The sequence below is a fragment of the Bufo gargarizans genome, chromosome 7 (genome assembly GCF_014858855.1).
Source record: "Bufo gargarizans isolate SCDJY-AF-19 chromosome 7, ASM1485885v1, whole genome shotgun sequence".
Classification (NCBI taxonomy): Eukaryota; Metazoa; Chordata; class Amphibia; order Anura; family Bufonidae; genus Bufo; species Bufo gargarizans.
The window spans coordinates 4366982-4439070 of NC_058086.1; the positions used below are offsets into that span (position 1 = coordinate 4366982).

Sequence of the window (72089 nt, forward strand, 5' to 3'; positions counted from 1 at the left end):
TAATTATACAATAAATGAATCAGAAAATTTAATGGCAGAGAAATACTGGCCTTTGTTTTTCTAATTTGACCCACATCTTTATAAAGGAACTTTCTACCTAGAATAAAACTTACATTTACTGTGCACAATGAGCCGCAGACTTTTTTCTTGTTCCTCCAAATTGCTATACAGATTCTCAGTTTCAAAGAAAAATACTCGAACAACTGGTCTTAAAAGGCGTTACCCCAAGATAAGTATCTGGTGGGCATCGGACCTCTGGACACTCATTGATCCTTAGGTTGGGGTCCCCAAGTCGCCCAAATAAATGGAGTGGTGGGCAAGCATTGTACTTAGCTATCTCCGGCACTGCCATAGAGAAAGAATAGAGCGACAGCAGAGAAAGTATTAATATGTGAAAACTACTGTGCATTGTAAATGTAAGAATACCATTAGATTGGAAATGATTCAACTGGAAATACAGTACAGTCAATACAAATGATGCTAATAGATACACAGACCCACGCAAGTCATATCCCATTGTACTGGTTATAAAGGGAGTATTACCAATATGAAAATTGGGCGTGGGTCACTAGGATCTATACAGAGATCATAAAACTTTGTGTTTTAGATCATCGATTATTTACAGCTGTCTACGTTATATACAGTGTAAATAACCATGTATATACCGTGTGAATAACATCCGATTGAACACATCTATGTTCATAAGGATGCATGGATATATTACATAACACATACATATCCGCAATGCATAGCTGTAGACCCTTTATCTCTAGTCAACTATACATAATATAAAAGAGAGTACTTAGTAACTATTCTAGTTTCTCACCATTATTTACGCTAATTTTGTTTGCTGCGCCAAGTAATTTAATGTAGCCTATTTCATTTGTGTCTTTTTAGGACTGCCCTGTGGCAATATTTTTCTTTGACATTAAGTGAAGCATGTCACACATAGAAATAAGAGAGTTGCCACTGCAGAAATTAAATAAGCATAGACATATGAAAAAGTATACCAAATATTTAACTGCCCATTTTTTTTTTTTTTTTTACAAAATATTCTACTATATAGATAGGTTTTCCTCATAATGAATCCACATCCAGAGACTCATGCTGTAAATATGTATACCTCCTGAAACTTTTACTTACAAGTTCTAAGAATATAGTTTAAAAGCCACAAAAAATGTGCAATTCACATTTGTCGCTTTTTGCTCCACTACATATAAAATGACACACATACTTATTTCATAAAGACTAGTAAGTGCCATCACATTCTAAGTTTAAATTGTACCATCATAAGCAAGGACATAAGATGAGCCATTTTTATAGACGTCTATTAACCTAGATCGAGGTCAATTCAAGTCAATGTGATGCACACCATCTTACAGAACAGCACCACATATGAATCATGACCTTAAAGTACATACTAAATGGGTGGTGTAGCAATAGCTTAAGAGTGAATTAACCTTTAAATAGTTGAACTGCCTTTACGGTTACAGTTCCTTCTCCCTACTATTTGCCAGCAGCCGCCACTTTCTCGAAGTCTTGTGCATTGCAGAACTCCTTTATGGTGACTGTTAAAAGGTTGCTTGTAACATCCGTCACTACCACATTGGAACAAGGGGACATGTCTGGGCGCCAGTCTCCAGCCTCTTCAGGGTCAGATTCATCAGGCTCTCCTTGGCCACGCTTGCTTGCGGAAGATTCTGGTGGAATGGAGAGATCCAGTGCTTCAGATTCCCGCCAGTCAGGAACAGCTGGACTTAGGGTCTCGGGGAGTAATTTAGGAGGTCTATCATCAGATGGAGCTGGTGAAGGACACCCAGATGTACTAGAGCTCTCATCACCAAGACCTTGGTTAGCGCTTTCATCTTCTGCTTTTTCTCCTTCTGGATCTTCAACATTTGGCTTGTTATACAGGGAGAATGCTCCATACTTCAAATGGCGAATTTGATTACGAAGCATACTCTCGCTGTACTTCTTGCTTTTCCCAATAACTCGGTTTCGGGATGGAATTTTAGGGCGTGCTAGAGGTGCTTTTGCTCCCTTGTCAATTACCTTCAGATTAAGAATGATTCTGCTCCGTTTTGGCTCTCGAGGTTTGGTCTTGCGGTTGATGATCCGTACAGTCTCTGAAAAAGGAGACACAGGAGCACGAAGCCCAGAAGTAGTTCCCGAGGGTAATGAGGGATCTGGACGGGGAAGAGGGCGTCGAGACATACTATGACAGCGTCGTATATCTTTCTTCAAACGATGTACGGCAGCGCTGGAGTGCAATTTAGGGGAAGCACTTGAGCCGGGTTTAACTCCAAAGTGGACATCATTTATACGAAGAGCTTCAGCCTGTGCTCTTGCCTATAAATACATAATATAAGTACATAATATATTGTGTAAATAGTTGCACAGCCTGTAGAAATATTACATTCCTCAATCTGGAAGCATTTAAAGCGTACCTAAACTTTAAACATACTTTGCATTAAATCAATACTACAGTGTGTGTACATGAAGAATAATTCAATTTCGGGCCACTATACTGTATGAATTGTATCTGGCATTTTAGCAGTTTCCTCCTGTGCATGCTGAATGTCTAGTTTGCAGTTCTCCCAGAGCTGGTGGGTGGAGAATAGCTGCCATCCACTAACACAGAAAATGGAGGAGAATCTGCCTTCTATCCTTCTCTTACTCACTCAGAAACACACCCTGGATCATGGAGGACTTTATATAGAATGTATGACTGTGAATAAAGAACCTGTGTTTATTAAGCTAAATCAGTCTCTCTGCGCTTTCTTGGAGTCCTGTCTAACGCTGCTCCTTCTCCCTCCTTCGATCTACATAGACTTGTATTGACAATTGCAACCTGATACTTCAGTGAGCTGCTTCTGTCTCTGATGGATTCATAGCATAAAAAAGAAAAGAAAAAGAAAAATGCATTTGGGTCAGAGAGGGGAGAAGCTAAACAGTTGATAACATGTCTCTCTAATAAGGGAGATACTGAAAGGATGAAGAAAAAGAATTAAAGGGAGTCTGTCACCTCCATATGGCCATATACAGCGCTTACATGGCTCTGTAGCACACCTATACAGAATTGTAACAGTACCTTTGTTCTTTTCTTTAGACTTGCACCAGCAGGAAAAACGAAGTTTAATTCATATGCAAAAGAGCACTTGCAAGTGCCCAGGGGCAGGGCCGATTCTGGGTGAAATGGGGCCCTGGGGCGAAAAACAATAAGGGCCCCCCACCCCCAAATGCACATTTCTCCAGTCCAACTGACTCCAAACAGAACCAGGGCGGGCTAGTACACTAGCACGGGTGAGATGGTGCCTGGGATGGATCTGATCCAGTTTAATCAACCAACCTACCAGACTGGGATGGATCCCGATCCAGTTTAATCAACCAAGCTACCAGACTGGGATGGATCCCGATCCAGTTTAATCAACCAACCAGTTACTGGTAGGTTGGTTGATTAAACTGGATCGGATCCATCCCAGGCACCATCTCACCCATCCCAGTGCCAGTATACTAGCTCGCCCTGGTTCTGTTTGGACAGTTGGACTGGAGAAATGTGCATTTGGGGTGTGTGAGGGGGCCAGTTACTGGTAGGTTGGTTGATTAAACTGGGTCGGATCCATCCCAGTATACTAGCCCGCCCTGGTTCTGTTTGGACAGTTGGACTGGAGAAATGTGCATCTGGGGGGGGGGGCAGTTAGTTACTGGTAGTACGGCCACCGGCTCCACTTGACTCCAGACTCCAGCACAGTTAGTTTTAATTACATTACTGCGGTGCGGCCCGTCTCTCCACACATAGGCACACAATAGAATTATGCAATTATAGATAATATAGTATATGCGGCTGGGCCCGCGCTGGGGGCCCCAAAGGAGTTGGGGGCCCGGGGGCAATTGCCCCCCTTGCCTCTATGGTAGCGCCGGCCCTGCCCAGGGGAGGAGTTCAGTGTGTAAGTGCCCAGGCTGCTCTGCCTTCTTTTCACTTTACTCCTCCGCAGTCTCTTGCCTCATTGATAGGTCCGGACTTGGAGGGCGGGCAAAGGAAGAGGCTAGGGAGGCACTTGCGAGAGGTCATTTGCATATGAATTCAACTTCGTTTTTCCTGCTGGTGCAAGTCTAAAGAAAAGAACAAAGGTACCATTACAATCCTGTATAGGTGTGCTACAGAGCCATGTAAGCGCTGTATATGGCCATATGGAGGTGACAGACTCCCTTTAATATTATCAATTTGTAAAACTAAATAGAGGTACATTTAGTTTCCTGTATTTGTTAGAGATGGAATAAACATGCATTTCACATATACAAGTGCATACTAAATTTCCTGTGCTTCCAAGACCGGGAATGAACAGGTTATATGCACAGTTTATAGTGGAATGAACACTTATAGTGAACACATAACATACAGGTATATACATACAGAATTAACATACAAGCTTATCACACTGCTTTAGTTTAACAATGTTCAGGTTATTAAGGCTGTACTACACAGGCTGATTCTGCAGGCGATTGTCGGGAAGGAAACGTTCCTTCCTGGCACTCGCGTGCTTGCTAGCCGATGAGAACGCTGCTATTACATGCAGCATTCTCCTCCACCACATGGGGAGGAGTGATCGTTATGGATTGCTCGTCCCTATGCTGTCTAGTTATTTGGCCACATCAGATCGTGATTGGACAGCTCAATCTGCCATCAGCAAATCGTGATTTTTCATCAGATCAGTAGCAATATTAGACTGCCAGATGATCGCTAACAAGTGTTACTAGCAATGCTCGATAGCTGTCATCTGGCTAAAAAACTGCAGTGTAATACAGGCTTTACACTGTCAGCTTAACAGTCAAGTTAATGTTTGCTAAATCTGTAATTGCCTGTGCTTTTTAGGCATTGAATGAACAGGATATGTGTAGTTTATAGTGAAATGAACACATATTCCATAGAAATAGCGTTCATTTTGTATTCCCTGTGCTTCTAATACAAGGATGAACAGAGTATCAATAGAGTATATAGTGACTTGCTTGTTTGATATAGAATAAACAGTATATATACACTCACCGAAAGAATTATTAGGAAAACCTGTTCTATTTCTCATTAATGCGATTATCTAGTCAACCAATCACATGGCAGTTGCTTCAATGCATGTAGGGTTGTTGTCCTGGTCAAGACAATCTCCTGAACTCCAAACTGAATGTCAGAATGGGAAAGAAAGGTGGGCTACAACAGCAGAAGACCCCACCGGGTACCACTCATCTCCACTACAAATAGGAAAAAGAGGCTACAATTTGCACAAGCTCACCAAAATTGGACTGTTGAAGACTGGAAAAACGTTGCCTGGTCTGATGAGTCTCGATTTCTGTTGAGACATTCAAATGGTAGAGTCCGAATTTGGCGTAAACAGAATGAGAACATGTATCCATCATGCCTTGTTACCACTGTGCAGGCTGGTGGTGTAATGGTGTGGGGTAAGTTTTCTGGGCACACTTTAGGCTCCTTAGTGCCAATTGGCCATCGTTTAAATGGCACGGGCTACCTGAGCATTGTTTCTGACCATATCCATCCCTTCATGACCACCATGTACCCATCCTCTGATGGCTACTTCTAGCAGGATAATGCACCATGTCACAAAGCTCAAATCATTTCAAATTAGTTTCTTGAACATGACAATGAGTTCACTGTACTAAAATGGCCCCCACAGTCACCAGATCTCAACCCAATAGAGCATCTTTGGGATGTGGTGGAACGGGAGCTTCGTGCCCTGGATGTGCATCCCTCAAATCTCCATCAACTGCAAGATGCTATCCTATCAATATGGGCCAACATTTCTAAAGAATGCTATCAGCACCTTGTTGAATCAATGCCAAATAGAATTAAGGCAGTTCTCAAGGCAAAAGGGGGTCCAACACCGTATTAGTATGGTGTTCCTAATAATTCTTTAGGTGAGTGTAGTTTATGAAGACTAAAGAGAAATTACTGTAAGATTTCTCTAGCTTACACAGGTTGGTGGTAATAGTCCTTGACTTGCGTTAAAGGCGTTTTCCCATCTCAACAGTTGATACATATCGTTAGGATATGTCACAAATGTCAGATAGTTACAGGTCTCACCTCTGAGAAACGCTCCTAAGCTCGAGAATGGGACCCAGAAGTGCTCCCCATTCAACGCAATGAGACTTCTGAAAATAGGGAAACGAGTGTGCACGCCTATTTTTGGAGGTGCCATAATTGTGAATGGACAGCAAGGTGCCCAAGCATGACCACTTTCCTTTTACTGACATGGGACTTCTGGAAACAGCTGAGCCAGCGCTGAGCTATTTTAAGTAAATGAAGGGTTGCTGCATTGGCAACTACTCTCCCTTTACTTTGGAGGCCTCGTTCTCAAGATAGTATGTGTGTCCCAGAGGTCTAGCACCTATCTGGGATTTGTGGCATATCCTAATGATATGCCACAAATGTTACGATAGGAATACCCCTTTAACCGAACACACAACATTTTTAAATAATGCTGTCAGCAGGATTACATATCTTGGTGCACAATTAAAACACAAAACCTCTTAATAAGCATGCTGAAAATGTTTAATTTATTTAATATACACCATGAGTAAATTTAAGCTTTTCCCTTTAGAAATCAACACAAACTTTTATTGAAAGAGTTTTCTGGACGTTTTCGCCAATATGTGGCTGGTAATATCCTGTGGACCAAAGATCTTTTACATAGTACTTGCCCGTCCCACTGCCCCATCTCCGCTACCCTCGTATGGGGGCTGCAGGCTCTTCTGCTCAGGTCCCGACCAGACATGACCGCTTCTTTTCCTGTTCAGCTTTATTTAATACTATGTAGCTGAACAGGAAAAGAAGCAGCCCACATCCAGTTGGGTCTAGTATATGTAGATCAAGTGATCTTTCCGCTATAAACTACACATATATCCTTTTCCCTGTATAGGAAGCAAAGGGAATTTAGTATACACCTGTATATGTGGAATTTGTGTTCATTCCATCTGTAACAAATACAGGAAAATTATATCTCTCTCTAGTTTTACAAATTGATAATATTGTTCATTCTTTTTCATCATTTTTCTTAATTCTTTTTAGTATGTCCCTCTAATAAGCCATATTACAAAGTTTCTTATGGTTGCTTGTACTAAGTTGTGTGAAAAGTCAGAGCCCATTTAAAGTGTTTACTACACGTGACTAACAGTGACCACTGTTCTGGCTTAATCTAACATCTCAATGTGAACAAAACATTGTTTAAAAAAAATAAAAAAATAAAATAAAAAAGGTTTAGGTGCATTACAAGCCCCAAAAGCTATGGACACCTCTGACATTAAAAAAATATTTTGAAATGTCAGTTATCTTGAACAAAAAAAAGCAGCATGAAATTTCACTCTGCAATCTTCATTCCTTTACAGACCCCCTTCATTAACAATATGCAGCCTGGTTCTAGTTTTATCAAGATGTGTTTCTACAAGGAATACCTGCTGTATCTGTGTAGGATGCATTGCTACATATCTCAGCTAAGTACTTACTTTCCTTCTGAAACAGGACAATCCCTTTAATTTTCAATGGTATATTGCCAAAATGAAAAACAAAAACAGCAAAAAAAAGAAATTTCCAAACAGAAGTGTCCTTTCAAACAAATCTGAAGTTAAAGGGGTTTTATGGTAAAAAATAAAATATTTTAGCAAGTTCTGGAAGCATGACCCCTGAAACAGAAGAGTCATACTTACCTGCTCCACGCTGCTACAGTCCTCTGTGCTGCCTTCACTCTCTCCTTCTTCCATACCCAGCATGGGTCACATTTGGCTGGCTATGGGCATGGTCACATGCACAGCTTCAGCCAATGACTGGTGTAAGACAGTGACAGATCTTACACAGGTTAGAGGCAAGGAAGGGGTGGAGAGTGCAACGCACTCCCCTATTTCACCACAGGTGAGACAAGCTGCATAAAGCACCTCCCAGGGTGTCAGTAAGGCCTCTTTCACACAGGCGTTCCGGATTTGCTCCGGATGCGTAGCGTGTGCATTGCAGGAAAACCGCGCGAGTAGGAATGCAGTTTTGACTGCGATTGCGTTCCGATGTTCAGTTTTTATCGCGCAGGTACAATGCAATCGCGGAGGTACAATAAGAGAAAGTAAAAGCATTCTTAAAATAGAATGCTTACTAAAAATGTGGCTTGAGGGGTTAAAAAAAATAATAACTCACCGGATGCTCTTGTTCGCGCAGCCGGCAATACTTTCTTCTTTCAAGACCTGCAAAAGGACCTTTGATAAATGTAATCTTCTATCTTCATTCAGCAGAACCTGCGCTGACGTCACCGCGCTCACGATTACATCATCAAATGTCCTTTTGCAGGTCCTGAAAGAAGAAGAAAGAAGACTATGCCGACTGAGCGAACAAGTGGATGAGGCGAGTTAATATTTAATTTTTAACCCCTCAAGCCACATTTCAGTAAGCATTCTGTATTAAGAATGCTATTATTTTCCTTTATAACCATGTTATAAGGGAAAATAATACAGTAAATTGACTTATCAATTTACTATCATCTCCTAGCAACCATGCGTGAAAAATTGCATTGCATCAGCATTTTCTATGGGGCCTGCGTTGCGTGAAAAACGCAGAATATAGAATATTTTCATGCAACGCACAAGTGATGCGTGAAAATCACCGCTCATCTGAACAGCTCCATTGAAGTGAATGGGTCCGGATTCAGTGCGGGTGCAATGCGTTCGCTTCACGCATTGCACCCGTGTGGAATTCTCGCCCGTGTGAAAGGGGCCTAAGGGGAAAGTGTGCAAACAGAGGCCTGGTGAGGCTCTGCAAGTGTGGTCTCAGCTGGGCAAGGCTGAGAGACCACGAAGCTGGGAGATATTCTGACTGTGCTGCAGCCTGAGGATTGGTGGACTATTGGGCTGAGAAAGCCGCACCTGAACTGTCATGTATACTGTAGGTGAGTCAGAGAGACACGTCTTATGTTTTAGTTAGTGCCCGGGTAGATGGGTAGGATTTTATTTTGCACTGTTTATGTTTGTGCTTTTGCCACAATAAAGCACTGTTTGAACATGAAAGTCTGTTGTCTGTAAAGATATCTGCGAGCATGGCCCCAGTGAAAGAGAGCTACCCCTCACAATTGGTAGAGGATGCGGGCAACGTCCATGCTGAAAGGACAACACAGAAAGTAAAAGGCAAAGTGGTTGCTAGGGGCAACAACATCGCAGCAAAGGGCAGCGTCCGTACTGTTCTGGACATTTTATTTTTTGCTGGGTTGCAAAGGAAATTGCTGTGTGGAGCTTAAAGGGCCAGAAGCCCAGTATGAGACTGACCGGTGGAAATGACTGCAAAATGGTACAGCCCGTGAGAGAAATCCTGCGAGTTAGTGATCGGGGGAATCCCGCTGGGTGTCATTCTAGACTCCCGCCAGCAAGTGTCTCGGGTCCCGCCTGAAATTCTGGACTTTGTAACGAGGGGGCCAGAGACAAAACTACAGTGTCACTGATCTTTGTGACGGACTATGGCTCCGTACAGTGGGAGCTCTTGATATGTGAGACCCTGAGGGTAGAGTTCATACTGGGCAAGAACTTTCTGTTCTTTTGGCAGATATTGAGCGGCAAGAGTGCGTCAAGTTCTGCGGTTGGAGTTCCGGAGACAGATATGTGCCGTTGACAAGGGCAACCAACGGGAAGAAAAAGAGGTGGAGAGAGTGTTGGCTCTCAGGAGTTCCTATATTTCCTGCAAATGTGCACAGAGTCCTAAAGGGTGCAGCTGGAGTTCACTGTCCGGAAAAAGTCTGGACTCAAGGCCAGGGTGTTTCCAGTAGCAACGGTTGCATCACGGAGTCTGCAGGTGATCGGAAGAAGGATGATGATCTCAGTAGAGATGTCCCTGTAATGTCCTTGTCTCCCAAACCAGTGACATCAGGGGGTAAGAATGTTCCTGTTGATTGTGTGGCAGACCCCGTGACAGTGAGCCGGCGACAGTTGCTACCTTGCTGGGCTGGTATGGTGTAAGACACCCAGTCGAGAAACTGCTACAAAAATATGTGACAATGTGAAAAAAGCAGTGTCTGAACAGGCGGGTAAGCCTGTTGTGGTTGCTCCCTCACAGGAATCTGCAGGGGAGAAGGTTACTATGTTGCCTAAATTGCTTGTGACCAAAGCTAGTTTTGGGATGGCAAAACTCCGAGATCCTATGCTAGCCTGGGTAAGAGGTAGCACGAGGGTGAAACCTGGAAGTAATAAAATGCTAAGTGTACGGGACAGGCATGCGGTTAATAAGAACTATCCAATGGTTCTCACTGAGCGTGAGACTGCGGTGAGAACTGGGACTTGCTGGTAGAAATACGCTCATACATGAGGGAATGTTGGGCTGTGATTTCCCGTTGTTCCATGACTTGTGCGGAAGTGGAAACACTTCTGCAGTCGGTGACGAAACTCTTGCAGAACTGGTACCTAATACTTTAAGTGAAGTGATGATTAAAAACAATGGTGCGGATAAGGTGCAAAATGAGTGTGCCAAGTTGGCGGAAATGCATAATGAAAGTGGGATGTCATCTGAAATATCTGATACTGATAACATGCCTTTTCCGTTGCAGGTTGTAATCAGGGGAGAAGCGCCCCCTGGTGGTAAAAATGTAAATGATGATGAAGCTTTATTTTCTTCATCTGCTATTTTTTATGAAGAACTATATGACCTTTTGAAAAATTGCATATAAGTAGTGTGGAGCGAAGCACAGCTCCAACTCAGTGTTTGAATGTGCAGGAAAATATGGTAGGGTATAGTTGTTAGCGCACTACTGGTGAGTAGGGGGTTCCAGTGCTATCCGCACTGCCCACTACTCCTATCTCTGTAACCTAGCACATACAAGGGGACAATAGCACAGACGTACCCTTGGATTTGTGCACCACAGTCACCTCATGCACACTGAGATCTTGACCAATCAGTGTGCATGAGGTGATTGTGGTGCACAAATCCAAGGGTACGTCTGTGCTATTGTCCCCTTGGAAGTGATAGGTTACAGAGATAGGAGTAGTGGGCAGTGCGGACAGCACTGGAACCCCCTATTCACCACTAGTGCGCTAACAACAACGAGAGTGGCAGGAGCAGCAGCTCCATCAAATAGCACACATAGTGAAGAGAAATATATCTCGGCTCGATATGCCGAAGAACGTGACCGAGCGGAGACTGATGCTCGGAAGAAAGAGACCAAGGCCCTCTCCTTGGCTAGAGCCCCTGAAGAAGCTAGGTGAATTTGAGAGGCTGAACAAGCAACTCAGAGCAGACATAGAGGATCTTGTGAGCTCAAAGGATGAGGTCGGGAAGAACGTCTATGAGTTGGAGAAGTCTAAGCCAGAGCCTATTAAGAGGGTCTAGAGATGGTGGCACTGCAGTGCTGGCAGAGGCAGAGAAGATGGAAGATGCTTCTGCTGAAACAGTTGATGGGCTGATGTGGATGCCGAAGGCCAAAGAACCGTGGTAGAGTGTATCCTGGGCCTGGAAGACATCCCCTCCACCTACAAGGCCTTCCAAATAGCCAGCAGCCCGCTGGGGAAGAAGTACGAGGAGGTGAACAATCAGTTTTCGGATCCTAGCTATTACGATGGGCTGGCTCTCCTGACTCCTCCCCAAAAGGAGAACAGTGTCCTGAGTGAGCCTCAGGAGAAAATGCCAGAAGATGAGGAGTCTGCTGAAGACCCTGGTGCCTCTTGCATCGTTGAGCAAGAGGGGGAGGAGTTAAGAGGGCAAGTATATGAAGCCATGTCTGAGCAGGATGAGAAGGCTGTCAAAGAGACTGGAGACTCCAAGAAAACAAAGGTTGAAGAAGTTAAGGTCGATATGTTGGTGGACGTGAAGTCCCCAGGTGCTGCAGAGACCAAAGTTAAGACAAAGGGAGCGGCAGCCGAAGTGGAAAAAGCAAAGAAGCAGAGGTCTCTGAAACTACCACCAAAGCTGGGGAAAATCACTGCTGGAAAGAAGGAAGTGAGCCAGATGCACGTAAAAGAAGCGAGCAGGGGCAAGCTTGCTCTGCTGAAGTAGCCCCGCAAAGCAAAAGAGAAAGTGTCTGATCACGACCATGACTGGGAACAACTGTGAGAACAGTTCAGTCAAGAGCTGCAGCAGTCCAAGAAAGGACATGAAGAGCATTTGTGGGAGCCAGAGAATCTAAAAAGAGAGCGAGATCACAGAGTACGAGAGCACATCAACATCACCAGGGAAAGAGTAGAAAACAGTATCTGGCCAGGAGATATTCTGACCGTGCTGCAGCCTGGGGATTGGTGGACTATTGGGCTGAGAAAGTCGCACCTGAAACAGTGTGTGAACTGTGATGTATACTGAAGGTGAGTCAGAGAAACACGTCTTATGTTTTAGTTAGTGCCCAGATAGGCAGGCTTTTATTTTCTACTGTTTACGCTTGTGCTTTTACATATAAAATTTTACACAATAAAGCACAGTTTGAACATGAAATTCCGTTGTCTGTGAAGATATCTGTGAGGGTGACCCCAGTGATGGGTCTGAAAGATGGAGAGAGTGATGGCACCACAGAGGACTTGAGCAGGTAAGTATGAATCTTTTGTTTCAGGGGTAATGCTGCAGGAACTGGAAAACCACTTTAAGGGAGATCAACTGACTGTACGTAACGAAAACCATGATGAAGACAAAATTTTATACCTACCTTTAAAAGGAATGTTTTTGGCTTTGGTCCTCTCTTCTTAGGGCCATATATTTCCTGCTCTCTCTCTCTGCGAATATACAAAACAAAGGAACATAATAGATGCCATTTGGATATATTGCTCTAAATGAAAAGTACAAGGAAGATATTACTGCATTTCTAGCTAACAAATATCTTTCTATGATACAACCAGAAAAGGAGAAAGATTACACATACAAACGTTTTTAAGGGTTAATTCTCCAAACACTCATTATAATGCAAATCCTGCCACTGCCTTACAGGTACTAATTAGGGGAAATTTTAGATAAATAATCCCTCAGTTAAAAGTGAACTCTCCTTTTAAACAAATGGTAAAGCAGCCAAAGGTGATAACAATATTTGGAACTTACTTTTGCTCAAATGCAACAATAAGTCTAGAGTCCAATATGTTTTCCTCTGGTTCCCATGTGCTGTACCTGTAATAAAAAAAATAATATAATAATAAATAATAATGATAACAATAATAAAATCAACCAATAATTTCCTCGGTCCATTACTAAGTAAAAAAAAAAAATGAAACAAATACTTCAATCAAAATGCGGTTTATCTAAACCCTTAAAGGGACACTGACAGGGCCAATAAGCATATTGAGGTATATATGGCAGTACAGGTCTTATAATGGGTATTACAATCATATAAGTATCCCCCCTGTCCACATTATACATACAGTAAACTTTAAGTTTTATAACCTGCTCCAACGGTCTTCAATCTGCCCAAGGGGCGGCGTTTCACCTCTCTTGCGCCCAGCCAGCCTCCCCCAACTGCCGCTTTGAAGCGCCGCCCAGCTCATAAATATTCAGTTTGCTGGGCGACTTCTGCGGTCCCCGCTCTGAAGCACTGCGCTGAACAGTGCCCTGCGCATGCGCCGGATCTTGTGAAGTCGGGGACAGTAAGCGCCGCCCAGCGAAGTGAATATTGATGAGCTGGGCGGCGCTTACTGTACCGGACTTCACAAGATCCGGCGCATGCGCCGGGCACTGTTAAGCACAGCGCTTCAGAGCGGGGACCGCAGAAGCCGCCCAGCAAACTGAATATTCATGAGCTGGGCGGCGCTTCAAAGCGGCAGTTGGGGGAGGCTGGCTGGGCGCAAGAGAGGTGAAACGCCGCCCCTTGGGCAGATTGAAGACCGTTGGAGCAGGTTATAAAACTTAAAGTTTACTGTATGTATAATGTGGACAGGGGGGATACTTATATGATTGTAATACCCATTATAAGACCTGTACTGCCATATATATACCTCAATATGCTTATTGGCCCTGTCAGTGTCCCTTTAATGACTAGGCATGAAAAGGACCTAATGACCAGAAACTCTCTCACAGTCCTAACTTTAAATTTGTGGGACTGTCAGAATAATGTTTGCAAGTCTTTTTTACGTAACACCTGGGACATTTTTCTTTTTTTTTTTTTAGAGAATTGTTTTTCTAGTTTAGCTTTATTTTGAGAATGTTTTTAACCCCATAAGGACCAGTATCGTACATGTACGGCGAGCTGATTGGGCGGGTGCAGGAGCTGCGCCCGCCCAATCAGCGGCAGGGGTCCGGCAGTCACTGATAGCGTCGGCATCGGTAAAAACACAGATGTCGGCGCATTAACCCTCGCACTGCCGCTGTACGTGCGGGGTGGTCATCCAGACCCCGTGCTGCTGTGATGCTGCAGTATCGTGGCTGCCTTCCGTGACAGCCTGTGAGATCCAGCCCCCTGGATCTCACAGGCAAGCAGGCTGAAGATTATTACACTTACAGACAATGCATCACAATACAGAAGTATTGTGATGCATTGTAAAAGGGGATCAGACCCCCAAAAGTTGAGGTCCCAAAGTAAGAGAAAAAACAAAGTGAAAAAAAAAATGAAAAAAATAAAATAAAAAAAGTTTTACAAAAAAGTTAAGTTTCAATAAAAAAATAAAAAAAGCCTCCCTTTTCCAAAATAAAGTAAAGTAACCAAATTTTTTGTAAAAAAATTGAAAAAAAATAAGTAGACATATTAGGTATCGCCACATCTCTATCGACCAGCTCTATTAAAATATGACATGACCTAACCCCTGAGGTGAACACCATAAAAAAAAAAAAACTTTTTTTACAGCACTAAAAGTGTAACACCAAGTGATCAAGAAGGCATATGCCCCCCAAAATAGTACCAATCTAACAGTCACCTCATCCTGTTAAAAAATTTGCCCCTACCCAAGACGATGCGCGCCCCCCCCCCCCCCAAAAAATAAAAATAAATAAATAAAAAATATGGCTCTCAGACTATGGAGACACTAAAACATGATTTCTTTTATTTCAAAAATGCTGGTATTGTGTAAAACTTTTAAAAAGTATACATATCGGGTATCGCCGCGTCCGTAAGAACCTGCTGTATAAAAATATCACATGATCTAACCCCTCAGGTTAACACCGTCAAAAAGAAAATATACATATATTTTTTTTACACACTTTTTGTTACCTTACATCACAAAAAGTGTAATACCAAGTGATAAAAAAGTCATATCACCCTAAAACAGTACAATCATCTCATACCCCAAAAAAATGAGCCCCTACAAAAGATAGTCGCCCAAAAAAAAATTTTTTTCAAAAATGTAACTGAAACAAAACAACCAAAAAAGTAGTTATATTTGGTATTGTTGCATCCATAACAACCTGCTATATTAAAAAAACACATAATCTAACCTGTCAGATGTACACTGTAAATAGCAAAAATAGCAACCAAAAATCATATGTACTCTCAAATAGTACCAACAAAACTACCACCTTATCCCGTAGTTTCCAAAATGGGGTCTTTTGTTAACCCTTGCTTTGTAAGCGGAAAAAAATGGATTAAAATGGAAAATCTGCCAAAAAGTGAAATTCTCAAATTCAGTCTACATTTTCCTTTAATTCTTGTGGAACACCTAAAGGGTTAACAAAGTTTGTAAAATCAGTTTTGAATACCTTGAGGGGTGTATATTCCAAAATGGGGTTACTTTTTTGGAGTTTCTACTCTAGGGGTACATCAGGGGGTCTTCAAATGTGACATGTCAACTTAAAATGATACCAGAGAAATCTGCCTTCCAAAAACATATGGCGGCGTTCCTTCCCTTCTGTGCCGTGCCGTGTGCCCGTACAGGAGTCTAAGACTACATATGGGGTGTTTCTGTAAACTACAAAATCAGGGCAATAAATATTGAGTTCAGTTTGGCTGTTAATCCTGGCTTTGTTAGCGGATTTTTTTTTATTAAAATGGAAAATCTGCCAAAAAAGTGAAACTCTGAAATTTCATCTACCGTATTTTCAGGCGTATAAGACAGCACCCAACTTTTCCATTTAAAATATAGGGTTTGGGCTATACTTGCCGTATAAGACTACCCCTGCCTGCCCAGCCCTCCATGTCTCCAAGACGTTCTCCAGTCCAGGGAACCGACCATGGCAGCCAGGACTTCAGTAGCATCCTGGCTGCCCTGGTAACCTATCTTTTTCTTTTCACATTCCCAGTTTCCCCACATAGGAAACTACTAGGGGCTGGGAAAAGATGGTGGGTCCATTGCCATGGGGGATCTGTGGATGGCACTGTTATGGGGAGGGGGATCTGCGAATTACACTATATAGCATCTTATGCTATACGTGTCATCCACAGATCCACCCCATGACAGTGTCATCCACAGACCCCCCTCCCCGCCGCTCACAGAAGTATACATTTTAAAAATCTAATCTGTAACTTTAAAATCAGCACTCATCTCTTTACTACCTTACTCTCAGCTCCGGTAACAGGCAGTGCGGGCGGCACTCACTCACTGACGTCACGTGCCTGCATTGCCTAGTGGGAGGAGCAGGCACGTGACGTCAATGAGTGAGCGCCGCCCGTACTGCCTGTTACCGGAGCTGAGAGTAAGGTAGTAAAGAGATGAGCGCTGACTTAAAGTTAAATTTACAGATTACAGATAAATGTAGACTCCTGTGAGCAGAGGGGCCCTGTATATTCTAACCCCCCAGGCAAGCGTCTCCGTCACCATGGGAACACCTGGGGGTTAGAATATACCATCGGATCTGAGTATACCTGACGTACAAGACGACCCCCGACTTTTGAAAATAATTTCTAGTGTTAGAAAGTCTTATATGCCGGAAAATATGTTACATTTTCCTTTAATTCTTGTGGAATACCTAAAAGGGTTAAAATTAGTAAAATTAGTTTCAAATACCTTGAGGGGGTGTAGTTTCTAAAATGGGGCCATTTATGGGTGGTTTCTATTATATAATCCTCACAAAGTGACTTCAGACCTGAACTGGTCCTTAAAAAGTGGGTTTTGGAAATTTTCTGTCAAATTTGCTTCTAAACTTCTAAGCCTTCTAACATCCCAAAAAAAGAAAATGTCATTTACAAAATGATCCAAACATGAAGTAGACGTATGGGAAATGTAAAGTAATAACTAGTCTAGGAGGTATCACTATCTGTTTTAAAAGCAGAGAAAAAGTGAAATATTTTGACTCAAATTTACCAGTGTCATGAAGTACAATATGTGATGAGAAAACAATCTCAGAATGGCCTGGATAAGTAAAAGCGTTTTAAAGTTATCACCTCAAGTGACATGTCAGATTTGCAAAAAATGGCCTGGTCCTAAAAGTGAAAATTGGCAGGGTCATTAAGGGGTTAAAAAAGTTATTTTGTTTTCAAACTATAGCTTTTTTATTTTAAACATTTTGCAAACTAACACAAAAATTATTAAAATGGGCTCCCTAATTTGTGTTGGCCCTTTTGATATATAACATGTATAGTTTCACATGAACGCGGCAACTACGGCAACAGTTTTGGTTGGAGTGGGGTTATTTTTAATTAATTCTTTTATTTGCAGTTTACTGTCATTTTTTTAATATAATTTTGGAACATAATATGTCCCGTCCCCCCCCCCCCAACAGGTCACTAAAAGATATTGCCATTTTTATTTTTGTATTTGCACTTTTCCACTGTAACTGGGGCATCCAAATGAGCCCCAGTTACAGGGGGAAAACAGCCAGGGTCTGGCAGAGCTGATCAGGGTCTGTTAGTTTTGCTATGCTCAAGACCCCAGCGATCATGCAATTGCCGGGTCCAAAAGAGGAAGTGTTATAGCCGTACATCTACGGTGCTTGGTCATTATGGAGTTAAGAAAAATAAAATTCAGCCATTAGTACACTCCCATCAGTCAGATAATGTTAGGCTTGTAGTTCAGTGGAAGAAAAACCTCATGCTCTTTGCATGTGTGCAACCACCAAAAGAACTGCTATTTGGAGCAGACCTTCGCAAATTTTATTGAGGAAAGGGCAGTTTTACAAAAAAACTGAGGTGATGGGGTGGACACAAACTCCACCCATCTGAGTTCAATGGGGCATCTGCATGGTAGTATATCTGCTGTGGAAAAAGAATTGAGAAATATGTCTATTCTTAGATACAGAGTCCAATAGGTCGGCACTGCTGGTTAGGTAGTTTGTGGTGCTCGCGTCCTAGGATTGGCATCCTATAAAGCAAGAACAGAAAGGACCGGAACTCACTGAAGTCGTCTGCAAAACTCTTGTTTATTGTCACATAATCCAATATCCTGTGATGCGTTTTGACACTCGCAGGTGTCTTTGTCAAACAGCAATACACATATTACAAAAAAACACCATTCATTAAGGTGTGCACATCACATGATCGTGATGTCATAAGACACACCTCCTAAAAACCGGTGTAGACACGCACTTTAAATATTCATTTAAACAAAATAATAAATCTCAGCTTGAATATGGTGTTCTCCCGTTCATATCCATAAGTTGCCACACAACATACATTCTTCTCACCTACAAAGCATGTATCGATATGACCATCATAGAATTCATCCATATTTTCATACGAATATTGGTAGCAGCTCAATTCGATCATCTTAAATCGCAAAACCACATGAAAAAACATGAAAACTTTATTAAAAGAAAAAAACTGTTGAAAAAAAATAAAGAAAAAAAAATCTATACAAAAAAACGATCCTTTCATAAAAAGCTGTTTAATTCATAGTCACGGTTCAGACCCATAGGTTCCAACTTTGGAGCCTATGGATCCAATAAGCCTCCCTTTTTCTCAATATTAACCGCCTCCGGACCGCCTAACGCAGGATCGCGGTCCGGAGGCGGCAGCTCTGCGCACAGTGACGCATATACGCGCCATCTTGCAAGACGCGAGATTTCCTGTGAACGCGCGCGTGCACGCGTTCAACGGATCGGAAGGTAAGCTAGTGGATCTCCAGCCTGCCAGCGGCGATAGTTTTGATAACAGCGTCTAAGATACCTGCTACCTGGTCCTCTGGTGGTCCCTTTTGCTTGGATCGACCACCAGAGGACACAGGTAGCTGTGTAATAAGTAGCACCAAACACCACTACACTACACCCCCCCCCCCCGTCACTTATTAACCCCTTATTAACCCCTGATCACCCCCCTGTCATTGATCACCCCCCTGTAAGGCTCCATTCAGACGTCCATATGATTTTTACGGATCCACGGATACATGGATCGGATCCGCAAAACACATACGGACGTCTGAATGGAGCCTTACAGGGGGGTGATCAATGACAGGGGGGTGATCAATGACAGGGGGGTGATCACCCATATAGACTCCCTGATCACCCCCCTGTCAGGCTCCATTCAGACATTTTTTTGGCCCAAGTTAGCGGAAATTGTTTTTATTTTTTTATTACAAAGTCTCATATTCCACTAACTTGTGTCAAAAAATAAAATCTCACATGAACTCACCATATCCCTCACGGAATAAAAATGCGTAAATTTTTTTAGACATTTATATTCCAGACTTCTTCTCACGCTTTAGGGCCCCTAAAGTGCCAGGGCAGTATAAATACCCCACATGTGACCCCATTTCGAAAAGAAGACACCCCAAGGTATTCCGTGAGGGGTATATTGAGTCCATGAAAGATTGAAATTTTTGTCCCAAGTTAGCGGAAAGGGAGACTTTGTGAGACAATACAAAAAAATATATATATCAATTTTCGCTTGTGCCCAAAAAAAAAATAAAAAAAAATTCTATGAACTCACCATGCCCCTCATTTGAATACCTTGGGGTGTCTTCTTTCCAAAATGGGGTCACATGTTGGGTATTTATACTGCCCTGGCTTTTTAGGGGCCCTAAAGCTTGACAAGAAGTCTGGGATCCAAATGTCTAAAAATGCCCTCCTAAAAGGAATTTGGCCCGCTTTGCGCATTTAGGCTGCAAAAAAGTGTCACACATGTGGTATCGCCGTACTCAGGAGAAGTTGGGGAATGTGTTTTGGGGTGTCATTTTACATATCCCCATGCTGGGTGAGATAAATATCTTGGTCAAATGCCAACTTTGTATAAAAAAAAAAAAAATAACAAAAGGGAAAAGTTGTCTTTTGCCAAGATACTTCTCTCACCCAGCATGGGTATATGTAAAATGACACCCCAAAACACATTCCCCAACTTCTCCCGAGTACAGCGATACCAGATGTGTGACCCTTTTTTGCAGCCTAGGTGGGCAAAGGGGCACACATTCCAAAGGGCACCTTTCGGATTTCACCGGTCATTTTTTACAGATTTTGATTTCAAACTACTTTGCACGCATTTGGGCCCCTAAAATGCCAGGGCAGTATAACTACCCCACAAGTGACCCCATTTTGGAAAGAAGACACCCCAAGGTATTTCGTGATAGGCATAGTGAGTTCATGGACGTTTTTATTTTTTGTCACAAGTTAGTGGAATATGAGACTTTGTAAGAAAAAATAAAAAATAAAAATCATCATAATTTTCCGCCAACTTGTGACAAAAAATAAAAAGTTCTATGAACTCACTATGCCCATCAGTTAATACCTTAGGGTGTCTACTTTCCAAAATAGGGTCATTTGTTGGGTGTTTGTACTGTCTGGGCATTGTAGAACCTCAGGAAACATGACAGGTGCTCAGAAAGTCAGAGCTGCTTCAAAAAGCGGAAATTCACATTTTTGTACCATAGTTTGTAAACGCTATAACTTTTACCCAAACCATTTTTTTTTTTTTATCAAAGACATGTAGAACAATAAATTTAGTGAAAAAATTATATATGAATGTCGTTTTTTTTGCAAAATTTTACAACTGAAAGTGAAAAATGTCATTTTTTTGCAAAGAAATCGTTAAACTTCGATTAATAACAAAAAAAGTAAAAATGTCAGCAGCAATGAAATACCACCAAATGAAAGCTCTATTAGTGAGAAGAAAAGGAGGTAAAATTCATTTGGGTGGTAAGTTGCATGACCGAGCAATAAACAGTGAAAGTAGTGTAGTGCAGAAGTGTAAAAAGTGGCCTGGTCATTAAGAATGTTTCAGCTAGGGGGGTTGAAGTGGTTAAAGTTGTGTCACCGTCTCTCCTGGGTTGTTTAACCCCTTCAATGATCTGAAATCGCAACTGCGATATATTGTGTCTCGCTTGATGAAAATGGTGTGGTATTGGTAGTAGCAGATTAGCCTTCCTGAATCGATTTTTCATTCTTGTGGACGTTTACCCTGAATACAAAAGAACGCATGGACATTTTAAAATGTATACAACGTAATTACTATCGCATGTAAAGAAGCCCCTAATAGGGATATGTTCCCCTGATCTAGGATGGGTGATGTAAGGGCTTTTGATGACACTCTAGCAGTGTACACACCCGAGGCAGGGAAAAGTACCCTGTCTTGGAGACGCAGGCGTTTTCTGTTTCAACTCCCTTGCATCACTCCCAATATCGGCCCTTACGATTTTATCGCAAATATTTTTTGTTCTTTTGTAACATATCATCGGCCGTTGTTGGAATACCTTAATCAAGAGGATACGATTCACTGATAATGCCATTGCTTATTCACAATAGTGCAAACTTTCTGTATCCATGGATGATACTTTACCACTAAATAGATAAACGGCTTTTTTATTTTTCCATCTTTGGTCTGTGTGATTTTTTTTTTTTTTGTTGTTGTTTAAGTAAATGTGAGGGATATCCTCTTTCTGCAAACCTAGCCAACATTTCATGTAATCTGATCTCACATTGTTCGGGATCCCCTACAATACGTCTCACCCGTTGATATTGAGAACATGGTAATGCCCTTTTTGTATGGATACAGAAAGTTCACACTATTGTGAATAAGCATTGGCATATTATCAGGGAATCGTATCCTCTGATTGAGGTATTCCAACAACGGGCGATCATATGTTACAAAAGAACAAAAAATATTTGCGATAAAATCGTAAGGGCAGATATTGGGAGTGATGCAAGGGAGTTGAAACAGAAAACGCTTGCGTCTCCAAGACAGGGTACTTTTCCCTGCCTCGGGTGTGTACACTGCTCGAGTGTCATCAAAAGCCCTTACATCAACCATCCTCGATCAGGGGAACATATCCCTATTAGGGGCTTCTTTACATGCGATAGTAATTACGTTGTATACATGTTAAAATGGCCATGCAGCCTTTTGTATTCAGGGGAAACGTCCACAAGAATGAAAGATCGATTCAGTAAGCACAAGTCTACGATCAGGAAGGCTAATCTGCTACTACCAATACCACACCATTTTCATCGAGCGAGACACAATATATCGCAGTTGCCAGGAGAGGCGGTGACAGAACCTTAATATTGAGAAAAAGGGAGGCTTATTGGATCCATAGGCTCCAAACTTTGGAACCTATGGGTCTGAACCGTTACTATGAGATAACCAGCTTTTTATGAAAGGATCGTTTTTTTGTATAGATGTTTTTTTTCTTGAGTTTTTTTTCAACAGTTTTTCTTTTAATAAAGTTTTCATGTTTTTTCATGTGGTTTTGCAATTTAAGATGATCGAATTGAGCCGCTACCAATATTCATATGAAAATATGGATGAATTCTATGATGGTCATATCGATACATGCTTCTCTGTAGGTGAGATGATGGGATGTTGTGTGGCAACTTATAGATACGAACAGGAGAAGACCATATTCAAGCTAAGATTTATTATTTTGTTTAAATGAATATTTATTTAATGAAGGGCTGGGCTATTTAATGGTGTTTTTTTGTAATATGTGTATTGCCGTTTGACAAAGACACCTGCGAGTGTCGAAACGTGTCTCAGGATATTGGATTATGTGACAATAAACAAGAGTTTTGCAGACAACTTCAGTGAGTGCTGGTCCTATATGTCAATTCTTGACGCCGATTCTGCAGCAGGTGGTCACATGGAAGAGCCCATTAAATGTGGCTAAATCAGGGTGTGAATCCACAGCATGTCAAACAGCAAATCCACGGCTGAAATTGGAGGGTGAATAAAAAAAAATGTCTGTGTGGAACATGGCATTATTTAATACAATCTGCATTTAAAGCCCTCCAGTATAATTTGGGCTATAGTACTGCATGTGACACAATATTTTCCATCAAATATGACAGAATCTGCAGTGGATCCTCCAATGCATATGTGAAAAACAGGTAACTGGATAAAAAGCAATGAGTGTAAACACAAAAAAATAAATACAAAAAACACAAACACACACTTATAAGAAAACACTGAAATCTTACTTGATAGCCCAACCTTTCCATTTCACAAGATATTCGATTCGGCCCTGGAACAGAAAATAGTAATTACTTGCATCATAAACTTAAAACTTTCGTCATATTTTCAGCACATCCCGTTTTGAGCAAGGCCAAAAGACTGGTACAATTGTATGCACTGTTCATGAAGCAAAGTGAGACTGTGGCCTGTGTCTTTGCAGAATATTGCACATCACGGTTTTAGGGTCCATTCACATGTCCGTACGTGTTTTGAGAATCCGCAAAACACGGACACCGGCAATGTGCATTTTTTTTCGCATTTTACGGACCGCACATCACTGGCACACTCATAGAAAATGCCTTTTCTACAAGAATAGGACATGTTCTATTTTTTGGAGGAACGGAGGTGCGGATCCGCAAATGCAGATACGGACAGCAGATTCCAGCCTCATTAAAAATGAATGGGTCCGCACCTGTTAAGCAAAATTGCGGAATGGATGCAGACCCATTTTGCAGATGTGTGAATGGACCCTTATTGTGATTTTTGTCTAACCACCCGAAAAAAAGTGCAACAAAACCGCAATGTACAATAGCCCTAGGTACAGATGTATGACTGTTAATAAATGTTCCCCTATATCTGAATTTTGGGCCATCCATGATTTTTGATTCTGTTGTCCAGAAAAATATTTTAGTACAATAAATACAGAACCCAGGACTGATGTCTGGTCTGGGGTCTGTATTTATTTTAGTAATTGTACTTATTTTGGGGTCTGAGGTCTGTAATTGCTCTGGGCTTTATGTCTGAACACACTTTTGGGTCTGGTCTGAATGTTCTACAGTGGGTTTCACAATGGAGTTTTACCCAAGGTGGACCATAGATTTTATACTTTGCAATGCAAAGGGCAAAATGTAAGGACAGATCTGCAACATTAGAAATCCTTTTTTATTGTATTTTTTTCCCTCAGGCAGCAGAAAGGCTAAGTGCACCTATGATATGTGTTCAATAGGGCTTAGAAATGACTCCATGTATTATTAGGGGCAGGCATTCGTTCCATGCTTCCAAGTGCCCAGGTGCATGTCAGAAGAGGTAAGAATTATGCATTTAACTGCCCTGATACACTAGCTAGTAGTACTAAATCTAATCCATGTGGTATATCATGGCACCCAGGGGGACCCATTGGTGTGTATTTTGGGATATGTAGAGGAATTCCCAATGAAAAAAAATGATAGAGAAAGTAAATGTCTTCATTCTCATGGAAAAAAAAAAAGAAGGGTTTGTTACACAAGGTAGAGTACAATAATCTGAAAAAAATATGGTTCCCTGGGTAGATGTCCTTCATGCTCGGAATTATTTGTTCTGCTCAGGGATAGAATGTCTGCTAAATGGTTGGCCCAATCAGTTTTTGTACTGTAGTACAAAAATGCCATAGTTATGGGAAATATTTTGGTGCTAATGCTACGCTTATTTTGTAAATTTGAGATTCTTGGCAAATACACCTTGTACAAAATTATTTGGGCCCGTCTGCCGGTGTCAGGGTGATCTCTATAAGACAAAAACCTAACATTAAATACTGCCTGTTATAGTGCAATACTGGCCACCATAAAAATCAGCCTATAACTATGGCATTATTGTACTTTATTTGGTTTGCAGAGTGCTGTTGCATTGTATTTTTTCTTCTTTGTGTTTCTAGCCATAGCAGCATACACCTGTGCATTGGGATGTGCTGACTGAGCCCCTTTTTCTTGCATTTGTACTGAGCTGGAGGTGTGGCTGACTATTGTTGGTTGTGCACTCCTGAGTAGCCTGTCTGCCTCATAGGCTGATTTTAATTAGTGTAAGTACAAGGGCTCATACACACAAATGTATTTTCTTTTAGCGTCTGTTCCGTTTTTTGCGGACCGTATGCGGAACCATTCATTTCGATGGGTCCGCAAAAAAATAGAAGTTACTCCGTGTGCATTTCGTTTCCGTATGTCCGTTCAGAAAAAAATAGAACATGTCCTATTATTGTCCGCAATAGGGACAAGGAAGTACTGTTCTATTAGCGCCCAGCTGTTCCGTTCCGCAAAATATGAAATGCGCACAGACGTTATCCGTATTTTTTGCAGACTGCAACATACGGTCGTGTGCATGAGCCCTAAAGCTGTAGCCTGCTTTCACTGCACTCATTGGAAGCCTTTTGGCACCAGGAGGGGTACAGAGTCGGCTCAGCATGCATGTTGGTACCTGTATTCCCTGGATTTAATGGAGGCCATTATGGCACCAAAAATTTGTAAAATGCAGAGTGGACCCAGCATGCATGTGGAACCTGCACTCCCTGAATTTTATGGTGGCTGTTATGGCACATAACAGGTAGTATTTAGGGTTAGGTTCCAGTCTTACAGAAAATTAGCTAAGCCAGCCGTACATCTGCAACTAGCTCCTTCAGGACAACGACCCTTTAGCAGAGCAAAGCAGATAAAATACATTTTTCTAGTTGAGAGGCTTTGGGGTGGAACCTCTCGGTGGGTCCTATTTTTATTATGAAGACCACTTAGTATATGTGCTGACTACTGAAGGCAAGTCATCAATCCCCTTGGTTTATGGAAAAACCATATGTAAATTAGTATGTTTAACATCAGCTGGATGACCATATATAATAATAGAATATATTACTCCCTTGGACAGAATATCTGAACCCCCTGTAGTTTAGCAGAAAATGAGTTAGAGAATCATACCACTGGTTCTGAAGAACTGCAGGTAGTCCAGTTATTGCATTCATAATATGAGCACAAATAAAAATCTGTGTTACACATGTCTAAAAAGTGTCCGAATACATGTTTTTGTTTAAAAACTAAAACTAATTGAAAACTTATGGTGACAGTCAATGAACAAAAGTGTCTTTTCTGACCAATATTTTTCATAGCTCAGAAATGTACTGGATATTCTTCTCTAGTGATAATCATTTTCGCTATTACTGCAGTGCATCGCTAGAGGAGTGGTCTGTATATTTTACTGTATAGATTAGGTATGAATATGATACGGGCAGTGTAAAATGTTTACTTTATTTAAGTTTGTGTTTGATGCAACCGATTTGGTGTGGTGATCCAGACGCTGGCAAACCTCTGGGTTTTGGCGTCAACAGACTGCCTAATTAGGCGCAGAAGGGTGATTAGATGAGCAAGCACTCACCTTCTCACTACTTTTCTAGATAAAAAAAAAAGACCCTCATATGTGACAGAGCAAGCATGTTCTCCTGATTGACGGCATGCACAGAAGTCCATGTTATCCTCCTCCTGGGAACATTCAGGGCTCATGCACACTACTGTAATTTGCCTGGAAAACACAGTGTGTCTGCTGGATGTTCCAGCCAACTGTTGCTCCAGTGAACTGAAATATTTATTTAGTTTTTTTAAATTTAAAGATAATTAATTACCAAATCTTCATACAAAAAGGAGAACAAGTAAACTTAGAATAGGTTCATTGTAGAGCACTAAGACTCAAAAGACTGGGGTTCATTACTTTTCAAATTTTTGGGCGATTGGTCTCCTGGCAATAAATAAAGCTGTCAATCCCACCAATAAATTGCAGTTTTTCCATTTATACAGATATCATTACCAATTATAAATGGAATTTTAATCTGAAAATGATCATTCACCGTCATAACAAGAGATGAGCAAAAATTCAATTTGCCGGGTCGCAGAATTTTTGGGGAAAAATTTGGTTCGATCCGAATAAATTCGAGGTGAATGAAGTTAAAAAACTGCTATTTCCTGGCTGCACAGAGCCTGTATAGTGGTGTAGGATACTGTGCCTTGCAGTAACATGCATAGGGAGTCTGCTGTGGTAGTGAAACAATACTGTGAGTCAGTATGACACGTAGATGACAGGTGTCGCTCTTAGAATCACTGCACACTTCACTTATTTGGGCAGTCACGGGGCCAAAACTGACCAAATAACTCACGTATGAGCTCAGCCTTACAGGTCAACGTTAGCGCCAAGAAGAAGCGCACTCCTTTTACACCGTCGCCAGCTGATTCAACATAGATGTCTACAGACACTGTTCTATTAAACGCTTATACAAGTAGAGCCCCCCGAGTTGAGAGGGTGTCAGCAGTAAGTATGTGTTGACGTTAGGGGTGGGCGTTATAGGCAATATAAATTTGTGCCACGATATGGATTTTGTGCATATCGCCGGACCGCGATATGACCATGGAGCGGTAGTGAAGATCGGTTACCATGACAGCCAGGAGTCACGCTACTGAAGTCCTGGCTGCCATGGTATGTTAGTGAGCAGCATTATACTCACGTGCGCTGTGGCCGCCGGTCGCTCTTTCTTCTGTCTGTGCGGTGCATTGTTAATGCTTATAGCATTAGCAATGCGCCGCACAGACCTATGAGAAGAAGGAGCGCCCGGCGGTCATGGAGCACGCGAGTATAATGCTGCTCACTAACACACCATGGCAGCCAGGACTTCAGTAGCATCCTGGCTGCCATGGTAACCGATCGGAGCCCCAGCATTACACTGCCCACTGCCACCAATGATGGGGGGAGGAGGAGGGGGACCCTGTGGCCACTGCCACCAATGATTAATACTAGGGAGGGAGGGGGGGGTGGGTTTCAGTTACCAGAGGGGGCTGATAAGAGGGAGAGGCTGGGGGGCGGATCAGGTGCTGGGGAGCTGATCAGAGCCTGGGGGGCACATGAGAGGCAGGGGGGCTGATCAGAGCCGGGGGGGGGGGGGCACATGAGAGGCTGGCTGCCATGGTCAGCTCCCTGCTGTTGTGTGAACAATGCACAGGGCAGCAGGGAAAGTGTAAAGTCCTATTCACCCTAATAGAGCTCTATTAGGGTGAATATGACAAGGGTTCTAGCCCTTAAGGAGGCTAATAGTTATTAAATAAAAAGTAAAAAAAAAAAAAAAGTTTAACCCCCCCCAAATATAGAAAACAATATATTGCGATATATATCGCATATTGCACATGCTTAAAATTATATCGCAATATAGATTTTAGGCCATATCGCCAACCCCTAGTTGACGTCACTGATTATTTTGCCCTTCCTCTGATCCTTCAGAACAATAACCCTCAAAAAACAGATCCCATCTGTGGAGCATCCGCCTTCACAATAAGTATTGCTAATGCAAAAAAAATATAAATAATAATAAATATAGGAGTGGATCTACAATAGAGAGGACACGTGAATTGAATAGTTGCATGTCTGTTTCGTACCCAAATTTGGATACCAAATCACAAGCCAATTTTTTCAGGGGAGAGAAAAAAAAAAAAAAAAAAAAAACTTTAACAAACAGGATATTAACACACATAAAATACAACACAGAAGGGGCAAAACCACAATATTTAAAACACAAACTGAAAAAACAAAGTTGGGTTGACGACAAGTGTTGGGGTGACCATGATGGTAATGCATATGGATCAAGAAATGTATGGGGTTATGGCTGATAACTGGAAGACAGTCCAGAAAACAAGCTCATTCAGTGACTAGCTGGGTTGCTGATTAGATACTGAAGTGTCTGAAAAATTGTGAGTAAAGACATTGGAATAAATTGTCCACTTCCTTTAACATGATCCTGTCCTTTGATTTATGAACATCATTCCATAAAGTCTTGAAGTCCTCTACGTGGATGGCATAAGAAATGTCCATGCGAGGTTCAACGGGCACAGAGAAAACAAGCTCTGTGGCCGACACTGATCCAAACACGTCATACCCGGTCCACATCAATAGCCACGTAAGGTCCTGAGAACTGATCACCAGCTTACCCAAACAGTCAAAGTTTCTTTGGAACCACGTCCCTACGATAGCCATGAGCGCCTCAGAGCCATTATACAGGAAGAGCGGGAGGCAAGTAAATGTCTTTGGTAACACCTCCAATAGATCGCCCTTTGTGTATGTCCCGCAGAACCAACTTGTCCACACAATCCGGTCCTCTGTGCTTGCCTTGGTGAGTGGAGGCTTGGATGAAATCTGTATGAGCACAACCAGTGAATCTCTGTCCTTTCTTTTGAGTCCAGGTAAACAGGAAAATTTGGCTTTTAGGTTCAGCTTTGAGTCCACTTTAATGGCAAGACCATTCTGCTTCTCGGCAGCTATGTGGGCAGACAGGTGCTTGGAATACTCTTTCAATCTGGTGCATGTGAAATTATATATCGGTGTCACGCTGTACAGAGTCCATTGTTTTTGAAGAAGCAAAGCAGCCTGTGCCGGATCAAGAGTTTTGTCAAGGGGGTGCACTGGGGGATTTTACTTTTAGACAAGCTTCGCAATGCAGACCGTCGACGTGCAGAGGTCAAGCTTCCGGGAGGATACCTCAAGCTGAGAAAATGACTGCTCCTTTGTGCCTGTGACCTACTTCTGGTGGTTGCATATCCTTGCGATAAATGATATTCCCGTTATCGGACTGTAAACAAAGATATTGACAGACAAACGTATGAAAACTCTGCCACCATCTTTCTAGGCACCACGTCTCCAGTCCCCTGACCAGCCAGATTTACCAGCATATGTTCCAGGACATGAAGCAGTGGAATAACATTGTTCATACCATAGTCCTGGCGAATAACAAATAACGTGGCATCCTCAAAGGGTCTGATCAAACGGCAGGTGTCACGCATGAGCTGCCACTGACTGACATCAAAGTTACACAGGGGACTACTCCTGTCCGCTTGGAACATCAAGAAATCGTTGATGGCCTGTCTCTGTTCATACAGTCGGTCCAACATATGGAGGGTGGAATTCCAATGGTTGGAAACGTCGCATATCAGCCTATGTTGGGGGATGCCATTCTGCCGCTGCAGCTCAAGGAGGGTGTGCTTTGCGATGTATGAGTGGCTGAAGTGCATGCAAAGTTTCCTGGCCATTTTTAGAATGTCTTGCATATTGGTGGAAGACTTCAGGAACCGCTTGACAACCAAATTGAACACGTGTGCCATGCAGGGTGTGTGGCTCAGCCCTCCTTGATGCAGTGCCGACACCATGTTCTTCCTTTTGTCAGTCACCATGGTTCCGATTTTGAGCTGTCGCGGAGAAAGCCAGGATTCGATTTCTTGATGAAGGACACAGAACAGTTCCTGCCCTATGTGACTCCATTCACCCAGGCAAACCAGGTGCAGAACAGCCTGAGAGTGATGAGAGGGATCGCACATGGCTTGCATACACTACATGCCTCCAACATAATTTATTGCTCTCTACATGAAAATAATGTATTTGGTGTAAATCGCGAGAGGGGCACATTTGGAGACATTGACTTCACGAGAGATACAGAAGCAGCGGAGGTTGTTTTGAAATTTAACATTTCCCCACTACGCAATTCGGCCCATACCGCAAAAGGAGGTGTACAATCGCCCATCAGCACACTCATGTTCCCTCAACAGCACAGGGGAGAAGGCGTCACTCTCTCCCTCCCCCCTGTGCCGCGCTGCCAATGAGGAGAGACGGTGGGAGGAGGGGAGGGCGCACTGCGCCACCAATGATAGTTAATGTCTAATACAAATAAAGGAGGCGGTGCACAGACTATATGACAGGAAGCTGCGATCAGCGGCAGGGGTTAACTGCTGCCGCTGATCGCAGCTTCCTGTCAGAGGCATGGTGACGGCTATGTGATTCTGCGCCGACACACCTGCTTCCTGTAATAAACGTAAATTATCATTGGTGGCACATTGCGCCCTACCCAGTATTAAAAACATTGGTGGCGTGGCGCAGCGCGTCCTCCCCCCCCACCCCCCCCCCCGTGTGTGATGAACGCCATAACAGAAATGATTTTATTTTTTTCAAAAATGGAAGTGCACAGAATATGGGTATAAATTATCGGCCTTAAAGTTCACAGGTTATCGGTATCAGCTCTAAAAAAAAATAAAATAAAAAAAAAATCTATATCAGTCGATCCCTACTACATGCCTCCAACATAATTCTTGGATCGCTACATGAAAATAATGTATTTGCTGTAAATCGTGAGGGCATAGCTGGAGACATTGACTTCACAAGAGATACAGAGCAGCGGAGTTCAGCCACCTCTATTTGCTTCCCGCTGTTTACTGCTCCTGAATTAACATTGGGGCAACCAGCTTCAGCTTCCTCTGATGTGTATGCCTAGCGTCCTTTTGTTATGGCTTTTCACAGGGAGAAAGATTGTTACGCACAATTCTGATGGAACTCCTGATCTTAAGAAACTGGACTTGGACTCCAAAGGAGAGGCTCTCCTGTCATGTCTTGTGTGCTGTGGAGATCAAATGCAGACGGAGCAGATACAAATACATGAATGTTTGCAACTTAGTGAAGCTGCTTGACTTCATTGTGAAAAGATGGTAAAGGCAAAGTCTCCTGGTGTGTTATCAAGTAAATCCCTAGCTTGTAGTAGTCTTCAATTCTTTATTTCATATCAAACAGTACATATTACATGGACGCGTTTCGGCCTTGTGACGGTATCATCCGTGTCACCGTCTAGTCTTCCCTTCTTCCCATGAAATAGCACAGCCAAATAATCCACGGAGCAATAATTTGCTATTATCGCTGAATAATTCCACATATGAGCCCAAGCTTAATACTGGAACAAGACTTTACTGGAAGCATCATATGTATTCAGAATTACACTTTCTTTTATGCCCTGCTCCCATGCAAGGGAAACACCCACAACAAATACATTAACCAATAACACAAAGGTTACAACCCACATAGAATCCTCCCCTCTGCCTGTGATATAATCATCACAGGCAGGAAAATACACAATGTCCTCTGTCCTAGAGACAACCGAGTTGTAATTCAATTATCTCTCAGGACAGAGGGCAATCGCCAATACACACAGAGAGACAATGGAACAGACCTCACTACTCAACTTATACAATGTCCCAACTTTTATAATACACAGACATTTAACATCCCAAAATGGCACGAATTAGACCAGGGGTTAAAAGTTTGTAAAATTCTCTTGGGCCTGGCTGTACTTTTTCTGTCCAAAACCGGTTCTACACCGTCTTTTGTCCTGGAGACAATTGAGAAATGATCAACTTATCTCCAAAGACTCCATTAGCCACATGGTAGCAAAAGACAGCAAAATACATGAACCCACATAACTATGCAGCCATTGCACAAAACCGGTGCATTCAACATGGGACTGTAAATCACATGGTAAGAGGCTGGCAAGTAGTCCTCTCCAAGCAATCGTGGCAACCTCAAAACGAGGGGAGTTTGTCACAGGCCTGTCCAGCCTTCGTCAGCGTCCATACAGCAAAAGGAGGTCTACAATCACCCATCAATTTTCCTGAAGAAAACATGGTTAAAATAAAAAATTTCACCAATGAAAGGATAATGGAATTCGGTTCATACAGAAAAAAGTCTACAATCGCCCATCACTTATCCCCCAAAAAGCCTGTTTCACATAAAAAATGTAACCACTATGTAATTTAGTCCATACCGCAAAAAGGGCTTCGCCACATATAACTGCACTGCTGAACGGCAATTAGGCCCTAATTTTTTTTCTACTTTTACACAACACAAAAGCCTTTTCAACAGATTAGTGCAAAGCTGGACGGCGAATATTTTTATTTTGCCAGTAATACAAGGAAAACTGTGCTTTAGAATATTTCACTGCACCACAGAACGGCAGTTAGGCCCCAATTTTTTTTCTACTTTTACACAAAAGGCTTTTCAACAGATAAGTGCAATGCTGAATGGCGAATATATTTTTATTTCGCCACCAATACACGGCAAAATGGGCTTTAGAATATATCACTGCACAGCTGAGCGGCAAAGATATTTTTCCCTTTTCCACTAATACATGCAAAAAAGGGGTTTAACCACTTCAACCCCGCTAGCTAAAACCCCCTTAATGACCAGGCCACTTTTTACACTTCTGCACTACACTACTTTCACCGTTTATTGCTCGGTCATGCAACTTACCACCCAAATGAATTTTACCTCCTTTTCTTCTCACTAATAGAGCTTTCATTTGGTGGTATTTCATTGCTGCTGACATTTTTACTTTTTTTGTTATTAATCGAAATGTAACAATTTTTTTTGCAAAAAAATGACATTTTTCACTTTAAGTTGTAAAATTTTGCTAAAAAAAACAACATCTATATATAAATTTTTCGCTAAATTTATTGTTCTACACGTCTTTAATAAAAAAAAATGTTTGGGTAAAAGTTATAGCGTTTACAAACTATGGTACAAAAATGTGAATTTCCGCTTTTTGAAGCAGCTCTGACTTTCTGAGCACCTGTCATGTTTCCTGAGGTTCTACAATGCCCAGACAGTACAAACACCCCACAAATGACCCCATTTCGGAAAGTAGACACCCTAAGGTATTCACTGATGGGCATAGTGAGTTCCTAGAACTTTTTATTTTTTGTCACAAGTTAGCGGAAAATGATGATTTATTTTTTATTTTATTTTTTTCTTACAAAGTCTCATATTCCACTAACTTGCGACAAAAAATAAAAAAATTCTAGGAACTCGCCATGCCCCTCACAGGAATACCCCGAGGTGTCTTCTTTCCAAAATGGGGTCACTTGTGGGGTAGTTATACTACCCTGGCATTTTAGGGGCCCATATGTGAGAAGTAGTTTGCAATCAAAATCTGTAAAAAATGACCGGTGAAATCCGAAAGGTGCTCTTTGGAATGTGGGTCCTTTTGCCCACCTAGGCTTAAAAAAAGTGTCACCACACATGTGGTTTCGCCGTACTCAGGAGAAGTTGGGCAATGTGTTTTGGGGTGTCATTTTACATATACCCATGCTGGGTGAGAGAAATATCTTGGCAAAACATGACTTTTCCCATTTTTTTATACAAAGTTGGCATTTGACCAAGATATTTCTTTCTCTCACCCAGCATGGGTATCTGTAAAATGACACCCCAAAACACATTCTCCAACTTCTCCTGAGTACGGCGATACCACATGTGTGACACTTTTTTGCAGCCTAGATGCGCAAAGCGGGCCAAATTCCTTTTAGGAGGGCATTTTTAGACATTTGGATTCCAGACTTCTTCTCACGCTTTCGGGCCCCTAAAAAGCCAGGGCAGTATAAATAGCCCACATATGACCCCACTTTGGAAAGAAGACACCCCAAGGTATTCAATGAGGGGCCTGGCGAGTTCATAGAATTTTTTTTTTTGGGCACAAGTTAGCGGAAATTGTTTTTTTTTTGTCTTTTTTCACAAAGTCTCCCTTTCCGCTACCTTTTATACTGCCCTGGCATTTTAGGGGCCCGAAAGCGTGAGAAGAAGTCTGGAATATAAATGTCTAAAAAAATGTTATGCATTTGGATTCCGTGAGGGGTATGGCGAGTTCATGTGAGATTTTATTTTTTGACACAAGTTAGTGGAATATGAGACTTTGTAAGAAATATAAAATAAAAATAAAATATCTATTTCCGCTAACTTGTGCCAAAAAAAATGTCTAAATGGAGCCTTACAGGGGGTGATCAATGACAGGGGGTGATCAGGGAGTCTGTATGGGGTGATCACCCCCCTGTAAGGCTCCATTCAGACGTCCGTATGTGTTTTGCGGATCCGATCCATGTATCCGTGGATCCGTAAAAATCATACGGACGTCTGAACGGAGCCTGACGGGGGGGTGATCAATGACAGGGGGGGGTGATCAGAGGTTTATAAGGGGTCAATAAGTGACAGGGGGGGTGTGGTGTAGTGTAGTGGTGTTTTGTGGTACTTTACACAGCTACCTGTGTCCTCTGGTAGTCGATCCAAACAAAAGGGACCACCAGAGGACCAGATAGCAGGTATATTAGGCGCTGTTATCAAAACAGCGTCTAATATACCTGTTAGGGGTAAAAAAAAAAAAAAAACAACGTTTTTTCTATCACTGTCCCTAGTGCCTGCAGACACGTCTCTCACTGCATCAAGTACACTGGTAAATGGCAGAATCTAAGATGGCTGGCGCTATTTATAGGGCTGTGACATCACAGGGCTGTAGCAAAAGAGATGAAAATATAAAAGAAGGGGCGGCACTCGTCACTGATGAATAAAAACAGTCCTTTATGCCTCACCGTAAAAATGATCCAGCAGGAGCATAACATAAGAACTTCACGGACACAGGAGCGGCGACGCCCGTTTCGCGCTAGCTTGCACTTCGTCTGGCTGATTGGCTGCATGCATGTCAGTATGGGTGATCCCGCCTTCCCAGAGTTCCTTTCTCCATGTCCTCAACGTGCAGCATCCATTTTAGGAAAAAAATGCGATTTGTTACCACAAAGCGCAAGGAAATTCGCATTCGGTGTGAATTGAAATTTTTCCAGAAATTTGGAACGAATTCCACTTCGTCACAATCGATTCGCTCATCTCCAGTTATAACAATTCTACACCATAAACAGTGTTTATGTGCCTGCTGGATCTCCCAGGCCGACTGTGGCTTCACTGAACTGACTATATCGTAGCGTTTTATGACAGTCAGTTCATATGTAATCACGGTTCTCTCTCTCTCTCTCTCTCTCTATGTGCTGTTCTGTTTTTTTGCTTATATGTATATTATAGAGGACCAGGCATCCTCTTTGGAACTTAGCACTCCCCAGCCCTTGGTGTTTTTAAATCAGAGTGAAAATGGAGCTGGACCCTCCATGTTAGAGTAGGTCCCACCTGATAAGAAGCTACCTTGTCGTCTGGTAGGTGGGCCCGACATATTTTTGATCAATAATATGCGCCAAGAGCTTCTTCACTGCATTTGCAGTAACTATTGGCATCATGTATTTGACCCTGTTCACACATTCACCTGTATACTCAGGTCTTAGTGCATTTAGTGGTGTGCTACTACTTTATTTGTTTGCTGTATTATTGCCGGGTAGCTTGCACCTGCGATTTGTCTCAGGAGGTGCTGTCCCGTTTTTTTTGCTTGATTTTTTAGGGCAGATACCGATAATTTGTGAACTTACAGGCCGATAGCCAATAATTTATACCGATATTCTGGGAATTTTCATTTTGAAAAAAAAAAAAAATCCTACACAAATCTGCTGAAAATTTATGTTTATTGTTAATGTGTAGTTTTGTTTTTTGCAAATCTTTTTTTCATTTATACTTATTATTATTATTATTATTATTTTATTTTTTTACTTTTTGTTTGTTTTTGTTTTTCAAACTTTTAGCCCCCTTAGGGACTAGAACCCTTGTCCTATTCACCCTGATAGATCTCCATCAGGGTGAATAGGAACTCACACTGTCCCTGCTGCTTTGTGCACACAGCAGCATGGAGCTTATGGCAGCCAGGGCTTCAATAGCATCCTGGCTGCCATGGTAACCGATCGGAGCCCCAGGATTACACTGCTGGGGCTCCGATCGGAGGAGGAGGGGAGAGGGGATCCTGTGGCCACTGCCACCAATGATTAATACTGGGGTGGGGGGGCGCACTGCGCCACCAATGATTAATTCTGGGGGGCTTGGGGGGAGGGCGCACTGCGCCACCAATGATTCATACTGGGGGGCTTGGGGGGGGGGGGCGCACTGCACCACCAATGAAGTTAAATCTCTCATTTATTCCTATACAGGAGGCAGGAGCTGCAGTATGACATAGCCGGCTCCCGACCGCCTATGAGCGGTAGCTGCGATCCGTGGCACCTGAGGGGTTAACCGAGGATCGCAGCTACCGCTCATAGAGGTCAGGAGCCGGCTATGTGATTCTGCAGCTCCCGCCTCCTGTTCAATTTGAATGAATGAGAGATTTCTCTTCATTGGTGGCGCCGTGGCCACAGCCCCTCCCCTTCTCTTGTCCCCTGTCCTCCCATTGGCGGCAGCAGCAGCACAGGGGGAGGGAGACACTGCTTCCTTCTTCCCTGTGCTGCTGAGGGAACACGGAGAGCGCTGTCAGCAGCGCGATCTGTGTTCCCCATAAGTTATTGGAATATCGGCAAAATAAATGCCGATACCGATAAGTCAAAAATCCTCAATATCGGCCGATAATAATCGGTAAAACCGATAATCGGTCGATCCCTAGTTTTCACTTCACAGGTGTGCCCTGTCAGGTTTAATAAGTGGGATTTCTTGCCTTATAAATGGGGTTGGGACCATCAGTTACGTTGTGGAGAAGTCAGGTAGATACACAGCTGATGGTCCTACTGAATAGACTGTTAGAATTTGTATTATGGCAAGAAAAAAAAAAAAAAAAGAGTGGCCATCATAACTTTAAGAAATGAAGGTCAGTCAGTCCGGAAAATTGGGAAAACTTTGAAAGTGTCCCCACGTGCAGTCACAAAAACCATCAAGCGCTAAAAAGAAACTGGCTCACATGCGGACCGCCCCAGGAAAGGAAGACCAAGATTCACCTCTGCTGCGGAGGATAAGTTCATCCGAGTCACCAGCCTCAGAAATCGCAGGTTAACAGCAGCTCAGATTAGAGACCAGGTCAATGCCACACAGAGTTCTAGCAGCAGACACATCTCTAGAGCAACTGTGAAGAGGAGACTGTGTGAATCAGGCCTTCATGGTAGAATATCTGCTAGGAAATCACTGCTAAAGGACAGGCAACAAGCAGAAGAGACTTGTTTGGGCTAAAGAACACAAGGAATGGACATTAGACCAGTGGAAATCTGTGCTTTGGTCTGATGAGTCCAAATTTGAGATCTTTGGTTCCAACCACCGTGTCTTTGTGCGACGCAGAAAAGGTGAACGGATGGACTCTACATGCCTGGTTCCCACAGTGAAGCATGGAGGAGGAGGTGTGATGGTGTGAGGGTGCTTTGCTGGTGACACTGTTGGGGATTTATTCAAAATTGAAGGCATACTGAACCAGCATGGCTACCACAGCATCTTGCAGCGGCATGCTATTCCATCCGGTTTGCGTTTAGTTGGACCATCATTTATTTTTCAACAGGACAATGACCCCAAACACACCTCCAGGCTGTGTAAGGGCTATTTGACCATGAAGGAGAGTGATGGGGTGCTGCGCCAGATGACCTGGCCTCCAGTCACCGGACCTGAACCCAATCGAGATTGTTTGGGGTGAGCTGGACCGCAGAGTGAAGGCAAAAGGGCCAACAAGTGCTAAGCATCTCTGGGAACTCCTTCAAGACTGTTGGAAGACCATTTCAGGTGACTACCTCTTGAAGCTCATCAAGAGAATGCCAAGAGTGTGCAAAGCAGTAATCAAAGCAAAAAGGTGGCTACTTTGAAGAACCTAGAATATGACATATGTTCAGTTGTTTCACACTTTTTTGTTATGTATATAATTCCACATGCGTTAATTCATAGTTTTGATGCTTTTAGTGTGAATCTACAATTTTCATAGTCATGAAAATAAAGAAAACTCTTTGAATGAGAAGGTGTGTCAAAACTTTTGGTCTGTACTGTATATATATGTTTTATTTTTAAACATTAAATTTTTTATTGTCAGATATGATAAACAGTTATCCAACATTTTCCTTCATAGAGTCCTAACACGCAGGTCAGACAACAGGGAAAGGGGAATGAAAGAAATAAAATAAAACATAACATGTAATCATGGTACATCTTAAGGTCAGCAATTAGCAGTACCTCTCAAGCATGAATCCTCATCATTACACCAATTATTAATCATATGAGTAAAGCAGTGGAACAGGAGTATTGGAGAGCCCACATACGGATCATTTACTACCCTCAACAATGATGCTGGGCTGGACGGTTCTATACGTTGCCCAAGGGAGCCACCTCTTAGACATAAGATCTCAGTGTTTAGCGGATTTTGCCATGATATTCTCATATTCTCTATGCAGATCAACCCTGCTGATAACTTCCCCTAATATGGGAGATTCTGGAGATTTCCATTTTATAGCTATACACATTCTTGCAGCAGTGAGTATATGTGCCACTGTCCATCTAACATGATGGGGTATATCAAATAACCCTATGTGTAACAAAGCCAACGCTGGGTCTGGGGCTAGTGGGCTGTGAATAACATGGGAGATTAGTTAAAAGACTTCTCTCCAAAAAGGAAGAATATTGGGGCACGTCCACCATGTGTGAAATAAAGTACCAATACCAGAACAATGTTTCCAACATGCATTGGAGTATCCTGCGACACAGTGAGCTGATCCATCAGGTGTAAGATACCAGCGCAATTGTACCTTCTTAATTTGTTCTATATGATTAACACAAAAAAATGGTACAGGTTTACCACCTGCAGGCCTGTCTCCACTGTTATAAAAAAGGTAGTTTGGAGGTCTTGCTCTCATTTTAGCATAAAGGGGAGTTGCTCATTGTCAACTGGTTGGTTCAGAAAGCGATACAGTGGCGAGAGGCCCTGATAAGCCTGATCGGACGTGTAGAAAGCCCTATATAACAACTGACCTGTGGAAGCTAAACACTTGATAGAATTAGTAGTGAGGTATGATGCTTCAGCATATATTCTAAGAGGAGCCCTTTCAGCTATTCTCAATTTGGACTCATTTATGCACGGAGGACAAGTTGAACCACTCCCTCATAGCATCAAGAGTGGCTGCCTTATAGTATGCACCAATATTGGGGACATTCATTCCACCTTCTAAAAAGGAATAGTAGAGCATCTTTTGGGCCACTCTAGGTCGCTTGTTCTCCCAGATAAATTGCAGTAGAAGATTCTGTATCTTAGTAAGGAAGGATTTGTGTATAGGTAAGGGTATACATACAATATATTTGGCAAGAATGTCATCTTACATATTTGAATACGAGCTATCCAAGAGAGTTCTAGGCGTGAGATCCTGTTTAGTTCAGGCTTAAGGTTGCTAAGTGGCTGTCTTAAATGTCACCGGAAAATACAATGTAATTCCCAAGTAAGGAAATCCCATTCGGGGACCACACAAAGGGGTACTGTGCAGACAGGCGCTCGACAGTGAGGGGTTCCAGTAATATTGGAAGCACCAGAGACTTGGTGGAGTTGAGCCTATAATAAGACACCTGAGAAATGAGTGAGAACATTCATAAGAGCAGGAAAAGAGGTATCTGGGTTTGTGCATGTGATAATCACGTCATCCGCATATAGGCCAATGGGTGTGATTAGCGCTACCTACTTGTACTCCGATGATGTCAGGGCGGGAACTAATGGCCTCAGCCAAGGGTTCCATCACGAGAGCAAAAAGTTGGGAGTTTTAATGCTATAGTTAATTTCTTGTCTGGTGAATGGGGTATTCAAAGCAGATAGTTGCTCTTCTGATAATCTTACTCCATTTAAAAGTTCAATAAAAGAGATTTACGATCAGATATGAACTATTGTGAAACACTAAGATACTGTCAGTTCAGTGGAGCCGCAGTCAGTCACGGATCGTGTTTCCCGGGCTGATCCCAGCGGTATGACCCTCACCAACCTGATAGTTATCCTACAACCTGTTGAAACCCAGAATACCCCTTTAAGCTGTGACTGAACCCAGTTTATACTCGTAAGGAGAATTTATCAAGCCCTGGACTTCAGAATTCTCGATTGAAAAAGTTGTACAACAGGGCACTGCAAGGTTTCAGGTGCGTAGACTTTATATCCACTGTATTATATTATTTTTTTTTAGATATAGTATTCATTTCATTCTATAGATTATATTTTATGGGAGGAAGTGAGCCATCATGGTGGATTCAAGGAAATCGACTTACTGGTAATTCTAATTACGGTCTTTCCATTTGATCCACCATGATGTCTAAGGATGTAGGGTGGGTTACTGCTTGCAACACTTTTTGGCCAAAGACCAAATCCGCAGAAGCAGAAATATTTAGGCTATATGTGTTTTATAAAAGTATTGATACTAGACCAAGTCGCCGCCTTGCATATCTGGTCAAGAGACACCCCAGCTTTCTCTGCCCAAGAAGAGGCCATAGCTCTAGTGGAATGGGCCTTTATTCCCATAGGACAAGTTTGATCCATTGGGGAGTAGTGGTTTTTATTTAACGCCCTATGGATGCTTTGGAGAGCTTTTTCCCCACAAACTGTATTAATCATTTTTCCTGAAAACTTCTGTGGCACTTAGGTACTGAATAATGGTTTCCCTTACATCTAGGAGATAAAAAATTTCTTCCATGGGATCTTTCAGGTCACTACAGAAGGATGGTAAATAAATATATAATTTCCTGGTCTCTATGGAAATTTGAAACTACCTTAGGGAGGAAGCCCGGGTCTAATTTTAATATAATCCTGTCAGGGAAGATAGAAAGATAAGGTTCCCTACATGAAAGGCCCTGAATCTCTCCTAGGCGCCTAGAAGAAGTTATTGATAATTAAGAAGGCAGTCTTAAGAAAGGTGTTTTATGGAGATGCCTGTAATTGGAGCAGATGGTGATTTTGTCAACCCATTAAGGACTAAGTTTAGGTCCCATTGAGGAATCTTATGTTTTAATGATGTTCTAAGTCTAGACGCAGCTCTCATAAACCTTCTACCCATCTATGATCGGCTAGATTGAAAGTACAGATATCAGCCTTAGGGGCATTCTACGATACCAAAGTACTTGGCCTAAGGCCTAAGTCTAGGCCCCTTTGTATATAGTATATGTGTATATTTTGTATGCAGGGAGAGGATATATCTGGAGAGGCTTCTCCTAACAACAAATAGTACTTTTTCAAGATCTTTAAATAAGTGGCGGCAGTAACCTATTTCTGCTAACTTTTAGTGTATTGATAACCTTTTCCGAGAGGCCTTTACTTCTTAAAGGGGTCATCCCATCTTAGACAATAGGGGCAGGATATGTCCCCATTGTCTGATTGGTGCGGGTCCCAGCTCTGGGACCTGTACCTACAAGGAGGATGGAGAAAGTTGAGGAGGGCGCACTGCGCATGCCCAGCCGTCCTCCATTCATTTCTATGAAGCCGCCGAAAATAGCCGAGCGCTGGCCCCATAGAAATGATTGGGAGCAGTGGCCACGCATGCGCGGTACACTCCCATTCACTTCAATGGGAGAGGTGGGGAGCTGCGCTTGGTGGTGGATGGAACCCAGGAAACCCGGGGTCCTCCAGCAACAACTCTCCCTGGCTCCGTTCTCCTTGTAGGTGCGGGTCCTAGAGGTGGGACCCTCACCTATTAGACAATGGGGGCATATCCTAGTGCTCGTCTAAAAAAGTCTTCACATGCGGCAGATGTGTGGCAGGATTTTGCATGACTGAATATCAGTTCCATTCACATTAATGGGCATTGCAGAAATCCAAGTGCCTTAGGACCCTTTTACGCGAGCGAGTTCCACACATTGGACTCGCAACATGTGTCAGCGAGAGCACCCGTTCTGACCTCCCAGCACTGACGAGTCGCATCGCATTATATTGATTTATGATGCTATGTATAACCCTTACAGTTCTGGAATGTATTTGTTAACACTGACATAATGCTGTCAGTGTTATCAAATACATTCCAGAACTGTAAGGCCCCTTTCACACGGGCAAGTATTCAGCGCGAGTGCAATGCATGACATGAACGCATTGCACCCGCACTGAATCCTGACCCATTCATTTCATTGGGGCTGTGTACATGAGCGTTGATTTTAACATAGCACTTGTGCGTTGCGTGAAAATTGCAGCAGGTTCTATAGTCTACATTTTTTTCACAAATGGTTGCTAGGAGATGATGTTAGCAAATAGGGATGAGCAACCCCCGGACCCCATTAAAGTCAATTTACTGTATTATTTTATTTATTTTTTTATCCCTCAATGGACATTTTAGTTAGCATTCTGTATTAAGAATGCTATTTTTTTCCCTTATAACCATATTAGAAGGGAAAATAATAAAATCAACAGAACACCTAACCCAAACCCGAACTTCAGTGCCATACGGACAAACGGATCAGTTTCGATTTTTTTTCGCAGACCGGAAGGACGGATCCGGCATTGCAGTATTTTTAATGCTGGATCCGGCACTAATACATTCCAATGGCAAAAAATGCAGAATCCGGCATTCAGACAAGTGTTCAGTTTTTTGGGCCGGAGATAAAACCGCAGCAGGTATTCTCTGGCCTGAACAGTCAAAAAGACTGAACTGAAGACATCCCGATTGCTCTCCATTTAGAATGCATGGGGATAAAACTGATCAGTTTCTTTCTAGTATAGAGCCCCTGTGATGGAACTCTATGCCGGAAAAGAAAAACGCTAGTGTGAAAGTACCCCAAGACTCCCTGCACACATTGTGGATTATGCACGTTTTTTTTCCTGTGTGGATTCTTATGCAGAAAATCCACAGCGTAATGCACTACCACCAAAGTGTATGTGCGAGATTAGACAAATCTCATGCACTCTTTTTTCATGTGGAAAGTGACCTGCTCTGCAAATTTTAAAATCTACCGCATGTCAGTTCCAGGTGCTTTCTTTTGTGCAGATTTCATCCTTTTCACTGCAAGGGTAAGCACTGCAGAAAATCTGCATCATGAGCCTCAAGTAACACATGCAGTTTTTTCATGGAAATACACAGAAATTCCAGTAGATTCTCTGTTTTGAAACCTGTGTATTTGCATTATGAGATCTTATATTATGGATTGATTTTTAATAGTATCTTGATTATGGGATTTAATTAATCACGTGTGATTATTTGTGCTATAAGATTTTATATTACATGATCATGCGTTTAATTTATTATTGGTATCACAATCATGGGATCTAATTACAGTATTTTTGGCCTTACAAGACGCACCGGCCCATAAGACACACCTAGGTTTTAGAGGAGGACAATAAGAAAAAAATATTTTTCATTAGACCTCAGATCAGGCCAGCAATTTTTCATTAGACCTCAGACCAGCAATCAGACACCCAATGTTAATCAGACCTCATCTGACAGTCCCAATCAGACCTCCAATGTTAATAAGACCTCAGTAAGACCTCAGATCAGCCCCATGCCATCTATTAGCCCCAGCACTATTTATGAGCCTCCATTATGAGCCCCCATTCCATAGTTCAAATAAAATAAAAACCCACTTACCTCTCCTGCTCCTGGACGCCGCCAGTCCTCAGCGCCCACAACCTTCTTCCGCCTGCTGTCGGCTGTGCTGTGAACTGGTGCGCAAAGCAATAGATCAAAGAGCACCCTCAAGCAGTGCGCAGCCACAGCACAGCCGAGGACCAGGAAGCGGTGAGCACAGAGCCTTCACTGCTTCCGGTACTAACGAGCACTTCCATCATGGAAGTGCTCATTAGTATACACCCCATAAGACGCAGGGACATTTTCCCGCCTTTTTGGGGGGGGGGGGGGGATGGGGAACTGAGTCTTATTGGGCGAAAAATACAGTATTTGTGATTTGTATTAGCCATGTCTTGTTTTTTTAGCATGTGGTCATTTATAAAATAAGTATTTTATTGAAACCATCATGAAAATATTGATCTTAATCTATAGATACATGGTTACGGTCATATTTTTTAAACTGCTCATTTTGAAAAAGCTCATATACAATCTTTTTGTATTGGTGTAAGATCATATCACCCGATTCTCCTTTGAATATCCGATCACATGATTATATTAACTCCTTAAGGACACAGCCTTATTTCACATTAAGGACCAGGCAATTTTTTGCAAATCTGACCAGTGTCACTTTAAGTGGTGATAGCTTTAAAACGCTTTGACTTATCCAGGCCATTCTGAGATTGTTTTTTCGTCACATATTGTACTTAATGACACTGGTAAAATAGAGTAAAAAAGAATCATAATTTTTATTTCTAAAAATAAAATAAAAAAAATAACCAAATATTTTGAAGAATTTGTAAATTTTCAAGTTTCAATTTCTCTACCTCTATAATACAACGTAACGCCTACAAAAATAGTTATTACTTTACATTCCCCATATGTCTACTTCATGTTAGGATCATTTTGGGAATGACATTTTATTTATGGGGGACGTTACAAAGCTTAGAAGTTTAGAAGTAAATGTTGAAATTCACTTTTTAAAAAGGAGCAGTTCAGGTCTGAAGTCACTTTGTAAGGCTTATATAATAGAAACTACCCAAAAATGACCCCATTCTAGAAACTACACCCCTCAAGGTATTCAAAACTGATTTTACAAACGTTGTTAACCCTTTAGGTGTTCCACAAGAATTAATGGAAAATAGAGATACTTTTTTAGCAGATTTTCTATTTTAATATATTTTTTTCCAGTTACAAAGCAAGGGTTAACAGCCAAACAAAACTCATTTATGGTCCTGATTCTGTAGTTTACAGAAACACCCCATATGTGGTTGTAAACTACTGTACGGGCACACGACAGGGCGCAGAAGGAAAGGAATGCCATACAGTTTTTAAAAGGCAGATTTTGCTGGACTGGGTTTTTTTTTTTTTTACACCATGTCCCATTTGAAGCCCCCCTGATGCACCCCTAGAGTATAAACTCCATAAAAGTGACCACATCTAACAAACTACGGGATAGGGTGGAAGTTTTGTTGGTACTACTAGTTTAGGGTACATATTATTTTTGGTTGCTCTATATTACACTTTTTGTGAGGCAAGGTAACAAGAAATAGCTGTTTTGGCACAGTTTTTTTTTTGTTATTTAGCCGAGGTGCCTGCTCAATGATTTGAGCAGGCACTGGCTTCCGATCACAGTCAGCCGCGGTGATCGGAAATACACAGGGTGTACAGGTACGCCGTGTCCTCAAGTACCAGGACATCAGGGTGTACCTAATGGTTAAAGAGGTTAAAGACGCAACTCGGCGCATACGCTGTCTGGCTCCCTCTCGATGCGCTCCGTTCCATGTCAATGTATGCACCGCGCGTGCGCAATGTGGATGTGGGTATGCGCTGAAAGATGGTGTCTGCCATCATCGAGGAGTCGCGCAGCTTCTCATACTCTTCATGTGATCCTAGTTAGGAATTTATTTGTTACCAGCCTTTCCCATATATATATATATATATATATATATATATATATATATATATATATATATCCCTCATTTTAATTACCTAATCACCTCCTTACGAAGCCTAGTGAGGCAAAACGCATCTCGAGGTGTCTCTGTGCATTATGACTTTGGGTATGTTTTAGACTTATTATGGTCATGTCTATACCTAGGGATGGCTATATAAAGATATGAATTGCATATAGGCTGCAGATTAGGACTGATAAACATGTGTGCCAATTAATATTATATCTAGTTTAATACACCTGCTATATAGATCTAGGTGCTATTACTTATTTAATTGAGTGTATTTTCGCTCTTTCAAGGCACACCTACTACTATCTATGTATAATCTTGGCAGCCTTTCATATTGTTGGTCTGTTGCACTGCCCATTAATATCATAGTAGGCCTTTATTGAGAAAGATTCCCTCATAGGACAGTGTATTCTTAGAGCCACATTGATGTTACAATAATGATTCTGATGGACATTGTCTGGTATTGTGCTTCATGTATTTTTCTGTATTAAATTGCCATCATGTCGTCCTTCTTTCCAATGTCTGATCAATATTATGAATTTTGATTAATAAAGATTTCTATATATGTTATGATTAGTCCCATTGATCCGTTTTTTTGTGGTGCAATCGATGGTCTATGATCTATGGGTGTTTGAGGATTATGAGGTTGTTGCAGGTGTTTAGGGTCCTGCCAGAGGCTTACTGTGAATGAAAATACACTGCAGTACACTATACAGTGTATTGTAGAGCCATCAGACCCACTAAATCTTCAAGAACCAAGTCGGTCTGAGTCAAAAGTGTAAAGAAAAAAATAAATCTAACATTTTCCCCATATATGCACATTTATAATTGGGTAAAAATGAAAAGAAAATACTCTAAACAGGTTTGGTGTTGCCACGTCTGTGACGACCTTGCCCAAAAAAGTGTAATAATGTACTCAAAAACGGTACCATTAAAAACTCTTCCTGCAAAAAAACAAGCCCCTGCACAAGACGATCAGCAGAAAAATTAAAAATCTAATGTTCAGAAAATGGAGACACAAACTATTTTTTTCTAATGCTTTATTATGTAAAACTGAAAAAAAGAAAGTAGACATATTTGATATCATCGCATCCGTAACAACCTGCTCTATAAAAATAGCACATGATCTAACCTGTCAGATGAACGGTGCCAAAACATCCATTCTTTGTTTACCTTGCTTCACAAAAAACATAATATAGAGCGAATAAAAAAAATCATATATACCCCAAAATAATACCAATAAAACTGTCCCTTATAACGTAGTTTCCAAAATGGGGTCACTTTTTGATTGGTTCTACTGTAGGGTGCATCTGGGGGGCTTCAAATGGGACATGGTGTCTAAAAACCAGTCCAGCAAAATCTGCCTTCCAAAAACCATATGGTGCTTTTTTTCTTCTGCGCCCTTACATCAGTTTACCACCACATGTGGGGTGTTTCCTGTAAACCGCTGAATCAAGGTAATAAATATTGAGTTTTGTTTGGTTGTTAACCCTCGATGTCTTAAAGAAAAAAAAATTAAAATGGAAAATCTGCCAAAAAAGAGTGAAATTTTAAAATGTCATCTTCATTTTCCTTTAATTCTTGTGGAATACCTAAAGGGTCAACAGTTTGTAAAATCAGTTTTGAGTAACTTGAGTGGTATAGTTTCCAAAATGGGATCATTTATGGGGGGGGGGGGGGGGGTTCTACTATGTAAGCCCCACAAAGTGACTTCATACCTGAACCAGTCCTTAAAAAGTGTGTTTTGGAAATGTTCTTAAACATTTAAAGAATTGCTTCTAAAATTCTAAGCCTTCTAACATCCCAAGAAAATAAAATGACATTTACAAAATGATGCCAACATAAAGTAGACATATGGGGAATGTTAAGTAATAAATATTTTACGAGGTATCACTTTCTGTTTTAAAAGCAGAGAAATTTAGATTTTGAAAATTGTGAATTTTTCAAATTTTTGGGTAAATTTGGGATTTTTTTCATAAATAAAAGGTGAAATATATTGTCTCAAATTTATGACTGTCATGAAGTACAATGTCACGAGAAAATCTCAGAATGGCTTGGATAAGTAAAGGGGTTTCAAAGTTATTACTACATAAAGTGATACATGTCAAATTTTCAAAAATAAGCCTGGTCACGAAGGTGCAAAATGGCCCGGTGGTTAAACACAGAAGCATTTTTTGTATGGACATTTCTGTTATCAGCTGGCATTATTTATCCTAATTGCTTCCTTAAAAAGAAAAAAAATGCATTCTGTAGCTCTTGCCATTTTTTTCAGGATCGGTTGTGGACCCAAACAACGTTCGAGTGCATGAGGCCTTATAATGATTTATAATGCTGTGGGTTCCTGCCTGACCGTGACTGTACTGAATTATAATCACAGCAGTATCTACTGAACCATACTCACTGTACTTTAGTTTCTGCTGCACCGGGATCACTGATTTATATTAATGAGACCAGATTTTACTGGTTTTGTATTATGAGTTTTTATTTGTATTTCTGTTAACATCTGCACTATCTGCTAGGCTATGGTTTATGTATACCTTTAGTAACAATAAATATTGGTATACACTTCCTACATCTGATACTATTACTTGCAAAGCCAGTCCCATTTATTGATTTGTATGCTTATTTGCTGTCTGGGTATACAGCTGACTTGGCGCTCGTAATAAGTCTTTCATTAACCATGAGCAGACTGAATATTTAATTTCTAAGCTATTAAAGCTGTAATGGGGCTTACGAGCACCAGCAAAATACCAAACAAGCAACATTTTATGCTACAGAGTAGTTCTTTTTCTAGCTGGCTGGGGTTTCAGCCGAGAGTGTTGAATTCTAGGAGCTAAAACTGTATGTCTGTGTGTAACAGACTATGGGGAAGATTTATCAAAACTGGTGTAAAAGAAAACTGGCTTAGTTGCCCATAGCGACCAATCAGATTCCACCTTTCATGTTCAAAAGGAGCTCTGAATACAGAAAGGTGGAATCTGATTGGTTGCTGTGGGCTACTAAGCCAGTTTTCTTTGACACCAGTTTTGATAACTCTTCCCCCTACACATAGAAGAATAACTCAGCTACATAAAGACTACAGTCCTGTATGTGTTACATGGGGTGTCAACTACTGATGAGGGAAGAGAGCTTCAGATGCTTCATCCGAAGTCGCTTTGTTTATAACTTCGGAATAATACAGTATAGAGATCTATCTCAGTACAGTATTAGAACGTATGGGCTCCGATGAGCCGAAGTTAGTTATCACGCATTACTTTGTTGAATAACTTCTGTAATTGATTTTTAAAGTGGAACGTCGGTTCCGACTAGTACCTCCGAACCAAAGCCGAGATGGAAATATGAATGCAGATATGAACACAGCCTAAAGCATGAAAATTACTTCCACAGCATGTGAACGAGGCTTTTTGGGGTCCTAATCACACGCATTATCCGCTACTTTGTTGCAGATTACAGCTCAGTACAAGTTCGATGGAACCTATAGCACCCATTGCAGTCTAAAAAACCAGACTGTACCGCCATAAGCCTCCCCATAGGCTCAGACTGCACCGCCATAAGCCTCCCCATAGGCCCAGACTGTACCGCCATAAGCCTCCAATTTAAAATGGAAGAATTTTCTCATATCACTACAGAATCTGAAAGAAAAATGTGGACACTACATCGGATACTGTTTTAGGCTGGGGCTATACGACAATGTCCAAGGATCACTGTGTAGCAGTTCAGCCATAGACCCAAGAATCAGAGAACAATTCCAACCCTGCTCAATTTTCTTGCAATTCTGGAGTCACGACAAGTTGAGAGTCACACTACAACCCTGTTCATTTCTATGGCTGCACTGTTACACCGCGATCTTAGATTGTGCGATAAGGGGTGGTGGTGAGGAACGGTGAGTAGCCCCCACCTTCGCGTTACCCTGCTGCAGAAGAAAATACAGAAACAATAGGGGCTCCATGTCAGAGTAATTCAGATTACGTGCACAAGGCTGTGTCTGAATAGGAGAAAGATTAAGCACCTATCAAGAAACTACCAGACCGCATAAAATATGAATAAATGTTATGTTATTAACACATTACATAACGGACAATCCATAGAGAATGAGTGCAGGGAAAGGAGGCATCCACAGGAGGAAGACACAAAAGCAGTGATTCAATACAGTATCCACGTATAGACAGCAATAAAGTGCAAGTGCCCAACTAGTCAAACATATGTAACACAGAATCCATTACGTGTTTCCTCCAGGATGGCGCCAGCCCCGAACGCGCGCTTTGGCGAACCTTCGTCTGGGGGTGGCGTCATCACCGGAGGGCACACATTAAATACTCCAATTAGCCAATGATAGCGCTCAACACATAGTTAGCTATTTATTACCGGCACGTACGCAACACCAAAAGAAAAAAGGAAGGCAGAGCTGCATCAGTATGAGGTGGCATCTAGCACGATGTGAAGATCGAATCACGTGATTGCGCGCAAAATCCTATGATGACGTCGGCAGTCTGGCAAATCCATGATCGCAGGAGTGCGACGGCACCAGGCACAAAATTGTTCAGGCGCAGGCCCAACGAATCCCCATGGAAACATTATAATACAACAATGCATAAATGAATTTGTGCATATCCATATTTGATCAAGATGTAGCAAATAGTGATTATACATATACCCTGATGAAAAAAAAGTGATGATATGAAAATAAAAAACAATAACAGTGTGAAAAAAAAATGATTAAAAAAAATATTATAAACACAAAAGAAAAAACTAAAACACAAAATGTGACTAAATAAATGATAGTGCATAATTAATGGTGATGAAAGGGTGAATGGTGTATGATGTAAGTGATGATTGTGCATGAACGAATAGACATATCGTGATAATAATATACAGTGGTCCCTCAAGATACAATATTAATTGGTTCCAGAACGACCATTCTATGTTGAAACCATTGTAAGTTGAGTAATTGGTTCCAAAACCCCAAAATGTCACCCAAGATAAGAGAAAATAAAGATTTAAGAAAAATAGGCAGATAACTGAGACAGATAAACAAGTCCTTACATATAACAGTCAGGAATAGCTGATAAATCCAGCTGTTTTACCACAGAAGTGGCCTTGACTGGTTGGATCCGAGTCTGAGACATTGTATGTTGAGTCTGGTTTCAACTTACAATGTGTCAAAAAAAGACCATTGTATGATGAAAATATTGTATCTTGAGGGATCGCTGTGTATATACAATGTGCACAAGTATGAATGATAAGTGGTGTGTAATGCAAGTGAATTTAAACATGAATAATTATGAATATGAACTATAATGTCTATACATGGTGCATCAATGTACAACTCTATACAATGTGTATGTAATTATATATGTGTAAGACGTGTGAATATTATAAGTCTAAATAGAAGTAAGTTGCCTCTGACAAAGGTGATGCAAATATAAAAGAATTAAATGAATTTGATAAAATACATAATTAATAATAAATGATTAATACATCAATAATAAACAATTGCAATCATGTGTAAAATATATATATATTGAAATATACATAAATATCCAAATTTATACAATATGCATACTAATTATGCGAGCATTAGATGTATATTAAAGCGCATGACTATACAAATTTATGAAAATCTATCCACGATTAGAATACCTCAGTAAAAAACATGATTATAATTCAAAATTACATAACAGTACACAATACATAATACATACACATATAGGTCCAAATGATACTATGATCAAATTACACACAAAAAAAATAAAATAAATGCATTATGCGTTCAATTTCACTAAAATACATAAATAAAATATAAAATCAGGGAATATGTGCCAGTACCAAAACGATACTCAAAATGACCAACCACAATAATAAAATTCCTCTTCTTCCCCCAGGATCCACATCAACATATAAGAGGAAGGGGGCTCCTGGCGGTACATCCGGGAGGGAAGAAGAAGAGGAATTTTCTTGGGAGTAATGGGGGAACATAACAGGATTTCTAATTTGGTGTTGTCCCCTTCGGAAATATCAGTTCTTGAAAAAGAGTTTAACCTTCTCCCCCTGTGCCCCCTTTGTGATCATTTTACAGCAATAAAAGACTTACATATATTTGCTCGTTCTTTACTTTTTAAAAGGTGGCACCACAAGGAGGGATAGTCAGATCACTTCATCACTAATGAGGAACCGGAGGCTGTGCGAACTCTTGAACTATTGGAAGGTGATCAGGACAGGGATATTGAGATACCTCCATCAATTAGATGTAAGTTTCTTCCACTTTCCTTATGTTCCTCTATTGATATGTTTGTGAAACTGGTTTCCAAGGAATTTATCAATATTCCTAAGATCGTATCGAGGAATAATCTATCCAGATCACAATGTTTGAATCACAGAGTTTGAAAAATCTGTCGAAATTACCTGATGTTATCTTTAAACCCTCAGACAAGGGGGGGGGGGGGGAGATACAACATTGTGGTGCGGCCCCACTCAATGTATGAGAAGGAGGCCTATAGACAATGAAGGGGAAAAGACTGTTATAAAAAACTAATATTCAACCCATTGTCTTCTTTGGAGGCTAGCATGCGGAATATTCTGGATAAAGCCTTGGATGAAAGTGTAATTTTCAGATCCTTATGACACCTTGATCGCGAGAGAACCTACGGTACCAACGTTATATCTTCTACCGAAGACTCACAAGAACGATAGGGTCCCTCCAGGTAGGTCCATCATTTCTGGTAGTGGCAATTTAACAGAGAGGGTTGGACGCTACCTGGATTCACAACTTAAGGGTATGGTGGCTAATTTACCATCTTTTATTCAGGATTTCCTGCGTAAGATTGATGGGATCCATTTGGAGGAGGACATGGTGCTGGTAACATGTGACATTGAATCACTATATACCAGCATCAGACATCAATATGGAATTCAGGCCGTCGGCTATTTTTTAGAAAGGGAAAATGTTATGATGGCAAAAAGATTTTTAATTGATTTATTTGTTTATCCTGACGCATAATTTCTTTATTTTTGATGGGTCCTTCTACCTGCAGCTCCAGCGGACAGCGATGGGGGTGCCTTGTGCCCCTCTTATGCTAATTTGTTCCTGGGGCTGTGGGAGAAGGACCTATTCCTGTCAGATCAACATCCTTTGAAGGACCGCACCATTTTTTTTTGCACGGTACATCGATTATTTTTGATCTGGCAGTGCGATTGTTTGCAGTTACAGGCATTTTTTTGCAATATTGAATGACAACACCAAGAATATCAGACTTACTTTTAAAGGGATTCTGTCACCAAGTTTTGGGCTATAGAGCAGCGGACATGCACGGCTAGATCGCCGCTAGCATGTCCGCAATATATCTATCCTATAGGGCTGTGTGGTTTTAATTTCTTTAAAACAGGATTTTATAGATATGTAAACGAGTCTTGTATGTGTCCAAGGGGCTGTACTAACCTTCCTGGAGCCTAGCCTTGCCCAGCCACGCCCGCCTGTTAAGGAGCCCAGCACCGCCTATGTCCTCTGAATCTCCTCCTTTCATCAACTATAGATTGCCGTAATCTCGCGATGCACAGTTCCGGTATAGTGTTCCTTCCCTGTGCTGGAATCAGCCTCAGGGAAAGAACTGCGCATCGCAAGATTACAGCAATCTATAGTTGATGAAAGGAGGAGATTCGGAGGACATAGGCGGTGCTGGGCTCCTTCACAGGCGGGCGTGGCTGGGCTCCAGGAAGGTTAGTACAGCCCCTTGGACACATACAAGACTCATTAACATGTCTATAAAATCCTTTTTTAAAGAAATTAAAACCACACAGCCCTATAGGACCGATATATTGCGGACATGCTAGCGGCGATCTAGCCGTGCATGTCCGCTGCTCTATAGCCCAAAACTTGGTGACAGAATCCCTTTAAGTGTGATAGGGACATCATCGCCTTCCTGGATGTTCAATTCCGGAGGGGGCTGATGGTGCCACTAATATCTTTAGGAAACCGACTGCAGTAAACTCATACTTACACGCCTCTTCATCTTATCCCCCACAGATGATTAGATCCATCCCAGTTGGACAGTTCTTGCGGGCGCGCAGGATTTGTTCCACTGATGATATATTTGAAGAACAGGCGAAAGAATTCAAGCAAGGCTTTACCAATAGGGTAGAGAGTCAATGGTCCATCAAGGCGGCGTATCAAAGGGCAAAATCATGTACCCACTTTGATCTGCTCTACTCCAGGAAACGGGAAATCGGAGGATGATGAAGTAAGGTTTATCACGATGCATACTCCTTACTTTAATCATGTAATTGTTTTTATTATTTAATATACACTCACCTAAATAATTATTAGGAACACCTGTTCTATTTCTCATTAATGCGATTATCTAGTCAACCAATCACATGGCAGTTGCTTCAATGCATGTAGGGTTGTGGTCCTGGTCAAGACAATCTCCTGAACTCCAAACTGAATGGCAGAATGGGAAAGAAAGGTGGGCTACAACAGCAGAAGACCCCACCGGGTACCACTCGTCTCCACTACAAATAGGAAAAAGAGGCTACAATTTGCACGAGCTGACCAAAATTGGACTGTTGAAGACTGGAAAAATGTTGCCTGGTCTGATGAGTCTCGATTTCTGTTGAGACATTCAAATGGTAGAGTCCGAATTTGGCGTAAACAGAATGAGAACATGTATCCATCATGCCTCGTTACCACTGTGCAGGCTGGTGGTGGTGGTGTAATGGTGTGGGGGATGTTTTCTGGGCACACTTTAGGACCCTTAGTGCCAATTGGCCATCGTTTAAATGCCACAGGCTACCTGAGCATTGTTTCTGACCATGTCCATCCCTTCATGACCACCATGTACCCATCCTCTGATGGCTACTTCCAGCAGGATAATGCACCATGTCACAAAGCTTGAATCATTTCAAATTGGTTTCTTGAACATGACAATGAGTTCACTGTACTAAAATGGCCCCACAGTCACCAGATCTCAACCCAATAGAGCATCTTTGGGATGTGGTGGAACGGGAGATTCGTGCCCTGGATGTGCATCCTTCAAATCTCCATCAACTGCAAGATACTATCCTATCAATATGGGCCAACATTTCTAAAGAATGCCATCAGCACCTTGTTGAATCAATGCCACGTAGAATTAAGGCAGTTCTGAAGGCAAAAGTGGGTCCAACACCGTATTACACTGGGTTCACACCTGAGCGTTTTACAGAGCGTTCAAACACGCTGTGAAACGCTCAACACATGAAAACCAATGCTTCCCTATGTCCCTGGTTCACACTTGAGCTCAAAAAAGTTCTTGGAGCTTCTTTGGGACATTTTGTCGCGTGTTCCCGTACATAGAATTTCGGGAACGCGCGACAATGGGCGTTCGCTTGTCTCTGTATGCGCGATTGTAAACGCCCATACTATCGCTCATACAGAGCGCTCCTATCAGAACGCTCAGGTGTGAACCCAGCGTTAGTGTTTTATTTTTTATCGTATCATGTATCACTCCAGGTTCACATTTTTTATATATTTTTTATTGTGGTCGGTCATTTTGAGTCTCTTTTTGGTACTGGCACATATTACCCAATTATTATATTTTATTTATGTATTTTTGTGCATTTGAACGCAAAATGCTTTTTGTATTTTTTTTTTTATTAATTTCATTTGGACTTATATAATGTATGTAATATGTATTGTGTACTGTTATGTAATTTTGAATTATAATCATTTTTTTTCCTGAGGTATTCCAATCATGTGGATTGAGTTTCATAATCATGTGCTTTAATATACATCTAATCCTTGCATAATTAGTAATTATAATTGCACATGATTGCAATTGTTTATTATTTGATTGATGTAGTTATTTATTAATAATCATGTATTTTTTAAGTATTTTATCACATTCATTTATTTGTATATTTGCATCACCTTTGTCAGGCAACTTACTTCTATTTAGACTTATAATATTCACACGTCTTACACATATATAATTACATACACATTGTATAGAGTTGTACATTGATGCACCATGTATACACATTATCATTCAGATTCATAATTTTTCATGTTTAAATTCACTTGCATTACACACCACTTATCATTCATACTCGTGCACATTGTATATACACAGCGATCCCTCAAGATACAATATTTTCATCATACAATGGTCTTTTTTTTGACACATTGTAAGTTGAAACCAGACTCAACATACAATGTCTCAGACTCGGATCCAACCAGTCAAGGCCACTTCTGTGGTAAAACAGCTGGATTTATCAGCTATTCCTGACTGTTATATGTAAGGACTTGTTTATCTGTCTTAGTTATCTGCTTATTTTTCTTAAATCTCCATTTTCTCTTATCTTGGATGACATTTTGGGGCTTTGGAACCAATTACTCAACTTACAATGGTTTCAACATAGAATGGTCGTTCTGGAACCAATTAATATTGTATCTTGAGGGACCACTGTATATTATTATCACGATATGTCTATTCGTTCATGCCCAATCATCACTTACATCATACACCATTCACCACCATGAATTATGCACATTTTGTGTTTATTTAGTTTTTTCAACTGTGTTATAAAAAAAAATTTTAAGATAATTTTTTTTCAGATTACTTATTATACATGTTATTGTTTTTTATTTGTTGTATTATAATGTTTCCATGGGGATGAGTTGGGCCTGCGCCTGAACATTTTTGTGCCTGGTGCAGTCGCACTCCTGAAATCATTGTATCGCCAGACTGCCGACGTCATCATGGGATCTGTGCGCGCGATCACGTGATTCGATCTTCACGCGGCTCTGCCTTCCATTTCTTTTGGTGTTGCGCCTATACGTAGGTGCCGGTAATAATACCTAGTTATGTGTTGAGCTTATTGGGGTATTTAATGTGTGCCCTCCGGTGATGTCGCCACCCCCAGACGAAGGTTCGCCGAAATGAGCGTCGGGGCTGGCACCATCCTGGAAGAAGCACATAATGTTAAGAGCTCATTTGCATCCCTTCCCTCCTTTGACTAGTTTGGCACTATGCACTTGATTGCTGTCTATGCGTGGATACTGTATTGAATCACTGCTCGTGTCTTCCTCCTGTGGATGCCGCCTTTCCCTGCACTCATTCTCCATGTATGAATTGTCCGTTATGTAATGTGTTAACATTTATTCAGATTTTACGCGGTCTGGTAGTTTCTCGATAGGTACTTGTAATATAAGGCATATGTGTATTTTATTTCACATGGTGTTTGTACATGTGAGCATCGGCTCAAGTGATACGTTTTTATTGGCAAGAATTTATTCGCTTAGGAGAAAGATTGCTTTTTTGCATATTCATCCAATGAGGCAAGAATAACTTCACCGTTTGCTATGAATTTCCATCATAATCTGCAAATCTCAACTCTGCGCCCCCCCCCCGCGCCAAAAAAAAAAAAACCTGAAAAGAGGCCCACCAGGTAGAGCAATGCCAGGTTGCTGTAGGTAAAGCACTGGAAACTCCTCCTTCTACTTTATACAAGTAGTGAGACTTTGCAAATAGAATACACTTATTGTTTTTATCATAATTATAGCAGAAAATCGCCATGAATGTGCTCGTAAATCTCCACCATGATGGTAAATGGCATGACAAACATGTGTAAATGCTAGGATTTCATCAGGACAAAGGGAAGGAAAACAATACTAACAGCATACACTACTTAGCTTAGTGTGAACAGCTGCCAAAAGTGATGTAGTGTCCCCACTTGGCACGACTGAAGTCAGTCACCAGGGCAGACGTGAACAGCTACCTACACAATCTAATATGAGTGGAAACATTTCCTTCAGCAGAAGAGGAAAGAATTTCAGCAAACGTCACAAGGGCATATGAGGCCATACGGTGGGGGGCACAGCGGGGAATCCCAGGCAGCTCAAGCTGCAGACAGATGTATGGATTTTTTTTACTGTGGTTTATTCATGCTAGGGTTACGTGCCGCAAGTAGTCACTTGTAAATCGCTGGAAATGCATGCTTTAGAATGAGACCTTGCAATTGTCACAAAGATTCCTACTAAGGGTATGTCCACGACAAAGCCCACCACGTTTCACGCGGCAAAAACCACTGCACTGCAGGTTCTGCTATGGATTTGCATGCGAACGAGGGGTCCGTGGCGTAACTGCGCCAAGAGTGGGCCTGCACATTCATGGCACAGTCTTGAAAACTGCGCAGGAAAAATCCTGGGCCGCATCAACTGCATTAAAATGGGAGGCTTGTTCCAGCGCAGATGTGGCAACGTATCCATGCACAAAATCCTCCATCTGAACATACCGTAATGCTTCCTGCACATGTTGAGAGTTTGCATGCAGAGAATCCACACGAAAACAGCACCCGCACTATTTACTGCAGTTCTGGTGCAGATTTTCTGGTTATTTTAACAACCCCATTGAAATCCGGGGGGGTGTGAATCACTATATTTAAAATCCACACAGAAGGTCAAATTCCACTCGTAAATCCACATTGTGTGCAGTTCTCTTAGGCCAGACATACACACAAGCAAGTATAACACGCAAACTCACAGCGCGTCAGTGAGACGGATACTGGCCTTGAGCATTTTGCGGACCGCACGGCCAGCCCTATATAGCAATGCTTATTCTTGTCGGCAAGAACAGGACATGCTCTATATTTTTTCTGGGGCTGCAGAACGGAACTACGGATGTAGCCCCATTAAAATGAACGGGTCCGCACGCATTCTGCAGAATTGCAGAACAGATGTGGAGCCATAAATACGGTCGTCTGAATGAGCCCTAATCCTGAAAGTCCTAGAATCTAAGGTATTACACTGACATAATGCTGTCAGTGTGATAGAAACCTGGAATGTATTCTAAGGGTTAGGGCTCATGCACACAAACTTATTTCGGGGTCCACATTTTTTGCGGGTCGGATAGGGACACATTAATTTCAATGGGGCCGCAAAAGATGCGGACAGGACACCGTGTGCTTTTGCATCCGTAAGTCCATTCCGCTGCCCCGCAGACCAGAATAGCAAGTTCTGACAGAGGGCAGGATGTTCCGCAAAATGCAGAATGCACAAGGCCGGTATTCAAGCTTTGCAGATCTGCAATTTGTGGTCCGCAAAAACTGCTACGGCGTGTGCATGAGCCCTAATGCTGTGCGATACGGTCAGCGGAAGGCAGGTCAGGACGGGACCGCAAGTTAGTCGCATTCAACTCACTGGCGTGTGTCTGGCCTTAGGTGCGGCAGCGGGGACACAATTCTATAAGCAGATGTCATCAGAACCAGCAGTGCCATGTGTTCTTCATGTAACAGTACAGCTAGAAGCATGCATGTGAATGTCTACATCCAGTACACTCCTACTGCAGGCTGCTGCTAGTACTACAGCCACTAGGGGGCGATAGTCAATACTCAGGGACGCTTACTGGCATTGGGCCAGCACCAGAATAAGCAATTAGATGCCAAACATCAGCATCGGGTAAGTAATAGGTGCCCTCCACACCGCGGGGAGCTCCAGGGGGCGCCACTGCGCCGCTCCACGGGCCTCAGCTCCGAATACTGAAAGCGCAATAGGAAAACCAAAAGAGACAAGCGGAGAAAAGAAAGTGACGGCCCGTCAGCCCCTGCGCCACATTTAACAGGCTGCCCCTGCAGCTCACCTTTCTTATACGCCGTTTTATAATGGACTCGGCGGCGAAAACCCGCTCCCCGACTGCAGACAGCTCCATGTTCAGCGCGGCCCCGGCAAATACCAGCAGCAGCAGCAAGCGGACGGCTCCTCCTCCCAGAGCACTGCTGTCACCTCAGTAGATGCTAGAATGTAGTTGTTAGAAGGAGGTTTGTGACGTCACTGGTCACGTGCTCCTTCATGGTCACATGACCAAATGTGGGGCGTACTGCCAAAGACGGACCGCAGGAGCTTGTGGAAGGAATAGGGGGCTGTGTGGGTAAAGCGTAGAATGGATTGGCTTCTTTGAGAGCAACGTCATGAGATCATGTGACTTCTTCCTCGCGCCCCTTACAGACTGTGCCAGATGCAGGGAAAGGGCTGCTAGAAGATTTTATAGTCACTCACAGTTACATTGCTCACTATACAGTAGACCCCCTTACAAGGTATTTTAACTCAATGAGGTGGTTTTTCCTTCGCACTGTGATTTTGCCTCTTTTGTGCCCCCTCCACTTGGTGGTTTTGCCTTCTCTGTGCCCCCTCTACATGGTGGTTTTGCCTCCTCTGTGCCCCCTCCACATGGTGGTTTTGCCTCCTCTGTGCCCCCTCCACACTGTGGTTTTGCGTCCTCTGTGCCCCTCCACACTGTGATGCCCTTTAAGTACCCCCACACATTAGTTATACTAATCACAGTAGATATATACTATATATCCCCTCCTCCAGTCCTCCCTCTATATACACTATATACCCTCCTCCCTCTATATAACCACCTCCAGTCCTCCATCTATATACCCTCCTCCAGTCCTCCCTTTATATACACTATATCCCCTCCTCCAGCCCTCCCTCTATATACACTATATATCCTCCCTCTATATATACACTATATCCACTCCTCCCTCTATATACACTATATGCCCTCCTCCATCTATATACATTATATATCCTCCTCCAGTCCTCCCACTATTTACCCTCCTCCAGTCCTCCCTCTATATACACTATATACCCACCTCCAGCCCTCCCTCTATATACACTATATACCCACCTCCAGTCCTCCCTCTATATTCACTATATACCCTCCTCCAGTCCTCCCTTTATATACACTATATACCCCCCTCCTTCTATATACACTATATACCCTCCTCCAGTCCTCCATCTATATACCACCTCCAGTCTTTTGTCTGTATACTCTCCTCCAGTCCTCCATCTATATACATTATATCCACTCCTCCCGCTATATCCACTCCCCCCTCCAGTCCTCTCTATATACACTATATCCCCTCCTCCAGTCCTCCCTCTATATATACTATATCCCCTCCTCCAGTCCTCCCTCTATATACACTATATCCCCTCCTCCAGTCCTCCCTCTATATAAACTTAATACACTCCTCCCACTATATACCATCATCCAGTCCTCCCTCTGTATACACTATACACCTTCCTCCAGTCTTCCCACTATATAAACTACTCCGTCTATATACAATATATACCCTCCTCCCTCCATATACATTATATACCCCCTACTCCTTCCTCTATATACCCTCCACCACTCCTTCCTCTATATACACTATATACCCCCTCCTCCCTCTGTATATACTATATACCCCCTCCTCCTATATACCCTCCTCCAGTCCTCCCTCTATATAGACTATATCCACTCCTCCTTCTATATACACTATATCCCCTTCTCCAGTCCTCCCTCTATATACACTATATCCACTCCTCCTTCTATATACACTATATCCCCTTCTCCAGTCCTCCCTCTATATACACTATATACACTATATCCCCTTCTCCAGTCCTCCCTCTATATCCACTCCTCCCTCTAGTAGTATCCAAAGGCAAGGCAGCACACCGGTCTTACGCTGGGTTCACACCTGAGCGTTCTGAAAGGAGCGCTCTGTATGCGCGATTGTACCAACGTTTACAATCGCGCATACAGAGACAAGCGAACGCCCATTGTCGCGTGTTCCCGAAAGTCTATGTACGGGAACGCGCGACAAGACGCCCCAAAGAAGCTCATATACTTCTTGGGGCGTCGGGCGTTTTACAGCGCGATCGTACGCGCTGTAAAACGCCCAGGTGAGAACCATTCCCATAGGGAATCATTGGTTTCTCCTTGGTGAGCGTTTTACAGCGCGTAGGAACACGCTGTAAAACGCTCAGGTGTGAACCCAGCCTTAAAGAGGACCTTTCACTCGTATGCAAACTAAAAACTAACTCTATCTGTGGGCAGAGCGGCGCTCAGGGGTCCCCCTGCACTTACTAGTATGCCTGGGCGCCGCTCCGTTCGCCCGATATAGGCTCCTGTGTCTCAGCTCCGTCTGTTGTACTGGACTGATTTTTTTGTAGGAGGCGTGTCCCTTGCTGCAGTGCTGGCCAATCGCAGCACACAGCTCATAGACTGGCTATGAGCTGTGCGCTGCGATTGGCCAGTGCTGCAGCAAGGGACACGCCTCCTACAAAAAATCAGTCCAGTACAACAGACGGAGCTGAGACACCGGAGCCTATACCGGGCGAACGGAGCGGCGCCCAGGCATACTAGTAAGTGCAGGGGGACCCCTGAGCGCCGCTCTGCCCACAGATAGCTAGTTTTTAGTTTGTATACGAGTGAAAGGTCCTCTTTAATGTAAAAAAGTGGATCTTTTATTCCAGCCCAATGCAACGTTTCAGCTCTTCAATGGAGCCACTCCTCCCTCTATATACAATATATACCCACCTCCAGTCCTCTATCTATATACACTATATCCACTCCTCCCTCTTTATACACTATATCCCCTCCTCCAGTCCTCCCTCTATATACACTATATACACTCCTACCTCTATATACACTTTATACACTCCTCCCTCTATATACACTATATACCATCCCCCAGTCCTCCCTCTGTATACACTATACACCCTCCTCCAGTCTTCCCACTATATAAACTACTCCGTCTATATACACTATATACCCTCCTCCCTCCATATACAGTATATACCCCCTACTCCACTCCTTTGTCTGTATACACTATATACCCACTCCTCCCTCTATATACACTATATACCCACTCCTCCCTCTATATACACTATGTCCTCCTCACTCTATATACCCTCCTCTGCTCCTCCCTGTATATACTCTCCTCCCTCTATATACACTATATCCGCTCCTCCAGTCCTCCCTCTATATACACTATATACCCTCCTCTAGTCCTTCCTCTATATACACTATATACCCCCTCTCCAGTCCTCCATCTATATACACTATATACCCTCCTCCAGTCCTCCCTCTATATATATATATATATATATATATATACACTATATCCCCTTCACCAGTCCTCCCTCTATATACACTCTATACCCTCCTCCAGTCCTCCCTCTATATACATTATACACCCCCCTCCAGTCTTCCCCCTATATACACTCCTCCGTCTATATACACTATATATCCTCCTCCACATACATTATATACCCCCTCCTCCACTCCTTCGTCTAAATACACTATATACCCTCCACCACTCCTTCCTCTATATACACTATATACCCCCTCCTCCCTCTGTATACACTATATAACTCCTCCTCCTATATACCCTCCTCCAGTCTTCCCTCTATATACACTATATCCACTCCTCCTTCTATATACAATATATCCCCTTCTCCAGTCCTCCCTCTATATACACTATATCCACTCCTCCCTCTAGTAGTATCCAAAGGCAAGGCAGCACACCGGTCTTAATGTAAAAAAGTGGATCTTTTATTCCAGCCCAATGCAATGTTTTAGCTCTTCAATGAAGCCACTCCTCCCTCTTTATACAATATATACACTCCTCCCTCTATATACTCTCCTCCCTCTATATACACTATATCCCCTCCTCCAGTCCTCCCTCTATATACATTATATACCCTCATCCAGTCCTCCCTCTATATGCACTGTATATCCTCCTCCAGTCCTCCCTCTATATACACTATATACCCTCCTCCACTCCTCCCTCTATATACATTATATAAACTCCTCCCTCTATATACACTATATACCCTCCTCCAGTCATCCCTCTGAATACATTATATACACACTCCTCCCTCTATATACCTTACTCAGCTCCTCCCTCTATATACCCTCCTCCAGTCCTCCATCTATATGCATTATATACCCTCCTCCACTTCCCCTTCTACAGCCAGGCCCATAAATATTGGGACATCAACACAATTCTAACATTTTTGGCTCTATACACCACCACAATGGATTTGAAATGAAACAAACAAGATGTACTTTAACTGTAGACCGTCAGCTTTAATTTGAGGGTATTTACATCCAAATCAGGTGAACGGTGTAGGAATTACAACAGTTTGCATATGTGCCTCATACTTGTGAAGGGACCAAAAGTAATGGGACAATTGGCCGTTCCATGGCCAGGTGTGTGTTATTCCCTCATTATCCCAATTACAATGAGCAGATAAAGGGTCCAGAGTTCATTTCAAGTGTGCTATTTGCATTTGGAATGTGTTGCTGTCAACTCTCAAGATGAGATCCAAAGAGTTGTCACTATCAGTGAAGCAAGCCATCATTAGGCCGAAAAAACAAAACAAACCCATCAGAGAGATAGCAAAAACATTAGACATGGAATGCACCGGTGATCTCAGCAACACCGAAAGACCACGGAAAACAACTGTGGTGGATGACCGAAGAATTATTTCCCTGGTGAAGAAAACACCCTTCACAACACTTGGCCAGATCAAGAACACTCTCCAGGAGGTAGGTGTGTGTGTGTCAAAGTCAACAATCAAGAGAAGACTTCACCAGAGTGAATACAGAAGGTTCACCACAAGATGTAAACCATTGGTGAGCCTCAAAAACAGGAAGGCCAGATTAGAGTTTGCCAAACAACATCTAAAAAAGCCTTCACAGTCCTGGAACAACATCCTATGGACAGATGAGACCAAGATCAACTTGTACCAGAGTGATGGGAAGAGAAGAGTATGGAGAAGGAAAGGAACTGCTCATGATCCTAAGCATACCACCTCATCAGTGAAGCATGGTGGTGATAGTGTCATGGCGTGGGCATGTATGGCTGCCAATGGAACTGGTTCTCCTGTATTTATTGATGATGTGACTGCTGACAAAAGCAGCAGGATGAATTCTGAAGTGTTTCGGGCAATATTATCTGCACAATGACCCAAAGCATACTGCAAAAGCAACCAAAGAGTTTTTTTAAGGGAAAGAAGAGGAATGTTATGCAATGGCCAAGTCAATCACCTGACCTGACTCCGATTGAGCATGCATTTCATTTGCTGAAGACAAAACTGAAGGGAAAATGCCCCAAGAACAAGCAGGAACTGAAGACAGTCGCAGTATAGGCCTGGCAGAGCATCACCAGGAATGAAACCCAGCGTCTGGTGAAGTCTATGCGTTCCAGACTTCAGGCTGTAATTGACTGCAAAGGATTTGCAACTAAGTATTAAAAAGTTAAAGTTTGATTTATGATTATTATTCTGTCCCATTACTTTTGATCCCTTAACAAGTGGGAGGCACATATGCAAACTGTTGTAATTCCTACACCGTTCAAACGATTTGGATTTAAATACCTTAAATTAAAGCTGACGGTCTGCAGTTAAAGCGCATCTTGTTCGTTTCATTTCAAATCCATTGTGGTGGTGTATAGAGCCAAAAATGTTAGAATTGTGTCAATGTCCCAATATTTATGGACCTGACTGTATATACACTATATACACTCCTCCCTCTATATACCCTCCTCCAGTCCTCCTCCTATATACACTATATCCCCTCCTCCAGTCCTCCGCTTCTCCTTTTATATACCCTCCTCCAGTCTTCCATCTATATACATTATATACCCTTCTCCGCTCCTCCCTCTATATACCCTCCTTCAGTCCTTCTCCTATATACCCTCCACCAGTCCTCCCTCTATATACCCTCCTCCAGTCCTCCTCCTATATACCCTCCTCCAGTCCTCCTTCTATATACCCTCCTCCAGTCCTCCTCCTATATGCCCTCCTCCAGTCCTCCTTCTATATGCCCTCCCCCAGTCCTCCTTCTATATGCCCTCCTCCAGTCCTCACTCTATATACCCCCCTCCAGTCCTACCTCTATATACACTCCTCCAGTCCTCCTCCTATATACACTCCTCCAGTCCTCCTTCTATATACCCTCCTCCAGTCCTCCTCCTATATGCCCTCCTCCAGTCCTCCTTCTATATGCCCTCCTCCAGTCCTCCTTCTATATGTCCTCCTCCAGTCCTCACTCTATATACCCCCCTCCAGTCCTACCTCTATATACACTCCTCCCTCTATATACACTATCTACCCTTCCCCACCCCTTTCTTTGTATACATCAGAAACTTTCATCCGGTTCTTCCACTATATACAGTACATTATAGTATATAAAGGAAGGACTGGAGGACAGTATCTAATGTACGTGCACCCCCAACAGACAACTAAAACGTTATAGCCAGAAATACATAATTGCGACTATAACCTATATTCGTTCATAAAGTTAAAATTATCAAGATTATTATTTAAATAATATTTTTTTTTTGCCTAGCCCTAGTCCCACTGGTAGCCAGAGTATCACGATCGGCGTAACTGTCACATACGTGACACGGAGGGAGGAAAAGAGGGAGGCCCTGCCCTAGTGAGAGGGAAGGTGGTGACCCCTGACTCACCTTGCGGCTGGCGCCTGGCTGCCCTGTCGTCCCTAGACGGGTTCCTCACCCGTACGCCGATCACGTGCCTAAAACCCTGGCTTTCCCTAGGATGAGCCCTAGATAGTGAACAGGGCGGTGGGAACACTAGTCCGCACCACTAGCTCTAAAGGAAAACACCAAGGGGAGGACAGACAATACAAACTAAACATATAATCCCAGGTGGGCAACAACAGGAGACAACAAAAGCCCAACAGGGATCCGGAGGGTAGCACTCTGGAACAACAACCAGATTCTCAGCTCCAGTGGGTCAGCATAGATGTCCAGGCAGGAAGCTCTATAACTGGCAACAAGAGAAGTGTGAGAGGAGAATATAAGGAGTTTGGGAGTGGCAGACAAGAAACAGCTGAGGAGGAGAAGCTACGGATCCCTGAGTGAGACAAAAAGGATAGCAAGGCAAACACAGAAAACAAACACTAAGAAACACCGTGATCTTTAGACATAGAGCGCGCAGCCACCCGCTGCGACTTCCTGACCCCGGGTATAACAGAGTCAGACGTGGCTCTTGACACCCTCGTGACAGTACCCCCCCTTTCACGAGGGGCCTCCGGACACTCAGGACCAGGTCTCTCCGGATGAGAGACATGGAAAGCCTGAATCAACCTGTTGGCGTTTACCTCTGACGCTGGAACCCACATTCTTTCCTCGGGACCGTAACCCCTCCAATGCACCAGATACTGAAGAGAGCGGCGGACCCGACGAGAATCAACAATTCTGGATATTTGAAACTCCAGATTACCATCCACAACAACAGGAGGAGGTGGCAGCGGTGATGGTTCTAGAGGTGGAACATACTTCTTGAGCAACGACTTATGGAAGACATTATGGATCTTAAAAGTCTGAGGTAGCTCCAGGCGAAAAGCCACAGGGTTAATGACGGCTACAATTTTATAAGGACCAATGAACCTAGGACCCAGTTTCCAAGAGGGAACCTTCAACTTAATATTCCTAGTAGACAACCACACATAGTCATTCACTCCTAGGTCCGGACCTGGCGACCGTTTCTTATCGGCCATGCATTTGTATTTACCACTCATATTTTTCAAGTTAGCTTGCACCTTCTGCCATACCGATGAAAGAGATGAAGAAAACCGTTCCTCTTCGGGAACCCCAGAAGACCCCCCCTCTTTGAAAGTACAAAATTGGGGATGAAAACCGTATGCACCAAGAAATGGTGACTTGCCAGTGGATTCCTGACGGCGATTATTTATGGCAAACTCGGCTAACGGTAAATATGATGACCACACCTCTTGGTTTTCAGACGCAAAACACCTTAAATATGTTTCTAGGTTTTGGTTGGTACGCTCAGTCTGTCCATTCGACTGAGGATGGAAAGCTGAGGAAAAGGATAAGTGTACCCCTAAACGGGTACAAAAAGCTTTCCAAAACTTAGAAATAAACTGGGTTCCCCGATCCGAAACCACATCGGAAGGGACCCCGTGAAGCTTCACGATTTCACTGATAAACACCTGAGCAAGAGTCTTAGCATTAGGAAGTGCGGGTAGCGCAATAAAGTGTACCATTTTGCTAAACCTGTCTACTACTACCAAGATAACTGTTTTACCCGCAGACAAAGGTAAGTCAGTGATGAAATCCATTGATAGATGTGTCCATGGTCTATTGGGGATGAAAAGTGGCAATAAAGACCCTGCTGGACGTGTATGAGAGACTTTCGCGCGTGAACAAGTAGACACGAAATCTATTACATCCTGACGCAACCTTGGCCACCAAAAACGACGAGACAATAGCTCCAAGGTTGCTTTACTACCCGGGTGCCCAGCAAGTGCCGAATTATGATGTTCCTTCAATAACTCAAGACGCAGGTTTAACGGTACAAACAATTTCTCTGAGGGGCAAGAGGCCGGGGCGTCCCCCTGGGCCTCTAACACCTTTCCCTCTAGAACAGAGTGTACAGCAGAGACAACCACTCCTCTTTGTAAAATAGGTACCGGATCACTAACATTACCCCCTCTAGGGAAACTACGAGACAATGCGTCTGCCTTGGTATTTTTTGCCCCAGGACGATAGGTGATTACAAAGTTAAATCTGGTAAAGAATAGCGACCACCTAGCTTGTCTAGGGGTGAGACGCTTAGCCGATTCTAGGTACAGAAGGTTTTTGTGATCCGTAATTACCGTGACGGGGTGGATTGCTCCCTCTAAGAAGTGACGCCACTCTTCAAACGCCAGTTTAATCGCCAACAGTTCCCTATTTCCAATATCATAGTTCTTTTCTGCTGCAGATAATTTTTTGGAAAAGAAAGCGCAAGGACGCCATTTGCCAGGAGACGGACCCTGAGACAATACAGCCCCCACTCCCACCTCCGACGCATCAACTTCAACAATAAAAGGCTGGGAGACATCAGGTTGAATTAGGACAGGTGCCGAGGTAAATCTCTCTTTTAGAGAGGAAAATGCAATTTTAGCGGTGTCAGACCATTTAGAAAAATCAGTCCCCTTCCTAGTCATGTCAGTAAGGGGTTTAACGATCACTGAATAATTTTTAATAAACTTTCTGTAGAAATTTGCGAAACCCAAAAACCGTTGTAGAGCTTTAAGGTTCTCAGGAAGATCCCAATCTAAAATTGCCTGGACCTTCCCAGGATCCATACGGAAACCTGAAGCAGATAATAGATATCCCAGGAATTGTATTTCCTGAACGGCGAAGACACATTTTTCAATTTTCGCATATAATTTATTCGTCCGTAGGACCTGCAGTACTTGCCTGACATGTACTTCATGTGTTTTCAGATCAGCCGAATAAATTAAGATATCATCTAGGTATATGACTACAAACCTGCCGATGAGATGACTAAAAATATCATTAACGAAATGTTGGAAGACAGCAGGGGCATTGGTCAGACCGAAAGGCATGACTAAATTTTCGTAATGCCCCTCAGGGGTGTTAAAAGCTGTCTTCCACTCATCCCCTTCCTTGATACGAATCAGATTGTAGGCCCCCCTAAGATCAAGTTTGGAGAACCACCTAGCTCCCGCAATCTGATTAAAAAGGTCAGGAATGAGAGGAAGAGGGTATGGGTCTCGGACGGTTATCCGGTTTAGCTCACGGAAATCTAGGCAAGGACGCAGGCCCCCATCTTTCTTTTTAACAAAGAAAAACCCTGCAGCCACGGGTGAAGAAGAGGGTCTGATGTGTCCCTTGGCCAGACTCTCGGAGATATAATCTTTCATGGCTTGTCTCTCGGGACCCGAAAGATTATACAACCTGGACTTGGGTAATTTTGCACCGGGAATCAGGTTAACCGGGCAATCATAAAGACGATGAGATGGTAGCTTCTGACAACCCTTTTCAGAAAAAACGTCCTCAAAGTCCGAAATAAAAGTAGGTAGGGAAGCTATGGAGGCGATTAAGCAATTGTTATTTAAGCAATTCTCTCTGCAATGCTCACTCCACTCCAATATCTCCCTGGCCTGCCAATCCACCACTGGATTGTGCGCTACCAACCAGGGAAGACCCAATACCACAGGAGAGGGAAGGCCCTCCAGAACGTAACATGAAAGACGCTCCTTATGGTGGTCCCCTACCCGAAGATGTAAGTTATGGACAACGTGAGTGAGGTTTCTCTGAGACAGAGGAGCAGAGTCAATAGCGAATATGGGAATGGGTCTCTGCAGCGTACAGAGAGACAAACCCATAGTGCGGGCAAAATGGGCATCTATCAAATTTACCCCTGCACCACTGTCTAGAAAAAAAGAAATAGACTCCGTCTTAACACCAAAAACAACTGCTGGCAACACAAATTGAGATGTTCGTATGGAGGAAACGTATACCCCCCGGCTGACATCCTCCGCACAGCCTGGGGTTAGTAGTTTTCCGACGGTCTTTTGTTTTTGGGAAAGGAGGGACAGACATTAATGAAATGACCCTTCCCCCCCACAGAAAAAACAAGCCCCCCACCTACGGCGAACCTCAGGAGGACGGACCTGACGAGAAGTTCCTCCTAGCTGCATAGGCTCATCCAAGTCAGTACAGACTAACTGCTGCTTGGGAGAGGTTACCGATTGCTCAGGAATTTTCGATCTCTCCCTAAGACGTCTATCTATCCTGATAGAGAGGGACATAACAGCATCAAGGGAAAGGGGGGTCTCATACAGCGCCAGCGCATCCTTAACCCTTTCAGATAACCCAAAGCAGAACTGACTCCTGAGAGCCGGGTCGTTCCACTGAGTATCCGTAGCCCACCTGCGGAACTCTGAGCAATATTCCTCTGCTGGCCGATCTCCCTGTAGGAGTCTCCGTAACTTCGACTCAGCCAGGGCGACACGGTCAGGGTCATCATATATGAGACCCAAAGCCCCAAAAAATCCCTCCACTGACCGGAGAGCCTGGGAACCAGGGGGTAACGAGAACGCCCAGGATTGCGGGTCCCCCTGAAGCAGGGAAATAACAATCCCCACCCGCTGTTCTTCATTACCTGAGGAGTAAGGGCGCAGCTTAAAATATAATTTGCAGGCCTCACGGAACAACACAAATTTGTCCCTTCCCCCAGAGAATCTGTCAGGAATTACGGTCTGCTGCATTTACTGCTGCTGTTGGAGGACAGACGCCTTCAATCCTGCCACCTCCAAAGACAGGCCTTGAAGCTGTTTTGCCAAAGCAGCAATAGGATCCATATTGGATTCTAAGTAGAGAAAAAAAAAAATTATATATATATATTTTTTTTTTCTCAAAAAAAAATAAGGGCCAGTTATAATATCACGATCGGCGTAACTGTCACATACGTGACACGGAGGGAGGAAAAGAGGGAGGCCCTGCCCTAGTGAGAGGGAAGGTGGTGACCCCTGACTCACCTTGCGGCTGGCGCCTGGCTGCCCTGTCGTCCCTAGACGGGTTCCTCACCCGTACGCCGATCACGTGCCTAAAACCCTGGCTTTCCCTAGGATGAGCCCTAGATAGTGAACAGGGCGGTGGGAACACTAGTCCGCACCACTAGCTCTAAAGGAAAACACCAAGGGGAGGACAGACAATACAAACTAAACATATAATCCCAGGTGGGCAACAACAGGAGACAACAAAAGCCCAACAGGGATCCGGAGGGTAGCACTCTGGAACAACAACCAGATTCTCAGCTCCAGTGGGTCAGCATAGATGTCCAGGCAGGAAGCTCTATAACTGGCAACAAGAGACGTGTGAGAGGAGAATATAAGGAGTTTGGGAGTGGCAGACAAGAAACAGCTGAGGAGGAGAAGCTACGGATCCCTGAGTGAGACAAAAAGGATAGCAAGGCAAACACAGAAAACAAACACTAAGAAACACCGTGATCTTTAGACATAGAGCGCGCACCCACCCGCTGCGACTTCCTGACCCCGGGTATAACGGAGTCAGACGTGGCTCTTGACACCCTCGTGACACAGAGGCTTAGTAAGGGCCGAGAGGGTTGCATTGTATGGAAGCCAAGCACTGACAGGAACATACATTACCATGCTGAAGTAGGAAAATGTATTATACCAGCGATCAAAGTGTAAATTAAAGGGGTTATCCAAGGCCTTTAATGTCGCCCCCCCCCTTACACACACACACACACACACACATATGTCTGGGCTCCTCACAGAGGTTATACTTGCCTCTCTCCCCGGCACCCGTGTCGCTTCTTATACCAGCATGGCCGCTGCTTCATTTACCCTTCGCGAGGATGAAAACATCTGGCGAGGAGAGGTTTGGTCAACCTCCTTAGCGTCACCCATGATGCTTTGTACTAGAGGGCCCCAGGTTCCATCCTGAGTAAGCTCTACTTTTCTCTGCCTCTTTTCATTCTTTTTTTCGTTGGCGCCCTCATCTATTCTTCGGAGCGGCTTCCTTCTCTTCCAATCCTTTCCAAGCGTGGACCCCCACCAGGATCA

General features: G+C 42.7%; 1 protein-coding gene across 2 annotated transcripts; it reads right to left on the reverse strand.

The window, feature by feature from the left end:
- Positions 1-1216: 1216 nt before the first annotated feature.
- On the reverse strand, positions 1217-59640 carry CBX6 (chromobox 6). Of its 2 annotated transcripts, XM_044301134.1 has the most exons (6): positions 59526-59640; positions 23189-23232; positions 13037-13102; positions 12651-12717; positions 5286-5342; positions 1217-2349 (listed from the first exon to the last, which is right to left on the reverse strand). In XM_044301134.1, exons 1-6 carry the CDS (start codon positions 59592-59594, stop codon positions 1507-1509), a joined length of 1146 nt encoding a protein of 381 aa, XP_044157069.1. In that variant the 5' UTR covers positions 59595-59640; the 3' UTR covers positions 1217-1506. The 2 variants fall into 2 exon arrangements, with proteins under 2 accessions (XP_044157069.1, XP_044157070.1); XM_044301135.1 differs by lacking the exon at positions 5286-5342.
- Positions 59641-72089: the final 12449 nt, after the last annotated feature.

Bases quoted from the DNA above. Each gene is read 5' to 3' on its own strand.
- CBX6 (XM_044301134.1), bottom strand. From the start codon at position 59,594: ATGGAGCTGTCTGCAGTCGGGGAGCGGGTTTTCGCCGCCGAGTCCATT. The intron at 12,718-13,036 runs GTAAGTTCCAAA...GTATATTCGCAG, and splicing joins ATTGTTGCATTTGAGCAAAA to AGAGAGAGAGCAGGAAATAT. The intron at 5,343-12,650 runs GTAGGTATAAAA...ATGTCTCAACAG, and splicing joins CAAAAACATTCCTTTTAAAG to AAATCGAGACTCATCAGACC.